Consider the following 72,089-nt stretch of genomic DNA (forward strand, 5'->3'; position numbering starts at 1 on the left):
AAATAAAAGACATTACATTATTTAAGGTCTGATTACTTCAGTACCGCTATAGCGGTCATGAAAGTGCAATAGAGGCGTGATGCTGACGCTATAGCAGTCTAAAGCCAGCCCAAATTATTGCAAGGAATATATTTTTCTATTTCATTATGCTCATATTATACATGTGTCGATGGTCTTGTCTCAGATTTTGCAGTATTCATCATCCACAGGTTTGGAACTAATTTTGACTGATTCCTGCACCAACAGGATATGTAAGCGCCACAATGGCTCGATCATGTTCCCTGTAAGATTTTGGTTTCTCTCTTACAATGAAAACTGGATAGAATTTTTGAGAAGATCTCAAAAATTCACAAGAAAATACTATCTCGAGTAAGTCAAGATTAGAAATCATGTTAGTATATATAACTGGTCTAAAAAATTCCACAAGAATGTCAAAATTCTTTTTTCAACAGCACGAGATTTGTCAAGATATCTAACTGGGACAACATTTTTTAGGAAGGTCTCAAAAATTCCGTTAAGAATTATCAGAAGTTTGAAGTCAACTTCAAATGATCTCCAACATTGCTAGAATGGAGTGAACACAAATTCAAGATGCGAACCACAGATGCCTCGTATAAACTTCTATCAAAGACATGAGTCCCAACGAACACAAATTGTTCAAGAGAAAAAATGAAAGGATATGTGAAAACATCGAGAGGATGACACTTTCATAATCATCGAGTCATCCGCCTCGTTACAGTGGACAATCATTCAACTCATCCAAGAGGATGACATTTGCATTTTCATTTGCCAAGAGGGCCACTTCATTTTCATTGTATGACCAAGAGAGTCATGCATCATTCAAATCATCCAATAGGATGACATTGCATATTCATTGCCAAGAGGGCTATTTCATTTTCACTACATTAACAAAAGGGTCATGCATCATTCAAATCATCCAAGAGGATTTTATTATATTGCATTGTCGAGAGGGTCATTTCATTTTATTGCATTATCAAGAGGGTCATGCATCATTCAAATCATCTAAGAGGACGACATTGCATAATCCTTGCTAAGAGGGTCATTTTATTACATTGCCGAGAGGGCCATTATCATATCATTGCCAAGAGGGTCATTTCATTTTTATTGCATTAACAAGAGGGTCATGCATCATTCAAATCATCCAAGAGGATGACATTACATATTCATTGTCAAGAGGGCCATTTTATTTTCATTGCATTACCAAGAGGGTCATGCATCATTCAAATCATCCAAGAAGATGACATTGCATATTCTTGCCAAGAGGGCCATTTCATTTTCATTGCATTATCAAGAGGATCATGCATCATTCAAATCATTCAAGATGATGACATTGCATATTCATTTGCCAAGTGTGCCATTTCATTTTCATTGCATTACCAAGAGTGTCATGCATCATTTAATTCATTCAAGAGGATGACATTGCATATTCATTTACCAAGAGGGCCATTTCATTTTCATTGCATTATCAAGAAGGTCATGCATCATTTGAATCATCCAAGAGGATGACATTATCATATCATTGCCGAGAGGGTCATCATCATATCATTGCCGAGAGGGTCATCATCATATCATTGCCAAGAGGGCCATTATCATATCATTATCATTATATCATTACCGAGAGGTCCATTATCATATCATTGCCGAGAGGGTCATTCATATTATATTATCGAAAGTGATAATATTTTTGCCAAGAGAGCTATTATCATATTATTTCCGAGAGGCCCATTATCATATCATTGCTGGGAGGGCCATTCATATTATAGTATCAGAAATGGTAATATTTTTCCCGAGAGGTCCATATTTATATCATTGCTGAGAAGGCCATTTTATTACATTGCATTATCGAGAAGGCCATTTTATTACACTGCATTGCCAAAAGGGTCGTGCACCATTAAAATCATCCAAGAGAATGACATTTGCATATTTATTTGCCGAGAGGGCCATTTCATTACATTGCATTGCCAAGAGGGTCATGCATCATTCAAATCGTCCAAGAGGATGACATTTGCATATTTATTTATCGAGAAGGCCATTGTATATCGATTTCCTTGAAGAGAAACATCAACATTTTCCAACTTTATAAACGCCTGAAGGGCATACATAAGGCACATCAAATATAAGAGAAGATTTGAAGTGTAACTTGACAATGGATCATTATCCTACCGACAGAGCAACATATATCTTACTGATGAATCACCTTTATTCGTCCTATCGATGGACATGCAATATCATCCTATCGATTGATCTTTATTCGTCTTATTATTGGACATGTATTTATATCCTACCGATGGATCATTCTCACATGTCCTATCAATAGACCTGCATTTATTTTGCCAAATATCCTGTCGATGGATTTTGTTTTGTCCTTTCAACGAACTCACACCACGCTTCAACAATCAGATGAAGGTTGTCGGCATGCATGACTTTGAAGGAATGATGAATTTGAGGCACCAAGACAGTTACATATCCACAAGAATATGCGAAGAAGATGATAAAAAGTATCGTAAGAGATGCTACGTTTTCTTTTATTTTATTTTTACTAAAAAAATTTATCTTAGTTTTTTCGAGAACATCCAAGAGGGTGCGTTCTCAATTCAACCACAAGTAAGGGGCATGTCAACAAGGACGCAACATAATGTGGACTTTCAATCAAACCACACCCTTATATGAAGGTCGTGAGTACGACCAAAATTGGATTGGTCAATTTTCTTTATCCAAGATCTCTTTCATAGATCCTATTTAAAGAAAGGGATAACTGTAGACATCCAATTTTGACTTGAATTTGTAAAATTAATACTTTTAATTTTTATTTTGTTAAATAGTTCAAAAATGCATTTTTACAATTTTAAATCAATTTTATCGATAATTATCCTTAAATGAGGATTTTATCAGTTTATTTTTTAAATTTTTTAGTTATAGCTATTTTTTGTCATAGTTCGTTAATTTGCATTTTTACATCATTTGTTATATTTGTTCATATTCATTTTAGTATTTTTAGCACAGTCTAGGAATATATTAAAATACAAATAAATATTAATTTTTTCTCACAATTATACCTACCCACTAATCACACAATTGTTTTTCACAATTTTACCTACCCAACTAATAACACACAATTTTCTACACCTATATAACCATTTTCACACACTCTCTCTCTCCTTTCTTATTCTTTCTAAAAAAACACATTACCAACAACTACAACAAAAGTCCAACACATATACACTATAATTTTCTATACCTATATAATCATTTTCAAACTCTCTCTCCTCTTTTATTATTTCTAAAAAACCACATCTATCAACAACTACAACAAAAGTCCAACACCTATACACTAAAATTTTCTACACCTATACAACCATTTTTATACTCTTTCTCTCTCATCTCTAATTCTTCCTAAAAAAAACACCCATAATATTTATCCTTCTTCTGCACTTTCTCCCTCACCATCATTATAAATAACACAAATTTTAACTCTTCTTCACTATTTTTTATCCCTCTCCTTCACATTTCTCCATTAAAACCAACAAATAAAAACAAAAATCCTTTTTTTTTCCGCCAAACACACTTCATTTTTGGTGAACTTTGAGCTTTCACTCTCAAATCTAACCAGACATAAATGTTATTTCACTCTTTTTATGATTTTGTTGTTCTTGTTGCTATGTTTTATTGCATTTCCACATATATTTTGTTCCATTTCAGATCTGCACGGAGGGGTTCAAACTTCAGGCATTGTTTTCTGTGTTTTCAATGTTCTCCGGTCATTATTCATTATTCTCCGTTAAAGTTTTATTTACTATTCTTGTTTGGGTCATTTTTGGTTAATTTGGACGTCTTTAATGTTATTTTTTTACCTCAATTTTATTTTTTCCTTTTTAAACTGTTTGCAGGTCGTCCCATAACCAGTGAAAAATTTTCTCCATCGATTTTTGAGGTCTCTCCATTTTAAAAGACAAAAAATTATTTTTAAGTTTATATATGTTATATTGTTTGAATGGACTAATTTATGTTTTCATTTAGTTATAACTTTTACTTATGGACTGATATTAGATTTTCTTCTTTTTCTAATGAATTGTCTAGTTATAGAGCATTAGTTTTGTTTTGTTTTATGTAAAATGATATATGTAGTGGGTAAAATTATTAATTAATTCATAATTTCACATATATGATATTTTTATTGATACGTTTTTATTGTATCATTGTTTGTTCTTATTTTTTTTATACTTACTGCTATTACTTTCCATATTGTTAGATTATTTATTAAAGGGTTTTAAATTATTATTATTTTTGTTGTACTACGATTAAGGATATATGTATATTTTATTGCTATGATTAATTTTGGGTTGACCCACTTTGGTTATTGCTTTGTATTTAGGGAATTGTTTATCCTTTGAAATTTTTATTTAAATCAATCGTGAATATATATATTATTATTTTGTAAGTTAAAATTGACAAATGAAAAAATCTTTCTATCGGTTTTCGAGGTCTCTCCATTTTAAAAGACGAAAATATTAGTTTAAGTTTACATTACATATTATATATTACAAGTTGAAAATGGCCGATGAACAAATTACCGTCGATTTTCAAGGCCTGCCATGTTCGTAAGACGAGTTTTATTTTTGTATTACTATTATTATTATTATTATTATTATTATTATTATTATTATTATTATTTCTATTATTATTATTATTCATTATTCATTATTAACACGTTTACTAAGTGTCTTTACAGGTGTTGGAGCACAAATCGACTGAAATACAGGTCATGTATATCTGATATACAAAAAAACAGGTGGTTGTATACGCTGATATACGGATAATATACAGCTGTGATATACAACATAATTGGGCCAAAATCTCAAAACGCAGGTGGCCCAAAAACTTAGTCCAAGCATACAGAGACTAAGTGTCGGATAATATTTTTATATGTTATTTGTTGTTTATTTATATTGATTCAGATGTAATAATTTATTTAGTTATGTTATTTATGTTTGCTTAGATATTAATTTTAATTTGTTTTAACTTAACTTAATTTTAATTTATTTTAATCCCCTAAAGATAAATCAATTCATGTTAATTTATTCTCTAAATATTTTTCTATCTTTAATTAGTCATTTGATAAACTTTTTACTTTTTTTTATACACATGTATATTATATTCAAATGTTTAAGTTTGATCATTTTTCTAAAAAAAGATAATTTTAAAGTTTTCATGTCCTTTTAAATTAATATTTTAAAAAGTTAGTCAAATAATTTTTCAAATTGTGAGATAACCGTGCGTTAGTGCCACTTTAAATGCTTGACACTTTCTTAAAGTGAAAATAAGAAACTCGTACTTTTTTCTCTGAATTTTTAAGTGTTAAATCTGTTAGGGACTTTTAAATTAAGTTTTCTTAAATTTTAAAAAAATTAAGTGGCGACTCTTCTTTTCTGAAATTGATTTTTTTTCTATAAAGTTGAAATTAATTTTTAAACCGTCTTTTTTTGACATAACAGAAATGGCGATTTCGGTGAAGAATTTAATAGGTTCTAACCATTAGATTTGAATGCTTATTTAACTAACTATTTGGGTTTGTAATAATTAGTAATTCTTACTTTTCTTAATTGCACAATTATGTGTTTAATTTACATATTAAACTGTTATTTGCACTTCATGGCATCTTCCTATTGAATGTATAGTATATTCAAGAACGGTTTGGGGAATCGCAGTCGGACTTTTTATACTTGACCCTTTTTTGGAACGTTTGACAATTTATTGATATGCCATTCATTCAATGGTTGTCATAAGTTTTAGCCTGAGTTGTCCGCTTGGGTTACCAGTCTTGCAAAAGCCACTCTAAGTCAACCTAGCGATTAACATTACCAAAATCTTGATTTAGCGCTTTGGCCTAAGACGATCCAGTACCCAAGGTGTATTAGACCCATTAGAAAGACCATCTTGAGTCCAAAACGGCATTCGGCCTAAATGAACGATCATATCTATATGTTTAAATTTGAAGATTGTATACGCCGTTTTACAAACCATTGTCCTTCTGGGTTGAGAGTTTATTTTAATAGCTTAGTCTAGTCAAAGAAGGATCTTTACAAAATGCTACTTCATCCAAAAAACGTTGACGTTCGGAGATGTTAAGAAGTCAAGAATAAAAGATTTTTCACAAAGCCTTAGTTTAGGATTGTACCCTGCGTGAAACTGATTATTTGTATCTCATTTTTCTATTATGTATCACCATTCAGTTTATTCATAGAGTTTGTATAAATATGGTTTTTTGGGGCAGTGGAATATTTCTAATAATATTATACATCCTTCAAATCGTTAGATCTATCCTTGGAGCAAAAATGTCACATATCTGTTTAGGATGCGCAATAATTGTTTATGTGCTATATGCTATAACTATTTTTGTGAATATGTTGTTTTATTTGGATACATGCTAGTTCACTCTTTTTAAATTTTATCTAGAGCCTCATTGACATAAGTCTCGAGTCACTATCGAATGTGCGTCCAAATACTCCATGAGTCTTTAGTTTTCTAACAAAATTTGAACTTTACTCTCAAATCATAACCTTGCTCTCTCCTCTCAACAAAAAGGGTTGATGTTTCATAAAAAAAAAGATTCAATCTAATTGAACAATATAGGACCTAAATTCTCCTTTGTGAGATACGTAGGCAGCCCTTCAAGGCTCAGTCATGTCTTTGAAATTTTTAGTTTTTGATCATTCTTTTAAAAAAATTGTGAACTTCTTTTGCATCTAAGAAGAATGAGGGTACAAAAGTTGAAGCGCAATAAATCCGTGATTCAACACAAGTCAACTTTTATCACATATCGATCCTAAAATTAAAATGGGTCAATAACCTTTTCTCCTATTCCCACCCCTACCATGATAATAATAAAATTAAGAGAATATGAACATCTAAGTTGATTTCTGGTTTGATTCTATGATATCATAATTAAAAATAAGAAATTTAAATAAAGGGAATGAATAAGACAATTTTATAATTGATAGAAAAAATTATTGTAACGACCTGCTTTCATCCTTAGGGGTAGGCCAACGGGAAAGGATTTTGAGACAGAAAACTTTGAGTAGTGTTTTCGAAAAATTTGAGCCTAGGCCGGACTTGGATGAATTCTGAGTCAGGTGAGGTCTAGGGTGATCACAAGAACGATAGGAGGTCAAATTTATAATTTGATTAGACAGGCTGAAAGCCAAGGTGATACAAAGTATTTAGAGCTTCGCAGAACCGCATTCGATAGAGTAAAACTCCCAGAATCGAAGTTTGCGTTAGGGATATATATTTTAATACGTCTTTAAAAGGGGGTGTGTTATGAAAGTGGGGCTTGGAGCAAAAAATCCGAGCTCTATGTTCCTTATATCCCGCTAGAGCGACATTATTCCCATCAGAGCGGGGCTACCAGCGTGGGATCTGTCTCGCCAGAGCGAGACAATCGCGACTTAAGTACTGAAAAGGACCAGAAATGGTCTTTTTCTGCAAGTTCAATTTCTAAAATCCCAAGAGCCGACCTAGGGAGATTTCAATTGATTTTCCACTGATTTCTACACTTAAGGTAAAATATTTACTTCCCATATTCATACTTTAATTTTTATGAACTAGAAGTATGGGTGATAATCATAGGGGGAGGGTTAAAACTGAAATTCTAAGGTGGAAAATAACTCTAGGGTAAGGTTAGGATCATGGGTTTGGCCTAGGAATGAAATTGTGTTATAATTCTTGATAGTTAAGCCATTATATTGATCCTTGATATGTATTTAATGATTTTAGACCAAGAACGAGAAGGACGGACCCGAAAAGGGAAGACTATGCATTGTAAGATTCTAAAAACTTGAATTTGAGGTAGGTGATGGTCTAGTTTCCCGTATGTATTTCGTAGACTTGTTAATTTGCTTCATGATATACATTGTGTATATGACTCGGGAAACATGCTAGATTATATGTGAAATGATAAGTTGCTGTCCTGTTATTGTGATGAACTCGCTTTTGGTGGTATAAGTGTTGTAACATTGAATATTCTTGTGATTGTGATAAATTGGATTGGGTTTTACCTTTCGAAATGTAATTTGGATCGGGTGTCATGTTACAACATGTATTTAGATCGTGTGTCATATTTTGTCACGTAGTTGGATCGGGTATAACGTTCCGACACAAAATTAATTATTTGTAGGTCCCATGAGAGGACCCTTGCCTGAAATTATAGCATGTGAAATATATTGAGCGATAATATTGAGATGAGGTTGACTTATTCTGTATATGTATATGCCTATTGTGTTGAAATTTACTTATTTATGATCCGCTTACCGGATAACTGCGTGATCCTACCAGTACACCGTTGTTTTGTGTACTGATACAACTCTTGCTCTGCCTTTTGTTGAGTACAGGGCATATTCAGCAGATTGCAGAGACACCTAGGTTGGAAGATTAGCAAGTTGTTCGAATTTAAAGGATGAGCTATTCTGTCGTGCTGCCGTTGACTTTTCTATCTATCTCAGTTTTTCTTTCGGGACTCAGATGTTCAGGCAATGTCCTGTTTAATTATTTGTTTCTATTTGGAGTTGTACTCCTGTTCTAGATTTGTTAGTTAGAGTTTTGGTATGATGACTTTCGACTCCTAGGAGGTGTTTACTTCCGCACTTCATTGTTATTAACATGGTTGGCTGAGTTTATAGGAACTCAGCATTATCTTTGATTTATTCCTGTTTTCGCAAGTCATTAACTGTTATCTCCTAAAGTTTGATAAGTTGGTCTGTAGAAATGGTTCTCACATTGGAATAAGTATTTGTGGTGCCAGTCACGACGGGTTTGAGTCGTGATAATTATATTGCTAAAAAAATAATTTTTATAGATGGAAAATCAGAAGGGGCAAGTATGAGTTTTTGTTAGATCCCCATTTATGAGTTGGGTTATAATAAAGTTGGTTGATTTAAAATAGGTCAATAGAAAGATATCATAAAATTAATATTTTTGTAATATTCTTTTTAAGTATATCGGGTCAAAATACGAATCATATGTGATTTTTTTTGAGAAAGCTTTAAAATTTGGACCAATCAAATTAGACAACGTAATAAATAAATATTTAATGATTTTACTTTAGGGAAGGTATTAAAAATAAGGACTAATATGAGCGAAAAAGTTAATATCGAGTATATTTTTGAACCAAAAGATTGATGTTACAGATAACAGTTGGAAAAAATGTTAGTTAACTTTTGAGCGAGCTCCCCTTGCATGCAATGATGTGGTGATAAATCTATCATTCTAATTCAGTGCTCTCCGAACCGTGCGGGAAGGTTTGGTGGCCAAAAGACCAATTGTGAAACTATTTACCTAAATTGGACCCATCTAAACTATTTACCCTTAATGGACTCATGACCAAACTATTTATCCTCTTACCCTACTTTCTACTTTTTATATCGCACATGACCCCAGCATAACGTCAGCATCACTGTTATAAATTAATCATCTTTCATAATCCATTAGTATATCGATACCATATTTGTATCACATAAGACTGAACTTAATTTTCTGTGATACTTCATCGGTATACTGATACCCTATGAGTATCATATAGAATTGAGCTCTTTTTTTAAGAAAAAAAATCAAAATAACATAGAGAAAGTTATTAAAGTCACAATCTTATTTATTAAACTCTAAATTAATAGAAAATATATTCTTTGTGATACTCCGTCGATATATTGATACCATATTGGAATCATATAGAAATGAACTTAATCTTCTGTTATACTCTGTCGGTATATTGATACCCTATTGTTATCATATAGGGTGGACGCTAATGTCAGCGTACGAAATTTAAAATAAACTTATCCCATTTAAAAATAAAAAGGGATATGAAAGTAATAATGTATTTAAGGCTAAATATTTTTCCTATTTGGAGTATAAGTGTTCTTTTTCCAAAGTAAAATGAAAAATTGGCATAGCATGACAACTTATGGACTTAATTGGCAATAAATAGCCCATTTTAAATTTTTTTAGCAATTTTTTAAAATATTTATTTGGCATTAAATAGCCACATTTCTTTTTTCTTGAAAACAGATTCTTTTTTTCTGATTTTTTCTCTCTATTTCCTAGCACGTTTACTTTTATTGTTTCTTTTTTCTCTCTCCTTATAATTTGTCAATCATATTTGTCATTATCACCCAAACTATTTGCACAAAAATAGGGCAAATATTATTTTATATATATATAGAAAATATTCACATATTTTTCAGCTTCCCTTTTTTTCCTCCTTCTTTCAAGTGTTAGATTTCTATCTTTTTCTCAAAAATATCTCCATTAGAGATCAATCATAGCAGTAACTCTTCATAATAAGTAATTCAAATCATATTAAATCTTTTTTTATAATGATTGTCTACATTATTTTCAAAAATGTTGAGGATTTCTACATTCTTTATCCTATAGTTGGATGCAAGTTTTTTTTTTCATAAATATATTCTCAAAAGAGAAAATATGTAAAAAGTAATGAAGATTGCAACAACAATATAAAATTCTTGGAGGAAATGGTGAATTGAAATGGCGATGAGTTTGAAAATCGTCAATTATGGATATGGATAATTATTTTAATTTGAAAATTTTTCACCTTCAACATCGATTTCAACACATGTAAACTTACTTCAATACTCGAGTCGAAGAAAAATTTGAATCTTATTTAATGTGAAACATGAATATATTCGTATACATTTAGACAAAACTCTATAACAATCTAAGTATACATCTTTGAATTGAATGTATATACATTAGATATTATGTATAGACAGTTGAAAGTTTGTATACAAATCTAATTATATGCATCAAAATATTTTAATATATTTATACACATCAATAGCGCAAAAATATACTTATGTCTACTAATAATATATACAAACAAAATATAAATAATGTATACATTATAATGCGAATGTATACTTGATTAAACGTATACTTGATCAAATGTATTCATTTGAATACAAACTTATTTCAACGTTCATCACATACTAAATATAAATATAAGCATATATTGGACGCCTTCGATTTTTATTTTCTTAAAAAAATATCGCGTTGTAATTGATCTCTAATGGAGATATTTAAGAGAAGAAGATAGAAATCTTAAAACTTGAATGAGGAAGAAAGAAAAGAAAGAGGGGGGGAGAGACGGTACTAAATATTTTTTATATTTTAGAGAAAATAATAATTTGAAGAGAGAGATTGGTGTGAATATGAATTTACTTCCCTATTTTTATGCAGAATACATGTATGGTTATTAAATGCCAATTCTTTTTAGGCTTTTATTTGCTAAATGTTTATTAGGCTAAAACATGCAAATTTAATCTAAAAGTTGTATATATGTGTCAATTCCTCAAATAAAATACAAAGTCCAATCCATAGTTCAAGAAGTCTTTTTAGTCCAACCCAAATTAGCCCGCTAATTGGGCTGTGAAGCTTCTCAAGCACCCCAAATTAGTTTGAGTCATCGCCGTATAAAAGAACAAATGGAAATTTAAAAGGAAAAATTACTTAATTGAGTGCTTTTTAAATATTAATTATTGATTTTAGCGATATTTTTTATTTATTATAATTTATAGCAATACATAACAATATTATGATAAATCTACACTTGTATTAAAAGTGAATTATGCCTACAATATAGATGTATTATAAGTGTTTTAAAATATATATTATATTTGTGTAGTAAGAAATTGACATAATGTATTATAAATCTATTAAAGTATGTGATAAATGTATTATCTATCTATAAAACTTGTATTATATATGTTTTATAAATAGTTCTCTACAATATGTATTAAAACTGTATTATAAATGTATTATAAGTGTTCAGTGGATTTTTTTTTTATTGCTATAGATGGTAAATATTTTCTTAATATTGTATATTTATGTAAGTTTCCCAATTTAAAATATATAATCATCAAGGTCTTTCTTTAGGGTAATCTCATTTAATTATAATCAGATGTATATTCTCCAACAATCGTAGTGCTTCAGATTTTTATTTAGAATATTCAATAATTTAAAGTCATCCAAAAAAAAGAAGATAAATTAAAGTCAAAGGTTACTATAATTAAGGTTGATGCAATTTATCTTAAATTAATAGACATCAGGTTCCATCAAGGGGCGGAGCTAAAATGTGAGTTATGGATTGGACTAAACTTAGTATGTATCTTAAAAGTTTAGATATATATATAAATTTATTAATTCAGAATTTATCAACTTAAATATATTAGAATTCAGAATCAAAAACTCAAATACTTGCTCTGCCTCCGAAACATATTGTTTCTTTGTGCATTTGTACGGGGAAAAGTATTTTCCTAAAACATTATATTTTCCGGCTCATTTGCTAGTTAGGTTTTAAAAAAATGTAAAATATGGTAATTAATGTATGAGGAGAAGAAATATGATAAAAGCTTTGTAGATTTAGAGTACTTGGAATATAAAAAGAATATTGTTTCTACTCATATATGATCATGACCACTTTTAAGGAAAAATATTTTTCTCAAAAAAACATTTTTTTGCAATTCAATTTTATGCGAAAGAAACTATTGTTTAAAACAAGTCGTATATATTTATGGAACTATAAATTACTTTATTTTCGCTAAAATTAAAATGCATCATGAAAAGAAGCAATAGTTACTTCATCCGTTTTAATTTGTTTGATCTACCTTCATTTTTGACAACTCATTTTGTTAGTGCAAAAAGAGAAAAAGTATTATACATCTTGCACGTATATTATTAAATATGTTATTAATATAGGCGGAGTCCATCGGTGACTTCCTAAAGTTGGCACCAACTTTCATTTAAACACCTCAACTAGACTTTGTTATTTTAGACACCTCAATTAAGGCCCTGATATGTCATTTTGACACTTTGTGCTGACTTGGCACATTACGTGTGCTGCACCCATTTTAAGCGTGTGAAGAGCGTTTTTTCTTTAAAAATATATATTATTTTTTGTTGTTGTTCTTCTTCTTCATTTTTAGCTACCATTATAATATATTTCTGCCATCAACACCATAGCTGCTACTTACCCCTCATTTTCATCAACACCATATCTGGCATTTCTCCGATTTCAACACCATAAATTTTCAATGAAGTTAGAACACATATATATTTAGCGTGCTTCTAGTAGCTACATTTTGAGAAGAAATTTCTTTAAACTCATCCAAGTGCCGCCGCCATCATCAATACCTCCACCACTTCAATAACCATTTTCTTCATCTATTTTAGATCTAAAAACTATCACAATTATTTTCGCTTTTTTTTAATTTTAAAATTCAATATCGTCATTATTACTACTTTGCTCACCTAAAATAATGGTGAATACCACCACTCTTCTTCCTGCCTCCCTTTCTCATCCCATAAACACATAAAGTTATGCCACAAAATATTTTGTTCTATAAAATAAATAAAATTTTATTTAAAACATGATCAAATCGAAAAAAAAAAGAGATGCTGAGGTTTGAAGAATGGCGGACATTGCTGGCCAAGGTTTGGGTGGGTGGAGTTGGAGAAGACGACGGAGGGGTGGGTGGTATTGGAGAGACCACTGATAGGGTGTGGGGGTTAATAGAAGTTGTTAATTTTTTTTTAAAAAAAAATATTATTTGGATAAAAAAATGTCACGTGTTATCAAGTTATTGGTCATTTTTTTATACTCAAAAATCATTATTTGATAATTATTTTTGATCTATATATGTCACGTGTCTTTATTTAATTCATTACTTTTGATACGTCATTGGCGAGTGCATTACACACACTTAATATATTTTGGTGATTGTCAAAAAAGTGTCAAAATGGCACATCGGGGCCTTACTTGAGGTGTCTAAAATGAACAAACCTAGTTGAGGTGTCTAAGTGAAAGTTGATGCCAACTTTAGTGGGCTGGTTCCGCCATTAATATATTATTCCCCTTATGAACTGATCTCAAATCAGGACTCTCAACGTGTCTTTGTCGTGATGAGCATAACATCTTGCACTACATAAATTTGTTTAATTTATTTTCAAAAATTAGAATAATAATAATAATAGTAATAAATAAAAGCATAAGATACATGTGCTTAAAACGGAACCAACATATTAATTTCAAAAAAAGTAAATTTTTAAAAAACTAATTAAATGTAGGAACTTGGTCGCTATATATATAGTCCAAGGGTATAAATAAACATAGTTAATGAACCCTTCCATTCATCCATAATAAATCCCTACTATTAAGTGAAAGTTCATCCAAATGAATATTAATACAGCTAATGCAACCATCTCTTTATCTGATTTTGATTTTCTTGAATCAATAAAGCAACATCTTCTAAATGATTTCGATTTTTCTGAATTTTTTACGCCTATGAATTTAACCAACGTTGAATTACCTAATAGTCCTAACTCAAGTTTTGGTAGCTCCCCTTCAATTGAATCCCATGAAAAGTCCGAATCGGAGGAGGAAATAAAGGGGCCTATGGTGGTGGCGCGTGAAGAAAATGCGTTGGGAGATTGGAGGCGGTACATAGGTGTGAGACGGAGGAAATGGGGGACGTTCGCGGCGGAGATAAGAGATCCAAATAGGAAAGGCATGAGGCTATTATGAGACCCCGGAGCATGCAGCATTGGCTTATGACCAAGCTGCATTCAAGATTCGGGGCTCGAAAACTCCATTAAATTTTCCTCACTTAATCGGCTCCGACATGCCCGAACCGGCTAGATTAACAGGGAGGCATCGTGCGCGCTCGCCCGAGCCATTGGCTTTTTCATCGGCGTCATCGGGAAACGAGACAAGGAAAAGGAAAATAGATGTGATAAATTCCATAGCTAAATCGAAGTATTTTTGTCATAGCTATTTGCAAGAACAAAATTAAGTGTTCTTTAGTATAATTTGTGTTCAGTATTTATCTATTACTAGTTTATTTTGGCACATTTTGATGTGATTCCAAAAGAGTTTCCAAGGGGAAAAAATTTAATACTTTTTCAGCTCTTGGAAAACATATTTTGCTATCGTTTTGAATAATATGTTTTACGCATAAGGGTCAGATATATTCTTTTACTATTAAAAATAGTTTAAATTTATCATTCATTATACTTTTGATTCGAATATACTCCTCCAGTTATACTTTTGGGTCAAATATATCCCTTTCATTATATTTCGGCACAAATTTACTCTTATTTTTAACGGATGATCAGAAAATCATATGTAAAGGTAAAAAATGTCCATTACAGTTGTATAACTATAATCAACATAAAACTTCACGATTATAATTTACCACGCAAAACACCAATTATATTAAAAGCTTTTAGAGTGAGGAGAGAGAAAAATTATGGAGGCAATTTACCACAGACAATTGAATTCAGTACATAACAAGTTTATTAAACTTCACAGGTTTAAATATACACAGGGAGTTAACAAAAGAGACGTGAAAGAAACATAGTGTGAAAATTTTCAATTTTTGCTTATGTTGCTAACAAGTGACACTGGGTTGGCATGGCTAATATTAAACTACTAATAAGTCAAAATCGTGCCAAAATATAATAAGAGGGTATATTTGGTCCAAAAATATATTGGAAGAGGCATGTTTGGACCAAAAATATAACGAAGGGTATAGTTAAATTATTTCTAATAGTACAGGGTCATCTTTGACCCTTCTCCGTATGGTTTAACACCTTAATTTTTCTAAAATAAATATTTTTTAAAACATAAAACAGAAAACTATAGAAGTGCAGTTAGTACTTCAGAGTATAGATTTGTCATTTGTGCATCTTGCCAAAAGTATCAGTTTCATTTATCGTAGCCCATACTTCTCATTATATAGTATACACTATGAACTTTTTTTTATTTTTAAATAGTAGAATATATACTATCCTTCTGAAAGTTCATGATAAGAAAGTTGATTTTCATTAAACTGTTGCACAATTTCCTTTAAGAGAGAGAGAGCGGTGAGAGAGATGAGAGAGGCGTGCGAGAGAGGGAGAGAGGAAGAGAAATACAGGAAGAGAGGCGAGAGTTTTTTTTCTGTTTAATATCTCAAATAGTGATTGTGAATTGTAAATACTTAACTATTGCTATAAATCTCTAATTATGTCTAAATGATAGTTTTTTTTGAAATTTTCTCAAACAAATTTAAATTATATACAAAGAGTGTTAAATTAGATATGAAGGTAAAACATGAGCTAATTTTGAAAGCATTATTGGCGCCCCACTGATATAAAGTGTAATTATCTCATATTTTATCAGTCGACCAGTTTATTTTACCGCAGATATTTTTTTTATATTTTTGGTCAAAATGGACATAGCAATAAATAGATAAGCATCATTATAAAATACTAAGGGACCTGATTCATCAACCACTATTTTGTTAATCATTAAAATCAGTTTTAACTAAGTCCACCATAATCTCAATTTTAAACTCCAGGTACACATGGGGATAATTTTAATAATAGTGTATATGTTCACATTCAATATTTTCAAGGCATGTGTTGAAGAGTAAATTGAAAGTCATAGATTTCAATCCAATTCTATTTTAATAAATAAATAAATTATAATACTTTATATTAATGAATAAAATTACAAACACCAAATAAAAAAAAACACGTGCGCATATAATGTGTAATTAATTAACTACCTGTAGAACCATAAAATTGACATGTCAATTTCGGATATCTTTGAAAATAACAGTATTTATTGTTATTAAATTGCTACATGTGACACAATAATTTAATATTGTATTATAGAGATGATATCTGATGGTCAAATTGTAAGAATTCAAATTTAAGGTAAGTCATTGTCAATGGATGTCCTCACTAAGAAAACTAGTTTACTAGCCAATTATATTTCATGTTATTCCCTCGTGCATGGACTTAACTATTGTCCAATTAATTTTAAGACCGTTGAAAAACTTAGAAAAAGCTTATTAGTTTATTAAAAATACAAAAAAAACTTAAGAAATTCTCGCTCTGATCTTATTAAGAAGCAAATAAGATTAGAGTATATTTCTTTAAGCTGCACATATTTTTATTCTGATAATTGTATAGCTTAAAGGGGATGTAGATTATGCCCAAGACATAGTACTTTCTGATAAGGTCATGAGTTAAAAGAAAAGTAATAACAATTTTTTATGTTTGGCAAGTTTCTAAAGGAGTTCACATGACAAAATAAGCAAAGAGAAGAGGGTCATGATAAAGCGATGGAGTCAAAGAGAAGGACTAACATAATTTTTATATATGGTGGCACACTTTTGAAGTAGTAGTTTACATGACAACTTAGATATATTTCAAATAGAAAAGAGAGAGAAAATTAAGATCAATGTTAAATAAGACTAAATTGTTATGAAAGACAGGCAGTGGATATTCCACATTTTTTATGGGACTACTTAATTGATTGATATAAATCCTTTCCTTCTTTATAGAAGTTCAGCTATAAATAGCCTATCTATTTTGTGTAATTAAACACACTGAAGAAGCATATTACCCATTTGCCTCTTTCTTCCACTGCCACTTCTCTTCTTCATTTCTTTCTTTAGTTTTAATAGTTTGTTTTATAACGCGTTATCAGCATGAAACTCCATCACTTTGAGCTATTTTAAACAGGTAACAAAAGGGTAAGAATTTTATTTTCTTAAAATGTCTAATATCTCTAAACTTGAATTTATTGTTCTTCATATATCTGAAAAAGGTTACTTATCATGGACACTAAATGCCGAAATACATCTAATCAAGACCTGCCAAAGTCATGATATTTCTCCACCACCATCTTGACGAGGGGTTAAAATTACAGCACCTCACATTAAAAGACCTCTTAAACTCTGGAAGAATCTAAAAGAAAGATATGACTACCTGAAGTTGGTCATCCTTTCACAGGCACGTCATGATTGACTTAATTTGAGGTTAATGAATTTTAAAAATATAACTGAATATAATTCTGCCTAGTTTAGAATTATAGCACAGTTAAATTTATGCGGAGAAGAAATCACTGAGTAAGACAAATTCCAAATAGCATACTCCACATTTTCACCCGTGAATTTGCTCCTACAACAGTAATATCGCGAAAAGGGTTTTAAATAATATTTTGACTTACTTTCTCACTTTTTTATTGCTGAACGACATAACAAACTGTTAATGAAAAATCATGATAGTCGACCCGTTGGTTCTTTACCATTCTCTGAAGTGAATCAGACAAACTATAATCAACGAGAAAGAGGTCATGGCCCCACTCGTGGTCGTGGTTGAAGAAGAAATTATAATCATGATGCTCGTCTGACACCGACAAATGATCAGCAATATAAAAAAAGAGTGAAAAGCAAGAAGCTATACCAAAAAAAATTCAGAAAGTATAAGTCATAGTTATGGAGGTATGTGGCACTGGTCACGAACCTGCCGGTCATCAAAACATCTGGCTCAGTTATATCATACATCCTTAAAGAGAGCAGAAAATTACCCCTGAGACAAACTTTATCTCTGAATAGAATATTCAGCCTATGCATTTGGATGTAGCTGATTTCTTTAATTTCTTAGAAGGAAATATGAATATTGATAAGCCTGATAATATTTAAATAATTTTTTTTCATTTGTCTGTACTAAATAATATGCTTATATAAAATTTGTATAATGAGAGAAAATTCTAGAATTCTTTTTAAGATATATTCGAATTCGAGTATGAGGATTTTTGTTCCGTTCCCCCCAGCTTGTCTCGGCTATCCTCCCCCTTTTTTAGAGTGAGTAATAGAATAGATATAGGGATATGCGGATGAACAATAGGGAATGCCGCATGAATAAAATAATGCGGAATGAGCAGATGAATAAAATAATACGGAATGGGTGAATAAAATAAAGTAATACAAAATAGGCGGATAAAATAAAGTAATACGAAATGGATGGATAAATAAAATAATACGAAATGGGCCAACTAATAACATATTGGGGAACGAATATTATTATATTTTTTTCTGAATAGATATGGCGGATGAATATATATAGTTTTTGAAGGGGACAAAGGGTGATGGGTATTGTTGATGGGGATGGATATATTAATATAGTATTAGTGTTGGGATATGGGGGGCACGTGTAGGGGTTATGAAAAAGGGAGATGGGAATATTGTATGGGTTAAAGTTAGTAGTATGGAGTAGGAAATATAATAATGTATAGGATGGTTAGGTGTATTTAAAAAATAATTATAAAAATGGCTAAAAGGATTAAATAGGACAAATTAACACTAATTAATTAACAAACTTCTTAATTCTAACAAAAATAAAATAATTAACATAATCATAAACTAATTAATTCGAAAATAAAAACTACTAATTTATGAAATAATTGATAAGATAAAAAAAATCCTTTTTTTTGTTTAGATCAATTTTGAATATTCCTAAAAGGTAATAACTACATAAAAAAAACTATATGTATTATCTTAAAACAATAAAGATGACAAAATTATTTTAAAAGAACTTAAAAAAAATATTTTGAGTTTTATAAAAGCTAATTATTTCAATTTATTTGAAATTGAAAAGTCTAAAAATAAGATGAATAAACATCAATTAATTAACGAACTTCTTAATTTTGACAAAGTAAAATAATTAACTTAAGTTTAAACTAATAAAATTGAAATAGAGTCTGTTAATTAAGTCAAATTAATTAAGAAAATATTTTAGTTAAAAAATAAAAAAGTCTTTCTGAGACGATTTTTGGATAAAGATAAAAGAAATAATTACATAAGTAAAAATATATATTATCGTTCAAGAATTTTTAAAAATATATATATATTTCGATTTTTTTAAATTATGTTGTGGAGGTCAAAAATTGGGTGTCAACAAGAGAAATTGTGTGGAAAGGTTCATCACTATCTCATTTTGGTCCACGTACCCACACATGTGAGCAGGAGGTCCAGAAGATCATCCACTTACAAAAAATAGCAAATCAAATGCTAGATGCATTTAATAATTTGAAACGGATAATTAAGTCACATATCCCTACAGTGAATGTGTCTATCCGAATTGATGTCCCAAAAGGACCATCTACTAGTATCATAGCTTCTGAATCTCAAACACGCCTGAAGTGTGGTTGACCATTGGGTTCAAAGGATAAAAATCCTATCAAGAGAAGCATTAAAAATAATAAAGATGATACTACAAAAGAACCTCCAAAAGAAGGTCAACATTTGAGTAATCGTGATATTTCTGAAGAAATCAGTGAACCCGAGACTCAAGTGAATAAAGAACTTTTAATAACTTCTATCGGTGATAAGATAAATTTAGATCGATCGAAAATCACGATGGATAATGTTTTTGTATATTATGTTGCACTTAACCTCATACAAGATATTGGAAGTATTGAGCCTAAATTCGTCGAAAAATATCGACGTAAATGTGATTGGTCAGAATGGTAAAAGACAATTCAATAAGAATTAGATTCATTTGCTAAACGTGAGGATTTTGGAACTGTAGTCCAAACCCCTGAAGGTGTAAAACCAGTTGGCTATAAAATAGATTTTTGTGCGAAAATAAAATGAGAGAAATGAAATTGTAAGATACAAGACACGCCTTGTTGCACAAGGATTCTCTCAAAAATCCGGGGTTAACTATGAAGAAACATATTCACCTGTTATGGATGGAATAAATTTACGATATCCCCTTAGTTTAGCTGTATATAAAAATCTTGAAATTCATCTAAATGATTTAGTTACAACTTACCTTTATGGTTCACTTGATAATGAAATTTACATGAAAATCGCAGAAGAAATAAAATTTTCTGAAACATGTACTAAGTCTCATGTACTTATTCAAATTGCAAAAATCATTATATGGTCAGAAACAATCAGGGTGTATGTGGTATAATCATCTTAGTGAGTACTTGATAAATGAAGCTTATATAAATGATATCATTAGCCCGTGTATTTTTATTAAGAAAACGGAATAAAAGTTTGTTATCCTCGCCATTTATGTTGATGATATAAATCTAATTGGAATCCCTGAAGAGGTCCAAAAGGAGATTGAATATCTAAAGAAAGAATTTTCGATGAAAGATCTTGGAAAGACAAAACTTTGTATCGGTCTGCAAATTGAACATTTAGTAGACGAAATCGTTGTCCACCAATCTGTCTACATTGAGAAAATCTTAAAACAATTTTACATGGACAAAGCACATCCATTAAGTACTCCAATGGTTGTTCGATCACTTGAAGTGGATAAAGATCAATTTCGACCTCTAGAAGAAAATAAAGAACTTCTTGGTCCTGAAGTACCATATTTTAGTGCTATTGGTGGACTTATGTATCTTGTCAACGCAACCAGGCCTGATATAACATTCTTTGTTAATTTGATGGCAAGGTATAGTTCATCCCAACGCGAAGACAATGGAACAGTATCAAACATATTTTGCGATACCTAAAGGGTACCATTGATATAAGTTTGTTTTATACTAACAAATGTTGTACAGACCTTATTAGTTATGCAAATGCAGGTTATTTATCATATCCACATAAAGTTCGATTTTAAATAGGCTATCTATTTACAAAAAGAGGAACTATTATATCATGGCGATCTATAAAGCAGTCTATTGTTGCTACTTTTTCAAATCATGCTGAAATAATAGCAATTTATGAAACAAGTAGAGAATGTGTATGGTTGAGATCAATGATACAGTTCATCAAAGAAAGATGCGGCTTGGAAAATGATGTCAAAATACCCATAGTTATATTCGAAAACAATATTGCGTGCGTAACTTAATTGAAAGGTGGCTTCATAAAAGGAGACAAAACCAAACATATTTCACCAAAATTATTCTTCACACATGATCTCGAGAAGAATGGTGATATTGATGTACAACAAGTTCATTCGAGTGATAATCTTGCAGATTTATTTACAAAGGCATTACCAACATCAACTTTTGAAAAGCTAAGATATAATATTGGAATGTATCGTCTCCAAAAATATCAAATGAAATTTTCATTAGGGGGAATAAAATACGCATTGTACTCTTTTTTCCTTAACTAAGGTTTTGTCCCGCTGGATTTTTCTAGTAAGGTTTTTGAATGAGGCAACTCTCAAAGTGTATTATCATATATGTGTACTCTTTTTTCTTCACTAAGCTTTTTCTCACTAGATTTTTCTAAGGTTTTAACGAGGCACAATATCTATTGGTGTTCAGGATAACTATGTATATTGTTTCTTGTAAAGTTTTTAATAAGACACATAACACGTGGATACCCAAGGGGAAGTGTTACGAGAGAAAGGTAGTAGATGTTCCGCTTTCTTTATGAGACCCACTTAATTGGTTGATGTAAATCCTTTCCTTCTCCATAGAAGTTCGGCTATAAATAGTCTATCTGTTTTGTATAATTAAACACACTGAAGAAGCATATTACTCCTTTGCCTCTTTCTTCCACTGTCACTTCACCTCTTCATTTCTTTCTTTAGTTTTAATAGTTTGTTTTATAACATAAATAAATTTGTATAATATACACATTTTTGAATTTCGACAAGAACATAACTAAAGGAACAAATTGTAAGATTTATTTCCTCTTGGACGAAAATGCTATGGACTTGGGCTATACACACACCCAAAAGTTTTTTAAGCCAGGAAAGTAATAAATTCGGAACTAACTGATATGTTTTTAAATTGGACAAGTAAAAATAAATACTACTCTTAATATAATTAACAAGTAAACATGGATCGAGGGAGTACAAATCTATCAACAAAACTTACTTAGTTTATCCTTAAACTAATTAGTACTCCCTCCTTCCCATAAAGTTGTCCACATTATCAAAATTAGTTATCTCAAATTATTTATCAATTTTTAAAATTAAGATAAAATTAATTAATTTTCTTTCAGTTTTCCCTTACAAATAATTTTTTTTAAAAGTGAGCAAGTATGTACAACAACAACAATTCAGTGAAATTTCACAACATGGAGTCTGGGGAGGATAAAGTGTACGCAGACCTTACTCCTACCAAGGTAGAACGGCTGTTTCCGAGAGACCTTCGGCTCAAAAATGAGCAAGTATGTAAAGTTTCAAAACAGAGCTTTTTAAGGAATAAATTAATAAAATATATATATATTTTAATTTCTTAAAAAAACATGCAAAGAAGAAAATGAACGATTGATATAGAACGGAGATAGTATTATTTATGTTGTTCATCATATATAAACTATTTTCATGAACTTCCCTGAAGATTCCTACTTAAATTAGTGCAAATGTTTTGAACACATTTCTGAAATGCTTTCAGACAAAAGCTTTTATTTTATAAGATATAAATAATATATGCTTCTAGATATAAATTATTGTTGATCGACATAGAGAAGTTATGAGAATAAATTATTTATAGCTTCATACGGCGACAAAGCCATGTTCACTTCCATTAGTTGTCACCTTAAAATATAAAATATTAAATATCTGTGTTTTGATGCATAATATTTTACAATATTTCCCTTCCTTACCCAAGAAGAAAAAGAGGGAAAAGACTTAATTAGAGCTTTAATTTTACTCCCGCTGTTTAATTTTAATTGTCTGTTGCACACTTTTTAAGAATAATATAAATTATATTTATATTAATATATATATCATTTTTAATGTACGTGAGAAATAATTATTTGAAATTGAAATGTTAAAAAATAAAACTAGAAAAAAGAAATTTTCTTTCTCTTGAAAAGCTAAAATTAGTATAAAAAAATTTATTATTTTTTATATAGTAAATAAGTAAAAATAAATGAATAAAATAAAATTTTACATTATTAAATTAGTCTTAGAATGAATTCGACCGAAGATTCATAATAATACTAAAAATTTGATCTCCTTAAACTCGTCTATCTAAAACGGTCTTTTTTATGTTGAGGTTAGAATAAGGAGATGTTAATAACACTATATAACATTCGGAATGTGTTCGGTATGAAAAAAATATTTTTCATGGAGTTCAAAAATAACAATATCTATAATTAAATAAATAAAGGGGATGTTCTCTTTAATTAACAACAATTTTTTAGATGAAATGATTATCGAAAGTCATTTCAGGATTTAAATTTATTTCTTAGTTTTTTAAATTTTTTGCATTGAATACATTATATTTTTAAAGACATTAGTTCATATTTAATTTATTATTGATTTACTACTTTAATTCATATTTACACATAATGGTAATTCCACTACTGATCATTGTCAATCACCAGCAACCTAGGAAATGCACTTCCCTTCCCCTCCGATAAATATTCAACTCATTTATTAATTTTATTTATTTTGATTCACTTAAATTTAAGTAGATTTAAGCTAAATATATAGCCATAATATCCAACTCATTTGTGTGTCTGTATCTACACTACAACAAATTTGATTATTAAGAACAAACACACTCTTGACATACCCTCTTGTAGAGGATAGTCAATAAAGCTACCCAATATTGAATTTGACAGCAATTAGAGTCTTTGAACTTTGAACTTTTCAAAAGACAACGTGACAACATAATTTACAGTTCCAAGAAACTTCCTATTGTGACAACAATTATACTTATCTTAAAGGTAGACAATTTTTAAATTAAGCAGGCTTTCCAACAAGTGTTTTTCTTCTCTTTTTTTCCCTTTGCTCTCTTAAAAATGCATAACCCCATTTCCCAAAAATACTTTTAGTTATTCAATTCTGCTATAGTGAGTGCAATAAAAGTAATGAAAAACAAAGATATATTTGATCAGACTCATTTCAAGTCAACTCCAAAGTGGGGAATAGATAAACTTGAAACAACACATTACTAAGGCTCAACAGTAAACAAAACATGTTCAAGGAATTACATAATTTGTCAACTTCGTCTGTTCAGCTGTTTCAAAATTTAATAATTAATTCAACCATCGATCAAATGAACTACATGTTCTCTGACACTTACTTCAGCTAAATCTCCAAAGAAAAAAAGCAATACATAACATCGACAACAAAAGTATTTCTGAACACACATTTTCGTTGAATGAATTATTAGTGACAAAATAATGTGTCACTCATAACTTTAAAATTCATCACTAATATACTTAATAAATGGCGTTAAATTATTTTTTTGGTGGAAAATTTTAATGGACAAAATTTGGGTACGGAATTATATGTTTCGTCACTAAAAGTATGTTGCTTATGCATTTAAACATGAAATATAATTTTTATCACAAAAAATGAATAATTAATGACGAATTTTGTGTCGTACCTAATAATTTCGTGGCGAATTATCACATTTGTTGTAGTGCTATTTACTATGTTATACTCCCTCCTTCACATATTAGATGTGCATTTTACTAAAAATATTTGTCTCATATTACTTGATCACTTACTAAATCAAGATAGAATTTATAAATATTTTCCTATTTTACCCCTACAAATAATATAGTCTTTTGAATGTAAACAATTCTCTATATATATTGCATTGATATAAAAAAAAAAGAAAAAATGATAATGATTTCTTAATCATCGTGTAAAGTTGAAAGTACCCATTTAATATGAGACAGAAAGGGTATATATTTAGTCATAATAAAAAAAAATTGTTTGATAAGTAAATAAATTATACGAAAAGAATTTAAGAAAACTTAAAAGTTGAAACGAATTGGACAATGATTCATTGGTTAGGACATCTTAACCTAGCTCATCCCAACACAAGTAACCTTTAGGCGAGTTAATGACCCGCTAATTTTCTAAATCAGTCCAATTTGGCTCATGCAAATTCAGCATCCGCCCAATTGACGCATTTACCATCGCCTATTATCAAGAAAAAAAATCTACATAGTTGACCCATAAAAAAAAAATTAACTCGTAAGTTAGTGGACGTGTTTGGTATAAAATTAAATATTTTATTCTCTATAACATTTTAAATATTTAGATAAATTGATCACATGCTTAACCAAAAAATGTATAACAAGAAATACATCTATAAGGAGAGCGTAGTGTTGGAAATTAAAATATGAAAGAAAGAAGAGTTGGAGGAGGTGGAAACCAGTTCTGTCCAAAAATACTGTTAACCATAGCCTAAAATTAGCAAGCTATCATGGTTAAGAAACTGTTAGAATTAGTTAGAAGTTAGTTATAATTTGTTAGATATGGTTAGAAGTAGTTAGTATATGAGTGTACAAAATACACAAATACATCACACTATACAAGTGTGAGTATATAAAGGTGTAACCATACACTGTACAATACAATTTTTCATTTCTCTGATATTTTCTTCTCTCTCTAACTTTACTCTACCTTCTCTCTTCTCCTCTTCTCTTCTGCTTCGTCTGCATCTTCTTCTCCTTCCTTCTTCTTTTCATCACTTTATCTTCATGTCAAAGCTTCACTAATGGAGCCATCATGGTATCAGACCTACAAGGATCGTAGGGTAGAAGAAGAAGCTCACAACCGGCGACCTAGATTCCAGTAGAAGAAGTTAATCGGCGATCTAGGGCTCAAGCTATCATTAGAGATGTATACAGCTGAAGCTACGTCGGGATCTATAGAAACTGGTGATGCAAACCTGAACGGAGCACATGCAACTGTTGGTCCATCCAGCTATGAAGCTCCGATTATAGGCCACAATCACCCTCTGTATCTCCATTAGAATGACACTCCAGGTAGCTCACAGGCTCCGAGAATTATGTTGTGTGGAGTAGGTCTATGCGAATTGGACTTTTAGGTAAAGGTAAATTGGGCTTTGTTGATGGAAGGTTCCCTAAGTCTCAGTTTGCACCTGAGCTGTTTGATATCTGGAAAAAGTGTAATGTTATAGTTTTGTCCTGGATAATGAATGTTGTTACACCTAGTTTGTTGAGTAGTATTGTTTATGCTGGTGATACACACAAGGTATGGAGTGATCTGAAAGAGAGATATGACAAAATTAATGGTGCACATGTATTCCAACTACACAAGGAAATTTACAGTTTTACATAAGGAACTATGACTGTTACTGAATACTACACACATCTAAGAGGGCTGTGGAATAAATTTGACTCTATCATGCCATGTCCAGGATGCTTCTATGCTGAATCAAAAAGGTTCCAAGAGCACTTTGAATACCAGAGGTTGCTCGAGTTCCTTATGGGACTCAATGAGTTGTATTCAGTTGGTCGAGGTCAGATATTAATGCAGAACCCAATTCCTAACCTAAACAAAGCATACTCCTTGATAGTAGATCATGAAAGCCAAAGAAATCTGGCAAGTACAGGTTATGAGAATGTTACCTCTAGAATTGTTGAAAGCACTGCTTTATTCACTAAGAAAGGTGGAGGTGGTCCTAATTAGGGTGGCAACTTTGGCCATCAACTAGGGGGTGATGGTAACTCAAAAAGAGGACACTACGACAACCAATATAAGCCACCAAAATTCCAGAAGCCACTACTTGTATGTGAGGTATGTGGTTACAGGGGACACTCTAAGAAACAATGTTTTAAAATGAAAGGCTATCCAGTTGGATGGAAGTCAAAGAAGAAGAGTGAAAACTCCAACTCCAATTCATATGCTAATCAGGTTGAGGTCACTCAGTTTACAAGCTCACAGCCTACTGTTGACACACCTACACCTTCAACATTCTTCACACAAGATCAGTACCATCAAATCCTACAGATGCTGGCCAAAGAAAGTGAAAATGGAGGAGATCTCTCAGCTAAAGCAGTTGCTGCAGGTAGTGCTCTATCTGCTTTGGTATCTAAATATGTAGATAAAAGCTAGATAGTTGACATTGGAGCCACAAATCATATGACTCCTAAAGCTGACCTGCTAACTAATTGCCACACAGTACCACCATCTGAGAGGAGACAAGTACTTTTACCCACTAAAAATGTTGTATCAATTTCACATGTTGGCAGGACTCACATTCTTGATAATCATCTTATTGACAATGTCCTGTTTGTCCCTGACTTCAAATGCAATCTCTTATCTATATCATAACTCACCAAAGAACTCAACTGTATGGCAGCCTTCTTTCCTGACTTTCGTATTTTTTAGGATCTCTTCAGTGGTCAGGTCAATGGGATTGGTAAAGAGGATCAAGGACTCTACATTCTAAAGAAAGGTGGTTTAAAGACAACAGTCAATGGTACAGCAACTCAGTCTCCAAATGTAGTCCCTGCTCTCCCTACAAGGAGTAATGTCACCTCATCTTGTAACTCTGCTGCTGCTTCTGCTTCTCTATGGCATCTAAGACTAGGCCATGTACTTGTAGATATAATAAAGAGATCTTTCAGTATTGAGATTCTAGAAACTGATCCTCTACTTGTACAGTTTGCCCATTTGCTAAGCAGACCAAACTCTTTTTTCCTATAAGTTCTCATGTTTCAAATGCTATACTTGAGCTGGTTCATTGTGATATTTAGGGTCCCTACAGGGTACCTACTCATGATGGAAAAAAGTATTTTGTGACTGCGGTAGATGATTACTCCAGGTTTACTTGGGTTTTTCTTATCACTTCTAAGTCTGATGTCATTGTGGTGTTAAGAAACATTTTTACACATGTTCACAACCTCTACTCCAAAACTGTTAAGACTCTGAGAACTGACAATGGAAGTGAATTCTTCAGTGTTGTATTTCAGACCATGCTGTCTAACCTTGGAATCCTACATCAGAGTACTTGTGTATACATTCCTCAACAAAATGATATTGCTGAGAGGAAGCATAAAACTATCTTAGAGATGGCCAAGGCACTCAGGTTTCAATCATCTGTTCCCTTGAAATTCTGGGGTGAATGTGTCACCACTGCAGTTTATCTCCTCAATAGAATTCCCTCTAAATTGCTACAGTATAAGACTTCATTTGAACTTCTCCATCTACATCCTCCCTCTCTCGCACATCTTAAAGTCTTTGGCAGTCTTTGCTATGCTACATGCCCTCATATACTTGACAAATTCTCTCATATAGCTATACCTGTTGTTCTGATAGGCAACTCCTCTTCACAAAAGGGTTACCTACTATATGATCTGTACTCAAAATCCTTCTTTGTTAACAGGTATGCAGTGTTCAAAGAGAATCTTTTTCCCTTCAAGGATGTGCAAGTCTCTCCTAATCCTATCTTTCCAGTCCTCACACTGCTAGAATCCTCCACTTCCCCTCTTTCCCCTACAGTATCTCCTGAGCACCCCAGTCTCCACTACCTTCTTCTTCCACTTCCTCCCCTGATATGTCCCTCATTCCCTCTGCTCTTGTCCCCTCCAGGAAATCCTCCAGAGCTAGTAAGCCTCCCTCCGGGCTGTAAGATTATATTACTACTCCTTCTAGTTCCTCCTGTTCTTTTCCCATTGCCAATCACATCTCCTATGCTCATCTCTCCCCATCCTATAGCTCTTGTCTAGCTACATACTCAGCTATCACTGAACCCACCTCTTACAGAGCTGCTTCTCTTGACCCTCAATGGGTTCAGGCCATGCAGTTGGATATTGATGCTTTGGAAGCTAATAACACCTGGTCCTTAGTTGACTTGCCACCTAGCAAAAAGCTATTTGCTGTAAATGGGTATACAAGATCAAATATAAGTCCACAGGTGAGATTGAAAGACTAAAAGCTAGACTAGTGGCCAAAGGGTTCAATCAGCAGGCAGGCCTTGACTATAGTGAAACCTTCAGTCCAGTTGCCAAAATGGTTACTGTCAAGGCAGTTATTGCTCTTGCTACCTCTAGGGGTGGGTCCTCCATTAGATGGATGTCCACAATGCCTTTTTCAATGGGGATTTATTAGAGGAAGTGTACATGTCTATACTTGATGGGTTTGCTAGACCGGGGGAGTCTACTACTAAGGTCTGCAAACTCCATAAATCACTGTATGGGCTCAAACAAGCCCCCAGGCAGTGGAACCTGAAGTTGACTGAGTCCTTATTAAAGTTGAGATTTCACCTAAGTCACCATGACTACTTCTTGTTCACCAGGCAAGTTGACAAAGATATTCTTGTTGTGCTAGTTTATGTGGATGACCTGTTAGTCACTGGTAGCAACACATGCTTAGTAGAGGACACAAAAAGGGATCTACAATATCAATTCAAAATGAAAGACCTAGGTGAGCTGAAGTTCTTTATAGGCATTGAGTGTGCTAGATTTAGTCAAGGAATACATATCTCTCAGAGGAAGTATGCTCTTGAACTGATTGCTGAATGTGGCCTAGGAGGAGCTAAGCCTGCAGGAACACCATTAGAGCAGAAGAAGCTTACATCAGTGAAATATTATGAACACATTCACCTGAGAGTAGTGTTGATGATCAGATACTACAGCAGCCTAAAATATATCAAAGACTTGTGGGAAGACTCCTGTACCTCACCATGACCAGACCTGATATAGTCTTCCCAGTCCAGGTACTGAGTCAGTACATGCACAATCCTAAAGAATTACACATAGAATCAGCACTTAGAGTTGTCAAATATCTCAAGGAAGCTCCAGGTCTGGGACTGTTAATGCCATTTGATAATACAAATGCACTCACTGCCTACTGTGACTCAGACTGGGTAGCTTGTCTTAAAACAAGAAGGTCAGTCACTGGATATCTGGTGAAGTTTGGTGGAGCAATGATCTCTTGGAAATCAAAAAAATAAGAGACAGTGTCCAGAAGCTCAGCAGAAGCTGAGTTTAGAAGCATGGCCAACTATGCAACTGAGATCACTTGGCTGATAAGCTTGTTCAAGGAGCTGGGAGTTCACATTGAGACACTTGTTAACATGATATGTGACAGCAAAGCTGCAATCCAAATTGCTGCAAATTCCATCTTCCATGAAAGGACCAAATATATTAACATAGACTGTCATTTTGTAAGAGAAAGAATCTGCCAAGGCATGCTGAAGACCAGCTTCATACACACAAAGGACCAGTTGGTAGATATCCTCACAAAAGGCTTAGGTAAGTCTCAACATCAACATCTGCTGAACAATCTTGGAATGCTGAATCTCTTCAAACCATGAGCTTGAGGAGGAGTGTTAACCATAGGTTAGAATTAGCATGCTATCATGGTTAAGAAGCTGTTAGAATTAGTTAGAAGTTAGTTATAATTTGTTAGATATGGTTAGAAGGTTGTTAATGAATGGTTAGAAGTAGTTAGTATATGAGTGTACAAAATACACAAATACATCACACTATACAAGTGTGAGTATATAAAGGTGTAACCATACACTATACAATACAATTTTTCATTTCTCTGATATTTCCTTCTCTCTCTAACTTTACTCTCCCTTCTCTCTTCTCCTCTTCTCTTCTGCTTCGTCTGCTTCTTCTTCTCCTTCCTTCTTCTTTTCATCACTTTATCTTCATGTCAAAGCTCCACTAATGGAGCCATCAAATACTCTATAAAATTTATAAGTTTTTCTTTTCTTTTGGGGAAGGAGGGGGGAGGGGGCATAAAACTTTAGAAACATATGAAAGAAAAAAATATTTTTAAAATTGACAATATATTTTGTGAAACCACAGCCATTTTTTAAAAAATTGCATGAAAAGATAGTTTGTGACGACTCACAAAATTGCATCATATAAAATTGGATACATTAGTATGTCATCAACTACAAAAAGAGTGAAATGTCGAAAACACGTCTAAATTATCTCCTTGTTTGAGCTTCATACCTAAACTATTGGAAGTGTGAGTTTCATACCTAAATTATCACTCATTAGTTTGAGAAACACACCTTAAAAAAATTGGATACATTAGTATGTTGAAGGTGTATTTCTGAAACTAATGAGTGATAGTTTAGGTATGAAACTCGCACTCTTAAATTTAAGTATGAAACTAAAAAAAAATTTATTTAAATATGTTTTTAACAATTTACTCAACATAAAAAGATCATTTTACCATATCTATAGCAAAATGTAGCACGACTTAACTATTTTATTTGTTTCCCAGTATTACAAAATTGAAATTTACTCTAAATCAAAATATATTAACTAAACAACAAAACCTATATAACACTCAAATATATAGTTTTCTTGGTGTTCCATTATCATATATATGATGATTCCGGCGAATGCGATCGACGCCTAGGGTTCACCCTAGCCGGCTCAGGCACGCCCGAGCCGATTAAATGAGGAAAATTAAGCCGAGCTTTCGAGCCACGAATCTTGAAAGCGGCTTGATCATAAGCCAATGCTGCATCCTCCGGTGTCTCATAAGTCCCTAACCATAACCTCGCATTTTTCTTATTCGGATCCCTTATCTCCGCCGCGAATTTCCCCCACGGCCGCCTTCTTACTCCTCGGTACCGCTTCCAATCTTGTGGCGCGTGTGTCACACTCTCCGCCGCCACGGTCTCCTCGGGTTTTTCGGGGGATTCTAAAGTAGTAGTAGTAGGGTTTATTAATGGTGTTAATTCCCCATAATCGAAATTATTTTGGGTAGAATTAGGGGAATTACTAAAACTAGAGGTAGGGCTATTATTGGAATCAATAACTGAAAATATATGTGGAATATCAGAATCATTAAGAAGATGATGTTGTATAGATTGAAGGAGGGAAAAATCAGATGGATTCATTTTTTGATAGTTTAGGGTTTATATGAAAATAAAATGTTTGTTTTAGAACGTGTAATATTTATATGCTTAGCTGGTGGGATTATTATAAGACACACTTTTTTTAAAATAAAGTTTGTCGGAAGTGCAACGAAGGTTCTATTTAAAACACCTGCATGGCATGGTTATTTCTATTTGAATATGAATATATATATATATATATATATATTCGTACTACAATATTGAATCTATTCATTTTCCATTTGACAATTATGGTTTTTTTAATTTATCTTTGTCAATATGTAGATCATGTCTCGTCGTAATTAATTTATTTGGGAGGGGGTGGGGTGGAAAAACCCACGTTCCACGTTAATTTCTTTTTGTTATTTTTTAATGTTTAAGATCTCAAAGGAAGCTTCTCTTCCATTTCAGAGGTTGTGAGAATATTTTGAGGAAATCCAAGCTTGCAAAAGCATTTGAGTAGCACTTTATTTTCACAAAAGTTGATATCTTATTCGAAGGATTTTGAATTGAAAAGAGAATAACTAGATATTGATTACAAAGGGGTTTGAATTTATTAGGTTGTAATGTTGATCCCACGTTATTTATGGGACGCACACTTTTCCTACTTTTATCGTTTTTTGGATAATATTTTTTACGTTATTTCACTTTGGATGCGGGGATTTTAGAATCAATTAAGAAAAAAAAAATCAGACGAAAGGTATAAGATTGAAGGAAGCTAAGTAAGGGCGAGCTACAACAAACACAAAGAAAAGATCCACTTCAAGATCATTTGAATAATACGAAGATACAGACGAAGCAGCTAAAGCCGAATCAGAATATTCTGCTGAAGCAGAAACGATATGATCGTAAGAAGGAAAAGGCTATACGCCGATCCGTATTACGTAGAATAGGTCTCAAAAATTGGACGGACAGGCTTTTGGGCACACAGAAAAATGAAAGTGGGTAGAGGGTGCTTCTCAGCTAGAGTTAGGGGTGGGGTGTGTTGCTCGCAACATGATAAATAAAGTATTGATCGTCTTTTCATCAAGAGTAAGCTTGCTATGGAGGTTTGGAACCAGGTTGATCGTCTTTTCAATAAAAAATCCTTCCAAACTGATTCCATTCAGTTCCAACGATTTAACAGATCTAGCAGAAAATTTCAAATTGGCTATGTCACATCTATGCTTACTATTTGAGCTAATTTTTGGAATTAAATTAGACTCAATATTTATTAAGTTTCTTTTTATTAGCTAACAATTTTGAAGAGTTAATTTAGTTATTTTATTTTGTTATCAAAAGTTAATTTAGTTATATGGTCATTTTCTCATTAGATTAGTAAACAATTAAACGGGTCCTGAGACAACATGCGAACCCTCCATTTAAAGTTCGGGGTAAATGCTCTTAATTATAAGGATTTGAGCAATAACTTATATTGGAGATTATGAGATTAATTTGACTATTTTAAATGATATTTTTTATATAATACCATTTTTTTTCATATAAAGTATAATTACTTGCATTAATTTTCAACCAAATTTTTATTTTTCTATTGACTTAAAGTTACAATAAGTAATATAACGTATCAAGGTATAATTGAATTTAATTTATTTAGAGCTAGTAAAATAAATTTATTATTATTAATATAAAAAATAAATTTTAAATAGTTATTTAAGAAAAATTACATGATATCATGTATAGATAGAAAAACTTTTAGATAATGTATGCGGAACCAAAAGATCAAAGTATCTATACTACTTATTTTCTTATACGTTTTTTACATGTCTCACACATTCAATTTCACCCCATCCCCGCCGCCCACTTCACCCCAAAAGAAAACATTAAAAGAAATTAAAAGAACAAGAACAAAACGACCCTATTTTGAATAGTTTAAGGGGAAAATTCATTCAATTTTCTTTGTTTTGGAACAATGGTTAATAAAAAAGATATTTTGAATTAAAAATAAAATAAAAAATAAAATTATCTCATTTTTAAATAATTTAGAGATATATTTGGCTTTTCCAAGAAAGAATGAATGAGACTTCTTTAGTGCCTCATCAAAATAGTATCAATTAACGTGTCCACCGCTAGAGATCTTATGTTTCACAAGTTTATTTGTTTAGTTTAGAAAATTAAAAAATAATTTATTATTTTGTAATTAATTTTTTATAAAATAATATTTAATTTTTAATCTTTAAATAATTTATTAGAGATGATATAATAAAATTATATCTTTATTTATTATTTTTAAATAATATGTCAAATCAAATATAAAAAAAATAAAAATAAACGGAGGGGGAGGAGTAGTAGAAGAAAGTAAAGTCAAACATATGAGAAGCACGGAGATTCGCATAGTCAAAGTCATATGTAAACACCAAAAAACGCTGGGGAATTTTTTAAAAAAAAACACACAATAAACGGAAGTAAATAAACTCTTGGTACTTCATTTCCTTTATTTGTACTTTTTTGGGGTTGGTGGAATGGACACATTTTATTGTAAAAAAAATTATTATTTTAAAATATTTATTTGTAATTTAGTAAAATATTATGTAGATGGGATTGGAGTGGGAGTTCGGGGCAGCGGGGAATATAAACTTAAAATATCATTTATAAAATTTATTTTCCATATATTCATTAGAGCGGTCATTATAAAAAAATAAAAATAAAAAGAGTTCTTCTATACATAACACACTCTAACTAACTATTCCATCCATCCCTAGAATTAATTATATGGAAAAGAGTACCTCAAAAGACTTGCAAATGCAATTGTTTGGTATCAGTATAGACTTAGCTAAAGATGAGACACAATAGAAAAAAATTAAAGTACAATATAGATGATAGCTACTAGTTGAAGATAGGTTTTAGACTCGTATGAACTTTTATTATTATTATTATTATTATTATTATTATTATTATTTATATTACTTGTATATATTTTTAACATTTTCTAAAATTCTATTTTATTTATTATGATGATGATATGATATAAGATGAAATGAGGATATATTCACGTATAAGTTGATCTCAACTTATCTGAGGTAAAAACATAATAATTATATATTTTTATTGTTATTCAGATATACTTATCCTTGTATTTCCCTTATTTCATGTTATTTGATTTGTATTAATCTGACACATCCTTAATTAAGAAAAATTTAATTAAAAATATAATTTTATTGTAGGGCCAAATAAAATAACGGCAGAATTTATCAGTGACCCCTTAAAGTTAACACCAATTTTTGCTTAGACTTCTTAACTAGGTTTTGATCATTTTAGACACCTCAAGTAAGGTTTCGATGTGTCATTTTGACACTTTTTTGTACAATCACCCAAATATCTAAAGTGTGTGTAATGCACTCGCCGATGACGTGTCAAAGTGGCGAATTAAATAAAAATACGTGACATATATATATATATATATATATATATATATATCAAAAATAATTCTCAAATAATGACTTTTGAGTAGAAAAAATGACCAATAATTTGATGACATATGATATTTTTTATCCAAATAATAATTAAAAAAAATTAAAAACTTCAATTAACCCCCCACCCTCCCAGTCGTCTCTCCCGCCCCATTCACCCCTCTCGTCGCCTTCTCCAACGTCACCCACCCCAACCCCACCAAATCTTCATCTTCACCCACTCCAACCCTACCCATATCATCTTCAAAAACACTTTAACAAGAATTTAATTATTTTGAAAATATTATTATATCATTTTTTTCTTCTTTACTTCTAAAAATTAGTTATTAATAAGCAGTGGAAGAAAAAAAATCAATTCTCGTATGTGCAAAGGAATCAGAATAAGTGAAGAATGATTTGTGAATCTATAAGTTACCGAATCTACTTAAAAAATTGATTATATGAAGATGTCTTTAAAATGATTTGGAGAATTTTAAAAATCTTTGTCGATGTTTTTTAAATTATTTCGAGGAGGAAGAAGGCAACAAAACAAGAAAAGGTGTTTAAGCTTGAGGAAAATCTCGTGGCATTTAAATTCACTTTATATTTGGTATCATCAAATCTATTTCATCATGGATGAAAAATGATAGCTAGAAAATGGAAAAGAAGAACAAGAAAAAAAAATATTTTTTAATTAAAAACAACGCTCTTCACGCGCTCAAAATGGGTGCAGCACACACAATGTGCCAAGTCAGCACAAAGTATCAAAATGACACATCGGGACCTTGCTTAAGGTATCCAAAATGAACAAAGTTTAATTAAAATGTCTAAGTAAAAGTTAGTGTCAATTTTAGAGGGCCACCAATGGTTCTGCCTAAAATAAAATTGGTGTAATATTTTGAAAGGAAACTTACATAAATATACAATATTAAGAAAATATTTACCATCTATAGCAATAAAAAATAAATTTCACTGAATATTTATAATATATTTATAATACAGTTTTAATACATATTGCAGAGAACTATTTATAAAACATATATAATACAAGTTTTATAGATGGATAATACATTTATCACATACTTTAATAGACTTATAATACATTATGTTAGTTTCTTACTACACAAACATAATATATATTTTAAAACACTTATAATACATTTATATTGTATGCATAATTCACTTTTAATACAAGTGTAGATTTATCATAGTATTGCTATATATTGCTATAAATGGTAATAAATAAAAAATATCGCTAAAATCAGTAATTAATTTTTAAAAAGCACTCAGTCAAGTAATTTTTCCTATTTTGAATATCTATATTTGTGGACTAATTTAGAAGAGACCCTTTTTCAACAAATGAAAATAAGAGCCCGTTTGGATGGGCTTAAAAAAAGTAACTTTTATGTATGAAGTGCTTTTAGAACTTTGAAGTGCTGAAAGTTATTTTTATAAATAAGCAGTTGAGTGTTTGGATAAAAGTGCTTATGTTGAAAATAAGTGTTTGAATTTTAGGGTTAAAAGAATAAAAAGGGTAGTTTGGGAATTTAGTTAAAATATAAGGGATATAAAAGTAATTTCCATGGTCAAACAAAATGGCTTTAAGCACTTAGAAAAAAAAAGTTAGAAATCCTAACTTTTCATTTTTGACTGACTTTAAGAACTTTATGGTTTAAAGTTAGCATTAGGCAAACACGTTCAAAAGCTAAAAAGGGGCTTTAAGTTGGTCAACTTAAAGCCAATCCAAACGGACTCTAAGTCCTTTCTTCAAGAGTCAGCGTTAGTGACTTTATATATTTCGGGACCAACAAACCTATCATGTTTAATTTTTTTTCATATATAAAGGTTGATACATTGACCGTCTTTAAATTTATTACTCTTCAACTTCAAAATAAATGTTATTTTAGTAAAAATAAAAATTAGCTTAAAATAAACCTAGAAATATATAATTAATATCATATGCTCAAGTGTTTCAATCAAAACATGCCATAATTTGAATATGAAAATGAAATGTATTAACAAATTTAAGGACATGTTTATGTTTTCTCCTTATTATAAGAGCAAGGCACATGATGGATTCAAAATTTTATTTAAGGGTTTAAAAAATGAAAAAGATAACACACGAATAAGTTAAAAAAAAGTTCAACGTATAATATATATATATATATATATATATATAATTATCTATCAATGAATCTCTTAATTTTATCTGACTCTGCCCAATAATATAAATATATATAAAATTATTTATCCATGAATCTCTTGATTCTATTTGACTCCGCCCAATAAGTACTTCACTTATATATATTTTATTTCAACGGTTGCGTGCAGTTTGAAAATCCAAGTTTTAAAAAGTTAGTTGGGTAGAATTTTCCATGTTGGTTTACTCTTATAAAAGTTAAAACATTGGTTACTATATAAATTTGTATTATAATACATTAACTGTTGAAAAAGTAGTAGGTCCATGGGACCACTTTCACTATAATGAATAGTGTTTTCACACAGTAAATAAATGCAGATTCACTCGTTTTTACACTGTAGTTCGCCTTTTTTAAAAAAAAATTACCTATAAAAAGGTGTTCAATCTGTGAAAGAAAAATAACATAGATACTAAAATTCTCTAAATTCTCTCTCTCTCTCTCTTACTCTTTCTTTTACTGTTTCTCATTTATATTAAATTACTAAATTAATTTATTTTATAACTAGCTTTTTTTTTATAAAATAAAGATTGTCTGATGAAGTGGCAGGAAAGTTCCATTTGAAGCACCTGCATGGCATGGTGTGTTCACGGCGGAATATCATGTCTTGTAGGAATTTTTACTTACTCCGTTTGCAAATTTAGTTTTTTTTTTTTTTGTTTGTTTGTTTTTGTAATTTGTTAAGTAGTTCTTTATAAATCAAAGGAAAGTTCTCTTCTATCTCAAAGGTTATTCGAATTTGGCAAATATAAGTTGTGAATTGTATTACCATTAAATACGAAGTAACAATATAAATTTAACATACGTAATTAAGCAATAGAATTGTTAATAATTATGACAAATTTGTAAAATCAAACCTGCATAACTCAGTTAATTGAAAATTTAATGTGTTTAATTAGATATCACATGATTAATATTTGAATCTATCTTGTCTTAACCAGAAATAAATAAATAAATCTATCTGGTGTCACTTTTGTACTTGTACATAATTTGGTTAGACTTTGACAATTCTAAGAGTATCGTAATTGTAAGAGCTTGTTTGGATGAACTTATTTTAAATAGTTTATAAGTTTGAAACTGTTTATAAGTTGAAAATTACTTATAAGTTTAAAAAAATAAATAGGTGCAGCCCAATTTTATTTTATTTTGACTTATAAGCTATTTTCAACTTATGAGTTGCCTAAAATAAGTCCATTCAAACAAATTCAATTATTTAATGGGGCTTATTTTAAGTACAAAATGACTTAAAGTTGACCAGTCAAACACTCAAAAAAACTGAAAACAACTTATAAACAACTTATAAGTCAATCCAAATAGGCTCTAATACTTGTATGCATAATTATGTAGTGACACTTAATTATCTAATTTTTGTTATGATATATCGGTTATTACCAACAAGAAAAACACACATTATCGATCTATTTACCAATCAAATACTAGAAAGTGATTTGAAAGAGTAAGAAAAAAATGTGAGTGCACTATGTGGACGATTTTTTGGCGTAGGGTTGAAATGGCTTGCTTGAGGTATATTTAAAAAGTAGCAATTGATTATTCAGATTAATTCTGATATTTTTGTGCTCAAAGATATGTGAATTCGGTTTGAGTGTTCATCAATCGAATGGATCTTTATGCTTTACAATGATAAGACGAGATGTAGCACAATCTGATCAGTGCATATGTTTTTGATATAGAGGGTCATAGATTTGAATCATGTCATTCCAAAGTACATAATTATGACTTTTCTTAGACATTCCAAATTGATTTTTGAGCAATTAATGATTCTCCGATCCGATCCAATTGTAAATCATTTTTATACCTAAGAAAATTTCTAAGTAAAACGGTTCATCTCATAATTTCTTGATCTCAACAATTATATTTGAATGTAAAATATATGTATGTACTTTGTTTTGTATTTAGAAATGGCATAATATATAAATATGCCTTTTAACTTGGCTTCATTTCACATTTATGCCCTTCAACTTTGGGTGTGCACAAGTAGACACTTAAACTTGTATAAAATTAAATAAGTAGATACGCATGTCCTATGTGGCACAATACACGTAGGACACAAAATTGTCATGTAGGATGTCATGTAAGACGAATGTATCTATTTGTTTAAGTTTTGGATAGTTAAAGTGTCTATTTGTGCACTGGTAAAGTTAAAGGTCATGGTTACCCGTTGAAGCCAAGTTAATGATCATATTTATATATTATGCCTTTAGAAATCATACATAAACTCCATCAAAGGAGAACTATTAGAAGTGTCAATAAATTTAAGATGCAGATTCAGAGTTGTTTAATTCTAGAATTTAACTACATAAACTGCCATATGATATAATTAACAATATCATATGGGCACCAGACCAAGCAATCTAAACTAATTAACAATACACCTCTATGAGTAATACAAAAAATGCCTCTAATTTAATTTTTAGCTAATTTATAATTTTCTCTTCTTTGAAGGGGTATTTTCTAAGAGAGTGGCACGCCTCCGCTGAGCCACTCTAACCGGCTTAGATATGTCTGAGCCAATTAAATGAGGGAAATTGAGCCGAGCTTTAGAGCCACGGATCTTATAAGCGGCTTGGTCATAAGCCAATGCTGCATCCTCGGGTGTCTGGTAAGTTCCTAGCCAAAGCCTAGCGCCTTTCCTATCGGGGTCTCTTATCTCCGCCGCGAACTTACCCCACGGCCTCCGCCTGACACCCCTGTACCGGTTCCAATCCCCAGGCGCGTGCACACCACATGCCACTATAGGCTCCTCGTTTGCTACCTCCTCATGCTCCGATTTATCGACATATTGCCACGGGATATCGATATTAGTTACCGTACCTCCCCAACTAATTTCTCCTGCTGATGTTGAGCTACCATAACTCGAATTCGGGCTATTAAGAATTTCTACATTACTAATATTGATCGGATCAAACATTGAAAGGATTTGAGAAAAATCAGAATCATTAACAAGATGGAATTTGATGTTTTCAAGGATGGAAAGATCAGAATCTGAGATGGTTGATGTTGTTTGTTGGTACATTTTTCTTTTTTTGAATTTTAAGGAATTTTTCTTTTCCTAAAGATGAAGAAGTTTTGAGCTAATTATCAGTACTATGAAGTGTGAATGAATGATGAAGTTACAATTTCTTTTCATTTTATAGGGAACCATATTGACATATTGTCCACTATTTAGTTAAAATAATATTTATTTGATGCAACACATGGTCTTATTCTTTTTTTAATTTTTTTTTATCAAGATTCAAGAGTGTAACTTGTAGGAATTTCTTGGACGCTACGAGCCTATCAATCAGAGTAGTTATTTTTAACATGTGTTTAATATTTTATTCTGCCCAATAGCCTTTTTTTATTCTTCTTTTAAATTGATTGATTTCTCTTAGAATGGATAATGAGGTATTGTCTGTTTTGTCCAAAAAAGTACTATTATATTACCAATACTTTTTCCCAAGGAATACTCTATAATTAATGAAGTGAGTTAAGCACTTTGAGATTTCACGTTTGAATTTTATTAGAGATAAAAGTATTGTAATTTCTTTTCATTTTCTCCAACTTTGGTAGACATGTAACATATTTATTATTAGTAGGAGGTGACAGATATTCTGTGAAATTAATTAAGATATGCACAAATTAATTGAATACCATAATTATTTTTAAAAAAAATAAAAAATTCTACACATTTGATAGGAAATATTACTTTTAAGATTTTTTTTTCATTGTAAAATTTTCAGTTGTGTGCGTTCGGTACGAACAGAAAATGTTTTTAATGAAAAGTATTATTCAGAAAAATAATTGAATTTCTTATTTAATTTTTTTTGTGGTGAGATTATATAAAAAGATATTATCGTAAAAATATTTATATATAATCTTGATCAATATTATAGAAAGTTGGGTGAGGGATAGGGCTGTGGGGTGGTCAAAATGGGGCTACAGTAAGTATGTCGGAGGATAAGGAGAACATAATCAATATGAAATATCACGTATTTTCTATTTAATCAGAAAAGTCATTTTCTCCATTTCAAAAAAATTAATTTCATACAAATGCTATACTATATATATAAAATCTCCAAACACACCCCTATATAATAATGCTTTTCTGCTTCGCTGTTGCTTACAAGATTAATGATTTTTTTTCCCCTTTCTCGAAGCCACTTGACATTTTTTATTTAGTTGGATAAAAGTGTTCGACGTGGCCAACTTATTTAAGTGATATTTATAAATTGTAATTTATAATCCCAACGAATATACAAGTACGTATGTCTTATTTATTCTTAGAAAAAAGACAATTTAAAAAATTGAAAGCCAAAATTATAACATGTGATGATTTGAACGCAAAATAAATTTATAACACATTAATTTAAATTAGAAAAAAAATGGATTTGGCCCCTGATTTAAGTGTTAAATCAATTTTAGTCCTTATTTTTTAAAACAAATACATACATACATAGAAATTCCAGTTATTGAGAACTTACACAATTGCTAGCTAGAAATTAACAAGTTTTTTTTTTCTCTCTGTTTAAATGAAATAAAGAAAGGTACATACTGTTTTACTAATGATGAATTTCACACAATGAAATGAACTACAACAATCCTATAGAAGTAGATGTTTAAAGTAGATGTTTGTATAAGATAAAATAATCCTATTCAATTTGACACAATGAAATGACATTTCCTTTTAAGAAATATCTAGGCATTCTATACTATAGATATTTAAAGTAGATGTTTGTATAAGATGATAAAATAATCTGACGTTTTCTCTTCTTTTTTGCATCTAGAACCAAATCCTAGAAAAAAATATCTAGGCATTCTTAACTTCTAGATATTATTATAGATGCTTGTATGAGGATATTGTAGAAAAATAATTGCCTTATTTTTCATGCTACTAATCTGGCAACATTTTAGTTATTAGTGAACTAAGAATGTAAATCAACTACAAAATATCCCCACATTCTCAGGAAATTTTGATCCATCTCACCCAAAAAAATTCCCCACCTACTATGATGAACTCTGGCATAGATAAATACTTGAGTTTAACTATGTAAAACAAATTTTCCATCAATACGACTACATGAATACGAAAATTCACCCTGTACCTTATAGCAATCACTTAAAACAAACTTTGGGGAAAATCATGACAGTATATGACTTATATGAATGTAAATGGATCAGCTCCACAAGTTCCAGCCGCATCATCATCATACTTGAGATCTTCCCAACTCAAAAAGGCACACAAAATGGAAATAATGGAGTTAAAGTGCAAGATATGGCTATTTGAGTCTACAAGTTCCATTCACGGCACAGCAAACTTTAAAAGGGTGAAACTGTCTGCTAAAGCAGAAAGCATCTATGGTCGGAATGCCATCATCAAAAAAACTGGCCAGCAGCCCCTCTAATTCTTCCTAACATCGCCCTACTCCATCACCTTAACCAATAGGGTGTCGTCTCCTGCAAATTTTACAAGTCGAAAATCAGCAGATGAGAGACTATCAATACAATATTTAAATAGACACGACCATGTTAAGAATTTCAAGGATTTTAACCTCTTTTAACAGGTAGCTGCCACATTATCCAAGTTAGAAAAATCTCTTACGTGGTCTGATAGTGTAAAAATACTTTTATGCAAGTGTATAGAAGTTAAAACTTAGAGTGAAGGCTTCAAGGGTTTCTAGCATTCAACTGGCATGGAAGGATAGGGGCAGTTGCATGTCTTCGCCAATTTTTTTGGGTTTGAAGCATTCTAAAAAGGCATTGGAATTGACTGAAGCTACCCTGCAGTCCCCTTTCCCAAGAACACAACACTCCATTGGCCGCACTTGTGGATCAGTCAATCAATAGAACCTTCCCTTATCAGATTTTTAATACAATATAATTCATAGGTCATACAGACCATGACTAGCTGCTAAATGACTGGAAAATTTAATCCCGGGATATGTTAGACTACAACTACCTCTTCGGTCGGCCTCGGTCTTCCTCATAATCCATCACTCCACCAGATTCAGAGTAGATCTCCTCATGCCCTCTGAAGTCAACATCGGCCTGCTTACAGTTTGTAGCTTCTGCCACAGAGTAAGTAAGACAGATCGACAAAAATATCCCAGTATTCAAATATAAAATGAGTCTTCAACATAAAGAAAGGCTTAAACACGAACTGAGGGTCATTAGGACTCAAATGGGCGAACTACGAAGACATTCTACCCCAAAAAGGAATCTCACAACCCAGGTAGACGAAGTCCATCTGCTGAAAGACATGCTCACCATTCAATATGGTCTGGTGCATTGTGAAGATGCCCATAGTTTCTACTTTTTAGAAGCAACACAGAACTCATCTCTTGGAAATCTATACTTAACTCACCTTCAAAGAGAGTGACTTCTTCACCTCATCAACCCTTTCTTCAACTTCCTTCCGCTGCTTCTTGTCCGATTCACTCATTGTATCTGCCCATTTGATTTTCTCTTGAATTGAGACAAGAAGATTGTCTGATGTGGTCAACCTGTTTTTCATCAAAAAATGAAATAAACTTATGAGTAGGTTGACAATTACATTAAATCTCATAGTTAGCATGCAGAATATTCATAGTTCACAAGGACCTCATTGTAAGACGAAACACACCAAGTTTACACCAGAGTAACACCACACTGTTCACAAAAACATCAAACTCTTTTAATCTTATCCCTCACCTAACTTCGGGGGTATACCACACCTCTGCAGATTCAATTTATATTTAATTTATGGCATAGAAAGCTGTGTGGGATTGTACTCCGTAAAAATGATTATCATATAATTTCCACCACCAAAGTTACAAATTTACATTTCCAAAGTTTTGTTCATAGTTGCAATAAGAGAATAAGTATAACTACTAATTGCAAAACAGACAAGTATAAGCAACAGTTGTATAAAGTGGCAAGAGTAAGGCTGGAAGACTTTATTATTAGCTCAAATAAAATGAATGATCATCTCGACATGATTTCTCTTTCATTTTTTGATAAGGTAGATAAGTTTACTAAAAATAGATGACTTTTATGCCATACGGGAGAGAACTTAAATGAACATTCATAAAAACATGCAACTGGAAGGCAAGCAAGCAACCTTTTTACTGACCTCTGGGTGTTCTGACTAGTTCTTCCATCCTGTGGATCCCACAGCATGGTGAGATTTTCTACCAACTTGGGGAAGTGTAGGAGCTCAAACAAATTCATGCAGTCCAATAACATTGGCATACATTCTCATAATTGGGATCCTAGAATGAATCATTGAGGGGTCTCGGGATTGGCTCGTAGGATACCAACCATGAAACCAGAATAGACAAGGAATAACAAGCTATTCAATGCCTACTAATAATGGGTTAACTCTAGTCTATATTCCTAAATTAGTGAATATAGATGCATCATCTAGGCAAGTTTGTGCAGAACATTCTCAGCACAACTTCGCGCCAAACATGGCTCTCAACCTCTACGAGATAGCGAAAGGTTTGTGTGCACTCTACCCTCCCTAAACCCCACCTAGTAGGATTTCACTGGGTATGTTGTTGTTGTAACTTCGCGCCAAACATGACTTGAACACATGCCCGACACAATTTCATACTTAAACCAATTTCTTGACTAAGAAATTATTCAACGGACACAAAGACTCCACAAGGACACATGCGAACATGAACAATCTCTTTGGTAGGTAAATATGATAAACTTTATCAAAAATTCAACATGAACACAACTCAGTTACAGAAGAACCCAAAGGGTAGATACAAAATAATCCAACCAAATAGTAACTAGTTACATATCTCGAAGTGGGCTCAGATTAAAGAATCCCAAGAACCATGAATGCACCACCCCCCAAGAACTTCATTCTATCCTGTTTTCTTTTGACCTTTTCAACAAACACAAGCATTTGTTACTGTTGGCTCTTTCCTTGACAAGTGTCCACCTTTCCACTTTTCACCTTTTACAAGCAAGAAGCAGAATTCCCAGAACCCCCCAAGATTTCAGAACAGGACAGCAGGCCTCAATGTCTTACTCCTCCCTTTTGGTACATCCATTATTGAGCTTGTGTCACATGCCAGCATGTGCCATGTTGCCTGTCTTTCCTTCATCATTTCAAGCTACATCACTAAGACAACAAACCAACTAAAGAAAAGACCCTCCCAACCAAAAAACTTACTCTTTCTTCAAATCTCAGTCTTCAAACCTAACTCCATGGTTTCTGCCCATTTTCCTTAATCGAACCTACTTCAATCCAAAATATAACCTCCACTGGATGCTCATGTCTTCCCAGGCCCCTCGTTAACTATCCATGTGAACGGAAAACCACCCACTAACTTACAATATAAGCGCTTCACCGGAAACACCATAATCTACATCTCCTTTCCCTTACTCCTAACAGATTTTCTTGTTTCTTGCCAGTAGTATTGAAATTCAAATAACAGTAACTAAATCTGAATATGTCATCTTTTCATCAATGTTGTAGGCCAACAACAATGGCAGATCTCTATAACCAAACAGAAACAGGCTGCACTTGCTTCTTTTTTTTGAAACTGGTAGCTTTGTATATATTGGTAGAAACAGATCAGTACATGGGCTGTACTAGGGCCATATTTACAAGTAAATCCAGATCCTATATGATCATATGTCTATAATGAATCTAACACATCAATAATAGATACAGGATCCTTAGACCAAATTTGATCTACAGCCCAAGGCCCATGGAACAAACCTCTGACATCACCAATCTCTTCCCATACTGATCTTCTCTCAATGTAACAATTTAGTGCGTGTAAGTAATATTACAAGAGAAACTTTGGAGTTGTGCTTCAAACTTGCAAGTTAGAGTATATGAACCAGTCTCGAGAACTTCTCCCTTCCATATTCTGCCATCCCACATCATCAATATACCCCCTCTAATTCCGCTAGCCTTCAAGTACTCATATTTGATCCATCAATTTCCCTGAATCTGTTTTCACTAACTCTGTAATGTCCCCCTTCAACTTTGTTTCTTGGAAACAATAAATGTCTGCATTCCAATCAAACACCAAACTTTTAACAAGTCTCATTTTATCTACAATTCAATCCCCTCACCTTCCATGAAATTAATTTGGATTGTATCAAAAACTATTATGGTTGTTTCTCCCTTTTTCCCTGTTTCCACCACTTTTGAATTTAACGTCAAAGGCCACCAGGCTTTTGAGTTCTTTGGCACCTTTGATTCTAATCTTCTTGAATATTGCATCCGTCTCCATTTTTCTTACTTTTCTGCTACTATCTACCTAAAGTAGTAGTTCCAGAGGTTCCTCCACATGTCCCTGAAAGTCAACCTTCTATTTGTCTTTTATCATTAGTTGTGTTTGAGTGCAAAGAGGCTCGGCATCCTCCACCTCCCAATTTTCTATTGCTTCTCCAGAATTTTGGACTATTAAATCTGTAGTCCCTTCTCTAATTTTGTTACCCTCTCTCGATGGAATGTCCAGATATACTAGCCCTTTGGATAGCTGCGAAGCGTTCCCCCCAATTTCCACTATAATCTCCATTGCTTCCTCCTCTGTTCTCTTCTCTATTATCTGTGTATCATCTGGAGCAGTTCGTTGTTGAGGAGTGCTAAGAAAGACTTCTACGAAGTCTTTCAATGAGGAGATGGACCCAATTTCATTTAAACTGTTGTAAATGAAGTGGGTTGTTGGGTTCCGTCCCAATTAGTTTTTTATCTGTTAGGTCCAAGGTGCATTGTTCCTTGGCCCTTTTCTCATTAGAACCGTCCATGTGTTGTGCACATGACTTTGACTCTCCTTTCCCCTAACTGGCAACTCTGAGCAACCCACATGTTCTCTGTCAATCAAATCCCTAAAACGGTGGGATATTGGTACTTTGTTAAAGAGATTGCTCTGCTTTGTCCGCGGAATAATAGGGTTCTCTGGGTAATGCCAACTATCATCTTCTCCGGCGTTACCTCCGATTGACTCATACAGATTTTCAAATCTGGGATTTGACTCGGAACATATCGGGATGTAAAATTTGAAACCATAAGCAGATTATGTAACTCATATCACTTCTATAACCTAGACTAGCTGTTTTATTTAAAGAGGACAGAAAAAAGAAATCTTTAAAAACTGGCATGCAAAGTACAGCTCAGTAAGTCATTATGAAGGTAAGGAGATCAAGACACGAAGGGGAACAAAAGAGAACTCAACAACTTTTCAAGACCAGCTATTCATGAACAGAATGTGTTTGTTGTATCAATAGGACAACAGAATCTCAATAGAAAGATCATATTGTAAAGTCAACACACAATCCCAAGCCCAACTAAGAAATAACTAAATAATATACTCAATTAGAGAAAATAGGGCATGATACAATGATATGGCAATCAGAACCATCTAAACAAGAACATAGATATACCAGTCAGTTAATGTCTCTAGCATATTCCCTAATTGACCAGGTCTGAGATCTCTCCCTGCAGCAAATTGTACCTACAATTGTGTGGAGACAGTTAATTACCCCATGTCAGCACATTGCAACCAAGAGTTGGCGAAACAACAAAAACATCATACCAACCTCAAAGCATCTTTTCAACTGATCCAGCTTTCCTCTAACTATGCCCTATCCACGGATACAGAAAAATGGGGAATTAGTAATTTTTTTAATAACAGACTGAGACATCAAATCAATTATTCCTTGCAAAGCCCCCCCCCCCCCCCCCCAAAAAAAAAAATAGAGAGAGAGAGAGAGAATAAGGGGAAGGGAAGGCAAAAGTAAGCCACAAATAACCTATGAGGCAACAGAACCCGTATTAAAAGAATAAGTTAAACTTCTATCCAGAAGGCTAAATAAACTATCCTAAGAACATCAATATAAGCAAATTCCTATGACAAACTTTAGTCCAACACACTTCCAATAGTGGAAAGTACAATGATATCTCTATTCATAACACAATGATCCAGGGAGAGAAAGCTAATACTCACCACATACATGCACTCGTTTATGAGAAAATCTTCAAGTTCACGCACATTTGTGACATCCAACTCCTGCATAAGTTGATCATATGGAAGCTCCTGGAAAGAAGAAAGGAGTCATTATTGGCAGTGACTCTAATAACAAAGGACATCAGTGAAAAAGAAGTCAATATGAACATCATTATCAAAGGTTGTTGATATACGAACAGGGTTGTCATGAAGAAACACAAAAAGAATGTTAAAGACTGAAAAAACATGCATAGATTTTATTCTTTTCCGCTATGAGAAATGAACTTGAGAGATATGCTAATCATGCAAATCACCGAGAAACATCTCACGGATAGTGCGATATACATAGTTGTTGACACTGAATGAGGTACGCATATAACAAAGTATCCAGTATATCAACAACATACCCAGAGTAACCCCACAAGTGAGGTATCCAGTATTTACTTGAATAGCATTATTCGAGATGGAATACTTTATCATAGTGGGATGACTACAATTACATGTTCCACAACAACAAAAGGAAGGAAACAACACTGGACACATTCAAACTAAGGGAGGCCTAAGCAAACAACTTTAATAGTACTGATTTGATCCAATGACAATGACTTACATGTACCAATAAATAGATTGTATCCATTACCCTGACCAGATGCCAAAAACAAATTTCAAGAATTCCAACAAATAAGCACCACAAAGCTCTGCCAAGCTTACCCATTCATTACAAGCTCTTACATTTTTAGCATTAACTAGCTGAAGGAAGAATGTTAATAAGGATGCATGAATTGCTCACTTCTGCCATAAGATAAATTACAGTGCCAAAAGGCTTATTACACTTATATGTAATGTACCTTGCTTGTATCAGCTAGCGTAAGCACAGTAAGTTGCTTCAACTTGAGAGCTTGGGCAGACACCAACTGAGGAAGCCGGCCAGAATTACCTAGAAAACCACATACATGCTAAAGCTGACAAATTTGAAATGTTACATATACAACTCAGGAGTACATCATCTTCCCTTACAAGACAAATCTGTTCAGTCATAGGTTCATGGTCAATTAGCGTAAGATATTTTCCCTATTCTGGATTTTAAGCAATTATTGCCAATGAAATTTCATCCCTTTGGTACTAGGAAAAACAAAAAGGAAATCAAACCTATGACTGTCTCTCTTTTTGCCAGAGGAAGAGTAAATGTGTAAGAAAAATAGACATAATCCCTCTTTCTAGAGAAAGTTTTACCGCTATCACTCAATGTTGTCAAAAGCAAAAAGCGCAAAAAGGCTCTAAGATCTGTCGGGGCTTTAAGCGCAAATAAAGCGTAGTGTCACGGGGCTATTTTCAACGCCGCGTGGGACAACCAAAAACTGCTTTGACAAGGCAAGTTTAAGGCTAAGTCCTGAGAACAATCTTACAAACTGAAGGCAAGATTGACAATGACAAACAAAAGTCCACAAACAGTCAACAAACAAAGAACAAGAGAAAGAGATAAGTTTGGGAGGCAAATGCCAATTTTCTGGTTGTGATATATATTTTCTGAATGAATATACAAAGAAGTCCAAGGGACTTATATACTACAAAAAGAGGGGACAGGAGGCCCACGAAATTAATAAAGAAATGGCACTACAAAGAAAAGTATGTATAAAGAAAAGGCACTAGGCTGCTGGCTGCTGTCCATCATCCTTTGTCTGGTGCCAATCTACCTGTCAAGCACTGACCAGTGAGTGATTTGCCTGCTGGCAAAGGGCCTGCTGGCAGTGTAGGGTCACAGGCTGGCCCCGATGGGCCAGAATGGTGCCAGTCCAGTGTAGACATGTGCGGGACGGCACACGCTCCCCCACCTGAGTTGGCGACGACCCCGGCGCCGCACAAATGCAAGTAGTGTTGGACCTTGTCGCGAAATTGCCATAAGTCCTCATACCTTTCCCAGGTTGCCTCCTCCAGATCAGTTCCTTTCCAATGGACAAGGAATTGTGCATTAGAGTTATTCCATCCCTTGCCGCGGACGAGTTGGTGGTCAATAATAGCTTCGACCTGCTTATCCACGGTTGGTGGAGTAAAGAAAATCTGCGCACGTCCGGTCTGCCCCCGTTCCTGATCTTCCATGTCGCCAAAATATGGCTTCAGTTGGCTGGCGTGGAAGACCGGGTGAATCTTCAGATGATGGGGCAGGTTTACCCTGTATGAGATCTTGCCAGCCTTGGCAGTAATCTTGAAGGGTCCTTCGTAGCGTCGAATCAAACTCTGGCTGACGCTTCTCAAGGATTTGAACTGTCGAGGATTGAGTTTTATCATAACTCTATCTCCGATACGGTAATTGACAAGGCGCCGCTTACGATCGGCGAACTTCTTCATCTTTCTGCTTGCCTTGTCAAGATAAGATCTGGCCAAGTCGACTTGTTCTTCCCAAGCTTTGGCCATATGATACGCCCCTGGATTTCTCAAGCCAACTCCAGCGGGCAAGGACTGTGGGGTATTAGGCTGCTGTCCAGTAGCCAATTCGAAGGGACTCCTGCCGGTCGCCTCGCTCCTCTGTAGGTTGTATGAAAACTGGGCAGTGTCGAGCAACTTCGCCCAATCCCTCTGGTTGGCGCTAACGTAATGCCTCAGATAGCATTCCAGTAGCCCGTTAATCCGCTCAGTTTGCCCATCAGTTTGAGGATGGAAACTGGTGGAAAAGTGCAACTCCGACCCAAGCAGTGTAAACAGTTCCCTCCAGAACGCCCCAGTGAATCGGGGATCTCGATCGCTAATGATGTGCCTAGGCACGCCCCAATTCTTCACCACGTCCCTCAAGAAGAGACGAGCAGCCTCCTTTGCTTTGCAGTTGGTCGATGTGGCTGTGAAGGTCGCGTATTTAGAGAAGCGATCCACAACGACCATGATAGTACCAAATCCCTCAGAATTTGGCAAGCAGGTAATGAAGTCCATGGTGACGCTGTCCCATGGCCTTCCTGCAACAGGCAACGGCTCCAGTAAGCCGCCCGGAGCCTTGTTTTCGACCTTGTCTTGCTGACAGACAAGGCAAGTGCGCACGAAGACCTCTATGTCGTCCTGCATGCGAGGCCAATAATAAGAGGACTCTACCAACGCCAACGTCCGTTTCTGCCCCGGGTGGCCCGCCCAGGCAGAATCATGTCCCTCTTTGATCAAGGTACGCCTAAGGTTAGCCCACCTTGGGACGTACAGTCGCCTGCCAGTAGTAAAAAGCAGGCCATCTTCCTCCCAAAACCGCTTTGTCTTACCTTGCTGAGCCAAGGTAAGCAGTTGTTTTGCCACTGGATCCTGCAGCATGCCTTCCCTAATTTGCTCAGTGATGGTGCTAACAGTTGAGCTCATAAGAGGGGCCAGAATCGCCTTGCGGCTGAGTGCATCAGCGACAACGTTGGCCTTTCCTGGTTTATGCTCAAAGGTGTAGTCAAACTCCGCCAGGAAATCTTGCCAGCGAGCCTGTTTGGCAGTTAGGCTCTTTTGGGTCTGGAAGTAGCTCGTCGCGACGTTGTCCGTCTTGACGACAAAATGGGAACCCAATATGTAGTGACGCCAAGTCCTTAGACAGTGGACTACGGCCGTCATTTCCTTCTCATGAGCCGAGTAACGCCGCTCAGTATCAGTCAACTTCCTGCTCTCAAAAGCTATTGGGTGGCCCTCTTGCATTAGGACGCCACCAATGGCAAAATCAGAAGCATCCGTGTGGATTTCGAATGCCTTAGTAAAATCAGGCAAAGCCAAGACTGATTTCGAATGCCTTAGTAAAATCAGGCAGAGCCAAGACTGGCTCTTTGGAGATGGCTGCCTTGAGCTCTTCAAATGCCTTGCTGCACTGGTCATCCCACCCCCACTCTCGACCCTTTTTCAGCAGGTCAGTGAGCGGGGCTGCAATTGCTGAATAGGCAAAAATAAATCGCCTATAGTAGTTGGCAAGGCCAAGAAAGGACCGGAGCTCGGGTACTTTCGTTGGGGCCTCCCAATCCTGGATTGCCTTTACTTTGTCACTATCCATTTTTATCTCTCCATGGCAAATAGTATGCCCAAGAAATTGAATGGTGGGCTGTGCGAAGCTGCATTTCTCTTTCTTGATGCACAGCTTATTGTCTCGCAATATTTGGAATACCTTGCGCAAGTGTTCTACATGCTCTTCCAAGCTATTGCTGTAAATGACAATGTCATCCAGGTAGATGACCACAAACTGATCCAAAAATGGGTGGAACAGTTTATTCATCAAGGTGCAGAATGTGGCAGGTGCATTTGTCAAGCCAAATGGCATGACTCTCCACTCGAACGCCCCATAACGAGTTACGCACGTCGTTTTGGGCTCGTCCCCTTCAGCAATGCGAACCTGATAGTAGCCTTTCCTCAGGTCCATTTTAGTGAACACTTTCGCTTGGCCCAAGCGATCGAACAGATCCGCAATCAAAGGGATCGGATACTTGTTCTTTATGGTCACTTTGTTCAAGGCGCGGTAGTCAATACATAACCGCAGCGTCCCTTCCTTCTTCTTCTGGAACAGGACAGGAGCACCAAAGGGTGCCTTTGATGGTCGTATGTGACCGGCATCCAGCAGCTCCTTAAGCTGCTTCCTTAACTCAGCCAATTCCGGGGGCGCCATGCGATAGGGGGACATGGCAGGCGGCTTCGCCCCTGGAATTAATTCGATCTGATGGTCAACCTCCCTTCGCGGAGGCAACTGCTGGGGAAGTTCCTCAGGCATCACGTCCTTATTATCCTCAAGGACCCGTTCAATGCAAGGAGGCAGGGGTACTGCCTCAAGGGAGTCTTCAGTGACTCCAGCCAGTGTGGCTAGAAAGGTTGGCTCACCTTTCTTGAATCCTTTTATCAGCTGCATGGCAGACAGGTGCATCCCATTTTGTGGTACCCGAATAAGGGGCACCACGCATGATCCTCCGAGGTCCTTGATGTGGAGCTGGTTGAGACGTGGTGAGATAAATGCATTTACCTCGTACCAGAAATCCAATCCCAGCACAATATCGAACACATCCATGTGCGCCACTGTGAAGTCAGTGAGACCCGTCCATTCCCCTAAAGTGATCTGCACACTTGGGGCAATCCCGTTCACAGCGGTTGGGATAGCATTGACGGTCTTCAGAAGGGTGTCGCTGGGTGTGTATGTGAGCCCTAATTCTTTGGCTCGTGCCTCGGTGATGAAATTATGTGTTGCGCCTGTGTCCACCATGATGAGGACTTTCCTGCCGTTCAACTGTGCCTCTATGAACAGCGATTCACGTGGCTTAATCGTCGGGGGCTGCACAGCAAGAGCAGCCAAGGTCATATGACCGAACAGACCAAGAGCTTTGTTCTTTCCCTGCTCCGGTTCCTTGGGGTGAATTCCACGTTCGCCGGGTTGTCCGCCGGCAGGTGTTGTAGCCTGTTCCTGCTGTCTATGGGCAGCAACCATGGCACCCAACTTTCCTAACGTGGGGCAGTCGCGGGCAGCGTGATTGTTTCGCCCACACAGATAGCAATTCTCGCGCTGAGGAGCGTCTCTCTTGCGGTCCTCATAATTTCTGCGGAAGTAGTTGCGATTATTGCTTCTGTTTTCGTGGCCACGCTGCGGACCGGACTGGCCTTTGTCCCTGTTTTGGTCTGCTTTGGGAGGAACAGTTTTGCTCCTGTTGTCCCTCCCTCTGGATGATTCTGCGCGGAAGTCGGACAAGGATTCCGCCACGACGATAGCTTCGTCTACGTCACTAACTTGACGTCTTTGAAGTTCCTGCTTGGCCCAGTTTTGAAGGCCATCCAGGAAATAGAACAGCAAATCCTCGCTGCTCAAGCTGGGAATCTGGAGAGTGAGTTTGGTAAACTCTTTAACATAGTCACGGATTGAGGAAGTTTGTTTCAGTTCCCTCAACCTCCTCCTGGCTTCGTGCACTACGTTTTGGGGGTAGAATTGCCGTTTGAGCTCTTCTTTGAACTGTTTCCAGTTATCAATGGAACAGATCCCCTTCTCCATGTCGGACTTCTTTCTCCGCCACCACAGCATGGCGGTGTCGCCTAAGTACATGGCTGCAGTCCTTATTTTGGCAGCCTCACTTATGATGTTCACGTGTTCAAAGTATGCGTCCATCTGCCACAGGAAATTCTCGACATCCTGGGCGTTCCTATCTCCGCGAAACTCCTTTGGCTTGGGAGCTTCGATTCGTGTCTCACGAACGTTGATAGGAGCAGTGGTGCTTGCAAGTGTGGATTCCTCCACCCTTGCCTTTAGCGCAGCAATCTCTTCATGGAGGGATGCTACTGCTGCAGTGAGCTTGAGTTCAAGGGAAATCAACCCTTCTCTCATCTCGACGCCTTGGTCCGTAAGATCCGTCTTTACGTCCCCAAGTCCCTCAAGAGCGACTGTCTCAAGGGAATCGAGATTATTCTCAACTATGGCGAGACGTTGGTTCAACGCCCCTAGGCCGGTCTCAATACCAACAATTCTTTCATCAAGTTGGCTGGAATTTGAGCCGTCTCCTTCGTCCAGCACGTGGCTTCTTCCACTGGTTGGGGGCTGAGATTGCTCTCTGTCCCGATTTTTATCACGTTTCTTGGCAGTCTCCTTACGAACTTCCACGTCTTGGACAGTTTCTTCACCGTGTTGTGACTTCGTCATTGTATGAACCAGAGCTCTGATACCACTTGTCACGGGGCTATTTTCAACGCCGCGTGGGACAACCAAAAACTGCTTTGACAAGGCAAGTTTAAGGCTAAGTCCTGAGAACAATCTTACAAACTGAAGGCAAGATTGACAATGACAAACAAAAGTCCACAAACAGTCAACAAACAAAGAACAAGAGAAAGAGATAAGTTTGGGAGGCAAATGCCAATTTTCTGGTTGTGATATATATTTTCTGAATGAATATACAAAGAAGTCCAAGGGACTTATATACTACAAAAAGAGGGGACAGGAGGCCCACGAAATTAATAAAGAAATGGCACTACAAAGAAAAGTATGTATAAAGAAAAGGCACTAGGCTGCTGGCTGCTGTCCATCATCCTTTGTCTGGTGCCAATCTACCTGTCAAGCACTGACCAGTGAGTGATTTGCCTGCTGGCAAAGGGCCTGCTGGCAGTGTAGGGTCACAGGCTAGCCCCGATGGGCCAGAATGGTGCCAGTCCAGTGTAGACATGTGCGGGACGGCACAGTAGGCTTTAATGAAAAAAGGCGCAAACGGAGAAAAAAGTACAAAATATGTGTTTAAACCAAGACTAATAATTGATAAGCATGAATGACAAATAGATGGACAAAGAAATTGAAAAATAATTACGTTTAAGTGAAATATCAATTGTTTAGTGTTGTCTCTTCAGAAGAGGTTCATTGGCAAGGAAAAGTATGTCTTAAAACCTTGATGATGACACTAAAGCGCACATTAAGCGAAGCGAAGCGCTCAACATGTTTTGAGCCTCGCTTTAGGGCTTAAGCGCACTTTAAACGTGCCTTTGATAACACTACTATCACTAATTCTTTTTCCATAAAGGTAAGTGACAGTGAGCACTAGCAAACTTAAGGATGTTTCAGTGTGACTCACCCATGAAATTAAAAAAATTCACAGCAACAAAAAAGGTAGCTAAGGTCTCATTTGTTTCCATCAAGATTAAGACATCTAAATTTGAATATTAAGATGTGCGTTACGATCAAGATTAAAACGTTTGAAATCTGAATACATAACTGAATATTAAGATGTTGTCTCTGAAATTGAACTCTGAATAATTAAGATTGTTTGTTTTCAATATATAAATATGCAGAATTTATCTTTTTAAACATAATCAATAGAAAATTAAAAATTAAACATTATATTAATATAGTAGTATAAAAAGCTCATTTCAGCAAAATAACTTTCTTTATAGAAAATAATGTTTTAAAGATATAAATGAATATTTGACATATCAACAGCACTTTTACACAATATATCAATCTTACCAAATTTGTTGAAGAACCAAATTCTTACTAGCAAAAAGATTATCATAACTTAGAATATGATATTACTTTATAAAATGGCTATTGTGTATGAAAGTGATCAATGAAAAGAAACAGAAATTATATCATATTTGTAGTGTCTCCTATATAACTCAGCCAAAAAGAAACAAAGAAATAAATTAATAAGCAAAATAGATGAGAACCAGGTGAATGAAAATCTTTTTGAAGAATGCCATTCTATCTTCTACTCTTACTTGATATTATGGCTGCTATGTGGAACAAAAATTTATCACAATTTTGTTACGACAGTCAAATCCGCATCAACCAAACAATTTGATTGACTTTGTAAAAAATTTAGCATCATACCAGTTCAAGAAGAAAAAGATTTGGTTGTTGATTGGAGGGAAAGAAGCATGAAAAAAAATCAATGAAGAAGACGAGGAAACATAAAATTTGGCAGAAATAAAGCCGTATATATTTTAAGAGTCTGAATTGTGCTAAGACTTTGTTACAAATCTGATTCATTCAGACCCATTAAGAGCTTTTGAAAGAGAATAAACAAATGCACTTCATGGGCTAAATCTGAATGATTAAGATCCAAACCTAAAAAACAAACGCAGTTAATGTCAAAGATCTGAACGATTAAGATTGAGACCTCATTAGGTGCAAATAAATGAGGCCTAAATCATGACCTTATTAACTTTCCAGACAGCAATGAACTCAGTTATGGAGATACAAAACTGGAGAAGTTAATAACTTAACATTGATATCCTCATTTGCACTAACACTCTATTAACAATTAGAAGAATCTTCAAGTTATTATACATATGAGCAAAAGCATATTATGTCTCAAAGAAATACCTCAAAATGATAAGGTACAAGTTTGCAATATTATAAAATTTAAGGCATTTAATCTGAAAGCAGGGTAAATGAAGAATTACAGAAAAGTTGACATAACGGCAATAAAAAGAACATCGTTGAAATCGCAAACCTGAAAATCAGATCCAATTAACTTCCCACCCCACCCAGAAAAAAAATGCTTCTGAACAATCAGATGTAAAAAATGTACGCTTACTTTTGTAGTCACTCCATGTCCCGTGAGCAAACAAACGAAGCAAATCAAGGTATGCTGAATTCTCAGTTCCTTCAAGCTGCATACAGGTTCCAACAAAAAAATAACTAAACATAAATATGAAAGGGATCCTAAAGTGTATACACAGCAACATGGCAATTTGGTTAACTACACAACTTGCAAATAGGATATCAAGGTGCAATTTCATATCAGGAAAGTTCAGGTGCTCATTGAAACAAATGCTTTCTATGCCCATAGTTTCCAAAAAGTTACGGTTCAAGATTCAAACCTCACAATTAGATTTATGTTCCAACAGAATCAGCTATAATCTAAGTCTGTGGTGCATGAATCTAACCTGAATCTTATGATTCAACATTGAATCACAGGTGCAATTTATAGTCAAGAAATACCACAATATAGTGGTCACTCTAGATATTGTCTAACCTGACTTCCCAAAAGCACTTCTTTTCCCCTTTGTGCTCTAAAATTTGATGGAATTGGGAGGATGAACCCAAGTTATTTCCTCATCAATAATCAATCTACTGCATCTACTAAGTTTCTTTAACTTCTTTTAAAATCGTTCAAATCTTTTGTAGTATCTTGATTGCATTTCCTGATTTTCATTCCTTTTGCGCGTCGAAAATGATCTGGTACTTTATCTGAAGATGAAGTACTAACTTTGCATCTATTTATCCATATGATCTAAAACATGTACATAGACTATTTAATTTTCAACATACAGCCTTCAAATGACCAAGAATTTGTAGCTCATTAGCAAAATATTGTTGTCTACTAATCCTTCTGTCCCAGTTTTACTCAAAGCTTTCCTATTTTAGGTCATCCCCCACTTTTATCTAATACAACAAGAACAACTATTACGCCTAAAGCAAGCACGTCAATGTGATGGAAAACCCACTAATCAAATTATCAGGAAAATGCCATCAACAACAAACCCAATGTATTTCCACAAGTGGTGTCTGGGGAGGGAAGAGCCTACGCTGACCTTACCCCTACCTTTAAGAAGTTACAGAGGCTGTTTCCAAACAAACAGTGAAAAAAGAGACAATAGCAACAAACAGAAACAACAAGAAGATAATCAGATATCGAAGGGAAATGCCATCATGTTCCAGATATTCCCAATCAATAGCCTAACATAACTACAACTCTGTGGAGAGCAAATACCTAGAAAAATAAAACCTAATATAACCCAATTATCAGAAAAATAAAATAAAATCAATATCAGAAAGTAATATAAAGGAACGGAAACCTCGAGAACGTTGGGAACAGCAAGAATCTCAGAGAAAGCAAAGAGTGAGGGATGCGAAGTGGCTTCAACAACAACATTGATAAGTGCAGAACCTTTGAGTGCTGATGCTTGTTTCACAAAGTAATCGATGTGCTCCGATTGCTTTTGTTCGATATCCATCTCTCTATAGGAATTTGAATTTCAAGTATTAATCACAAGTAATCAGGGATTCAATAACATTTATAGACAAGAAAAAAATTAGGGTTTCTTATTTCTGAATTACAGATTATCGGAAAACAAATAGAGAAGAGGCTTTTTTTAACTGTTTACTTTCCCTCGGAGAAGAAGGGTATTTGACTGATTTTATATGATGCTATGGGCCCCTCGCAGGTCGTTTTATATTGGGATAATTATTGTCATACCAAAAAAAAAAAAAATTATCATCGGATATTTCTTACTTTTCATATGTCTTTATTTTTAATTATTTCGTGCATTTGATACCATGAGAGTATATAATATAGTATGATGGTGAGTATATAATATAGTATGATGGTATCAAGCAGTTTCATTGAAACACTGTCTTTTCCTTTTTGATACCATTAGAATATATTATACTCTGATGGTATCAAAAAAAACTGTTTGATAAATTATTTGATACCATCAAATTATAATATATTATGGTGGTATCAAAGAGTATGACGTCATGAGCGGGATTAAAAAAAATTCATATATGGCAAACCTTTTAAGCATAATAACTTCACATGGATATAGTTTCTCTAATTATTTAGAATGACAAATTTATGTTTGCTTTGTGTGACTTTTTTGAATTCTTATTTTTTAAAAACTGTCTCTCCATCTGTCATAAACTTCTTTTTGTAGATGTTTTCACCAAAGTATCTTTATGTCATTTTATTTGGTAAACTTTACCTAAATCCCATAATGAAAAGGCTCAATTACAATGTATCTCTCATTTTTCTTAAATTACCCGATTTTCTTTTTTTAAAAAAAATTTCTGATACATTATTTACTATGCTGATACATCAAGTTTTGGGTGTAGAATAATTAATGTTGTTGAGTTATTTCTGGGTAATAACGTAATTTAAGTTATGATTAGTTGTTTCAATCAATTACGTGTTAATTAAGGCAAAGAATCCTTTAAAAAAAGAAACAATTCTGATGATGAAGGAAAACTCAAAAACAGAGCATAAGTGCGAATAAAAAATTCAATCAAAATTTCAATTTTCATCAAGTGAATCAAGATGAATATCGCGATACTACTGAGACATTCTGGAGTTTGGCAATCCGAGGTGAGTTATGAACTATACAAAAGTGATGGAATCGTAGTGGGCAACAATGTATCGTACTCGACTCTAAAAGCAACAATTGCTGCTGAATTGACCATAGATGAATTAGTGAAAAATATTGAAATCCAATACATAGTTCAAGGTAACGCGTCACCAATGATTATTCGTAATGATATGGATGTTAATATTTACATAGAGTTGAAACAGAATGAGTCGGGATTCGTAAAGTATCCCCTATGGATAACAATATCTGATAGAAAGAGATGTGAGTTACAAATATTTGACGATACATCTGGAGCAATTGTTTGTGCCGAACCAAACACGAGGAGTCACAAATTTTTGGTTGAGTGGAATCTGGTAATGTTGCAGCTTGTTATATACCGGAATTGAATGTGACGAACTACATAACTGATACAAATGGTGCGGAAGTGAAGGATCAATTATATAAGGACAAAGCAACACTAGTTGATCTAATGGTCAAATACAAAATTGATAATGAATTTAATTTCAAAGTTAAAAGATCTGACAGTAAAAGGTATGTACATTTGCTGAATTTGGAAATTTGATTTTGTAGAGTTAATTTTGTTGGTTAATATTCATGATACATACTAAGTATTATGTATCAAGTACAATATTTAAAAAACTTGTTTTCAGAATGTATCAGATATATAAGAATCTCTGTGTATCTAATACAGGTTAATATTTTTTTATTTTATCTATCACGATACATCATAACATTATGTATATAAGTCAGTTCAATACTTTTTCCAAATATACTGTTGATTTTGTAGAGTTAATTTTGTTGGTTAATATTCATGATACATACTAAGTATTATATATCAAGTACAACAGTTAAAAAACTTGCTTTCAAAATTTATCAGATACATAAGAATCTCTATGTATCTGATACAAGTTAATATTTTTTTATTTTACCTGTCATGATACATCATAACATTATGTATATAAGTCGGTTCAATACTTTTCTCATATATACTATTGATTTTGTAAAGTTAATTTAGTTGTTTATATTCATTATACATACTGATACATACTAAGTATTATGTATCAAGCACAACACTTAAAAAAATTGCTTTCAGAATGTATCAAATACATAAGATTTTCTGTGTATCTGATATAAGTTAATTTTTTTTTATTTTACTTGTCATGATATATCATAACATTATGTATATAAGTCAGTTCAATACTTTTTTCAGATATACTGTTGATTTTGTAGAGTTAATTTTGTTGGTTAATATTTATGATACATACTAGAGATTATGTATCAAGTACAACAGTTAAAAAACTTGCTTTCAGAATGTATCAGATACATAAGATTCTTTGTGTATCTGATACAGGTTAATTTTTTTTATTTTACCTGTCATGATACATCATAATATTATGTATATAAGTCACTTCAATACTTTTCTCAGATATACTATTGATTTTGTAGAGTTAATTTTGTTGGTTAATATTCATTATACATACTAAGTATTATGTATCAAATACAACAGTTAAAAAACTTGCTTTTAGAATATATCAGATACATAAGAATCTCTGTGTATCTGATACAGGTTAATATTTTTTTATTTTACCTATCATGATACATCATAATATTATGTATATAACTCAATTTAATACTTTTCCCAGATATACTGTTGATTTTGTAAAGTTAATTTTGTTGTTTATATTCACTATACATACTGTATATTTGATACATGTTAATTTTTTTTTTAAAATTATGCAGTTATGTGTTAATATGCTATTCAGATGACTGTTGTTGAAGAATGAAAGTATCTTGTTGGAAAAAATCCGATATATTCAAAGTGAGATATTTCAATAGTGAACATTCATGTGCATTAAGAGATAGGATTTTCAATAAAGTTTATGCTACAAAGGCCTTTTTAAATGCATTTACGATACCTAAATTGGTTAATCATAAAAGAATTCACACCCCCAATGATATACGAGAGGATATTAAACCAGCGTATGGAATTGATATTACCTATCAACAAGCATGGCGTGCAAAAGAACATGCTTTGAAGATATTAAGAGGGAAACATGCTGATGGATATAGACAACTGTCTGTATACATACATATGCTAAAACCGTATATCCAAATTCGTACATAAGTATGCACAAGTCACCAACTGATGAGTTCATGTATCTATTCATAGCGTTAAGGCCGTTGATAAGGGGATTTTAGTTTTGTCGGCCTGTATTTGTTGTTGACGGTGCTTATCTTGATGGACTTTATAAAGGGATATTTGTATCAGTTAGCACACTTGATGGGGCAGGTCTTACTTTTTGTTACTGTTATATATTGAATACCATTGTATCATCTCATTTGACACATTTGCTATGAATCTGATGAATTCTAATAAATATGTTATCGCTATTAATATTTTTTTAGGTTGCATATTGCCATTGGCGTATGATGTTATTGATACAGAAAATGATTCATCATAGACGTGGTTTTTCCAGAACTTCAAAAATACATTCGGTGAGAGGGACAATATATGTGTTGTATCAAATAGGAACAGAAGCATAATCAAGAGTGTAAACATGGTATTTCCCAATGTCCCTCACTTTGCATGCATATGGCATATATGAAAAAATGTGTGTACTAACTACAGTAGGAGCAGAGTTGTATTAAGTGACCTCTTCTACTCGATGGCCAAGGCATACCGAAAAGACGAATTCAAAAAATTAATGGCAAAAGTTGAAAAAATTGATCACCGGGTGGCACGGTATTTAAAAAATATGGGGTATGAAAAGTGGTCGAGGGTTTATGCAACTGTCAATAGGAGGAGAATGATGACTTCTAACATCGCAGAATGTATCAATGGATGTCTTGTTGAAGCATGAGAGCTGCCTATATTTGACTTTTTTAAGCAAACGAGAATGTTATCTGGTGTTTGAAACTGCAAAAATAGGGAAATAGCAGCTTATACAAAACATACTTTAGATAGGAAATTCGAAGATATCCTAGTATCAAATACGATAAAGTATTCGAGAATGAAGGTACACACCAGTTATTTTTAAGTAGATATCTACTTGATACATAGTTGCTTGATACATACCTATATGATACATCAGTTTTGTATTTCCTGTGATCATTATTTCCTGATACATCAGTTCTGTATTTGATACATTAGTTCTGATACATATCTGTGATAATTATTTTTTGCAGGTTGTTGCTTTATCAAAATATCTTTATTCGGTTTATGAATCAGATACATTGTGTGTCTTGAAAGAAAAACATACAACTGTGGCAGGTTTTCAACTAGACGAGATATCATGTCCACACACAATTGCAGTGTTGAAGAACAAAAACATTACAGACATGCACCCATACTGTTCTGATTACTACAAGTCAGAGGCGTTGGCAAATACTTATAAATTGCCAATGATTCGAGTGCCAGATAAAAAAGATTGGTCTGTACCAAAAAGAATTTTTGGAAGAATTCGTCTTGCCACCAAAATACAAAAGGATGTCAGGAAGACGAAAGAAAGGAAGAAAAAAGTACTCTACTAAGAAGATAAGAACAAGCATAATTTTTTGTGGTTGTTGTGGCCATGAAGGCCACAACAGAAAGACTTGTAATTTTATTCTCAAAGAGAAATGATGTTTTGTTATCCTAGATACATTCTATTTGGATCATGTATTTACATCTACATAGTTTTTTACATTGTAGGGTTGTATTTGATACATATATCAATTAACCAGAATAGTAATTGATACATGGATGATAGGTAATTATTTTTATTGTAATTTACTTGGTATTGATATAGTAATTTTGAATCTGATACATGAGAATAGCGGAAACATAACCATTCGACGTATTAAGGGTTGATACTTTGAATGTTGTTGTATTAGTTTTCAACTGAATTGTGGTTGATATATAACATGTTGTATTGAAATTAAATGTAGATGTATCAGAATTATTAAATTTTGATACATTATAATCTGATACATAAATGTAGATGTATCAGGAGCTATAAAGCTTGATAAATGAGATTCTGATATAAAAATTTAGATGTATCAGGAGCTGTAAATCTTGATAAATGAGATTCTGATACATAAATGTATATGTATCAGAATCATTAAACCCTGATATATTAGAATCTGATAGATAAACAAGATGTATCAGGAGTTGTAAAGCTTTATATATGATATTCTGATACATAAATATAGATGTATCAGAATCATTAAATCTTGATACATTATAATCTGATACATAAAATAGATGTATCAGGAGTTGTAAGCTTGATATATGAGATTCTGATACATAAATATAGATGTATCGGAATCATTAAATCTTGATACATTATAATCTGATACATAAAATAGATGTATCAGGAGCTGTAAAGCTTGATATATGAGATTCTGATACATAAATGTAGATGTATCAGAATCATTAAATCTTGATACATTATAATCTGATACATAAATAATATGTCTCAGAAGCATTCAAGTTTGATACATCAGAATATGATACATAAATATGAGAAAAACTTAAAAGTCTGCTAAGTTATTGAATAGAGAAAAAAAATATTTATTATTGGTGTAAAAATATAATTGTACACTCTACTACTACAAAATAAAAAAAAAATACTCGACGTCCATGGGTTCTCCATGACTAGGAGAGATGAAATCTCTCTTATATTTTTTTGAATCGTCGTTTTCGCTAACATAACCATCCCTGACCTTTCGACAACCATAATTCCACAGTAGTGTACCATATCTTGAACGGAAGAATTTCGTGTATGGTCCAGTAGTTGGAATAGAAATTTCATCACTAAAATATTCAGTAAAAATAGTTAGGAAAATACCACAATCTCTGCAAAGAAATGAATACACAACTTTAAAAAAAAGACATATTAATGATTTAAATATGAATATTTGTTAATACTTACAAGCTATCACTTTTTTACTGCGCAATGCCTTCAACGTATTCAACTGTAAAAGGGTGATGTGATTCAAACATGTTTCTGGTTGATTTGTCCTTGTATTAATCAAGTGATGACCAATCAGTACGTTCATTCTTTTTTAAAAAATCACTATCCTGGAGGTATGCAGGTAGCATTACTGCTACCTTTTGAATCTCTAAGGAAGGGCTACTAGTTCTTCTTCTAGATGATGAATCACAAATTCGTATCAACCTCTGTTTCAACACAACTACCGCAAGAATCCAATGAAAATCCCTATCACAATTTATAAGGATGTATGCCTCATCTATCAAATGCAGGGCAATCCGGCAGGTATTGAGATACCTTTTATTATGTTCTTAACAGATCTCTTGTGATGAGCTATAACAGATGCCCTTGCCATATCTTCTTGGATAGAAATTTCAAGTGGAATGTAATAGTATCGTCTGTGTGCAGATTCGATGAAAATTTTAAAAATACAATTAGTTGTTGTGTGTTGATACAAATGGCCCAACTACATTTTGAATTTCTTTCGAAAGTAGTAAAATATTACATCGATATGCTGCATATTTTAAGAAAGTATTAGTTATACAAATTGATACATAGTTTTTAAACAGGATAGATGTACTGGATGTATCTGATACATAATATCTATATATCAGAAATTGTGACGGACATCTAACAGATGCTCTATGAAGAAATAGTTACCTCATCATTCCAACATCTGTTCGGCTGTGACATAAGGTAGAACCAATTCTTATCTTGAGGAAATGCCACTATAAAGTCCATTTTATCAAACCCGAATGAAGAGAACTTGAATCTGTAATGTTCCTCCTTTGATTTTCTGAATGGAAACTTATATTAAAATGACAGAACATATATAATAAACAGTTTGTGTTAATATAAGTTGTAAATATAATACTTACTTGTTGGCATGTGATTTTAATATTCCTTTATCTATCCATTGGGAGAATTCCCATGTAAGCTCGGTTGGGGAATGATAGCATATGCCATAATCTTCAAAAGGGTGTGCTTGATGCCTAACTAATGTCATTTTTTTCTTACCCTTTTCACTCGACCCAAATTTTGTTAGATACGGTGATTGTAAGATCTTAGAAGGTAGTCTACTTCTTGAAAAAGGTGTCTTCGCATCATCTAGCAATAGATTGGGGTTTGATGGAAAAGTGGTGGGTAGCTGGCTATCACGTAGTAGACATTCATCATAAACTACCTGTTCATGACTAACAGCATTCAATGGCATGGCAGATAATGGAAGTCCGTATATTAGAGCATCTATAACATCTAGAGTTTCGGGCGATATCGATGTTGAAGTATTGGATTCCTAATTTTGAATAATTATAAAAACATAATGACTTTAGTATACTAAAATTTATTTAATTTAATGAATCATATACAATTGATTCATATTATCAATGCACTTGGTTTGATTTTTTCTTTATCAATCTGCTTAATATACTCTTCAACTTTATCAGTATTACCAACGGACTCTCTTACATCTTTCGCGGTATTATTCTAAATAAAATGTATAACATCAGTACTAAACTTATTAATGTTGAATCTATCACAATCATTTATCTGATACATTACCTTTAATGTATCAGAATCAACAAATATAGAAAAAGGATTTGCTCTATCTGGTTCCACTTGGTGTGCTGATACACCCTTTAATTGTGATAGAATATTTCTGGTTCCTACAAATGTAATAATAACTATTATTTAAGAAAATGACTATTGAAATGATACATCACCTTTAATAACTTTGATTCTAGTACATTACCTTTAATATATTAGTTGACATATGTTGTTGAAAAGATTTTGCATCATCTGATATAATGTTGTGTTTTGATACATCATCCACCTGTTGTATCATATTGGATGGTTCAACTTCTTATAAATATAATAACATTTACTTATGATATATGAGCATGAAATGTATCAATAACTATATATCATCACAGGTTTAGCAAATACAAGATATATGTAGCAAATACAATATTGTGTTCTGATATATTACCTTTAATATATCAGTAGAAACATGCTGTTCAAATTGTTCTGGTTCATCTGATAGAATATTTTGTTCTGATACATCATTCACTTGCTGTATCATGTTGGATGGTTCATCTTCCTGCAAACATAATAACATTTACTTATGATAAATGACAATTATAAATAAAATTAAATATTTGATATATGAAAATAAAATGTATACAGTAGTTTAAAAGTATATCAAAATATAAATATCAATAATTATGTGATGTATCTACCTTAATATTTTCCTGGACATGAGATTGATCATTTTGAACGGGGGTCAGATTTATTTGGATCATTTTGCTCCTCCAATACAATACGTGCTTCATGTTGTTTCACCACATGGAATGATTGAACAAAATCATTTTTTTAATTTGAGATGATGTGCCAGTCATGCGGTGCACTATATTGTCGATGGCTTTCAAAAGATGAATATGATTTGAATCAATTTTATTCTCTAATCGCTTGAACTTTCGATCAACCTTAATACAATAATATAAAAAATCAGAATGTATCAACTTATTAAATGTATATTGTGTGAGATACATCTTATAGTAATAACTTACGTATTTCTTTAGAGACTTCTTTAATGTTTTGAATTGCATATGAACAATTTTCTCTGAATGACCAAAAGATTCAGCGCCTACCACTGACTTTGCCGCTGGTTTTGTATCAGTAGAAACAGGCTTTTCTAATGGATTTGGTGATATGACATTCTTATGCATGTTATCTATTTCTACTTAAATTGGTTTTTTAGCACGTGTAGTCTTTATTCTTTTAGGAGGAGGTGAAGAAGACATATCAGCAATATGACTGAATTTTCTTAATAATTCTATGGGTGATTTTGTTGAAAAGTACTCAAATTCGGGGACTTCTTGAGGTTCTGTAAAATTGAGCTTGGCAGCTAATGTAGCAGTTTCAGATTGATGTTCAGTGCCAGGAATGACAATAGATTCTATTTCATAATGAGATGGCACAATGTTGGAGCATGTATACTGCAAAAAAGATTAGTTGCTAATAAAAAATAAATCAATAAATACTATTGTATCAAGGTCAAGAATATAGAATGTATCTTAGATGTTATATATAATGAGTCAGTGCATAAACGAATAATCTTCAGTGCATATACCTCACTGAATATGGTAGACATAAAGGTCTCAAATTTTGGCTTGACGGCAACAACACGACAATTAAGAATTTTGAAAATTTTATTACCCACTCTTATAGCAATTTCAGAAGGCACCTGAGATACACATTCGTAGATCCATGTATTCAGAGCGTATGGCATGTCGCCCAATCGATACATTTGTTTAGCATTTGAAAACTCCTGCCTCATTTCTTTTATCAATTTAGAAAATGTTATTTTTCCCCATGGTATTGCTCATACCTACCATCCTCTACCATCTTAAAATCATCAACAGAAATAGGTGAATCACCTAGTTGAGAAAAAAACAAAAATGTAGATGAAGTAGAGAATGACCATCTAAACAACGTCTTCATTTGTTTCCCATCCTCCAACCAGAAAACGCTGAACAAAACGTGCTTTGTTGACCCCATTTTTTGCGCCAGGAAAATATCTAGACAACAATCTATTTGTTGGTGCATCTGGTTACCTAAAATCATTGATATTACCGGTACATAGCAAATCAGTAATAATAGCAAATTCTTTTATTGTGAATCGGAGTATATTACCCTGCACGTGATGAATGTGCAATTTCTCTTTGTTTTTTTACTCTACCTCAAGAAGTAAGAGGCATTTGATGATTTGCCCTTGAAAATTGCACTGTGGCATATCTAGGTAGTGACCAAATATGATTTGCCTAAATAACTGTATAGCTTCTTCACCTATTGATGATTTGAAATCATCAATAAAATTAGCCGTATATGCAGTGCCGAATCTCAAGGAGTGGAAAGGGATCTTCTTGATGATGTACTTTATTCCCTACATTGACATGGAAAATGATTAAATACAACTAAAACTTGATACATAAACATGATGTATCAGAATCATTAAATCTTAATACATTAGAATTTGATACATACACAAGATGTATCAGGAGTAGTAAATCTTCAAAAAAATGATATTTTTTAAAAAAATACTATGTATCGGAATCATTAAATCTTGATAGATAAGAATTTGATACATACACAAGATTTATCATAAGCAGTAAAGCTTGATATATGAGAATTCGATACAAAAACACTATGTATCAGAATCATTTAAACTTGATACATTAGAATCTGATACATAAACAAGATGTATCAGGAGCAGTAAATTTTCAAAAAAAATGACATTTAAAAAAAAACACTATGTATCATAATCATTAAATCTTGATAAATAAGAATCTGATACATACACAAGATGTATCATAAGCAGTAAAATTTGATACATGAGAATTCGATACAAAAATACTATGTATCAGAATCATTTAAACTTGATACATTAGAATATGATACATAAACAAGATGTATCAGGAGCAGTAAATCTTCAAAAAAATGATATTTAAAAAAAACACTATGTATCAATCATTAAATCTTGATATATGAGAATCTGATACATACACAAGATGTATCATAAGCAGTAAAGCTTGATACATGAGAATCCGATACAAAAATACGATGTATCAGAATCATTTAAACTTGATACATTAGAATCTAATACATAAACAAGATGCATCAGGAGCAGTAAATCTACAAAAAAAATGACATTTAAAAAAAATACTATATATCAGAAGCATTAAAGGTTGATACATACGAATCTGATACATAATATTATATGTATTAGAAGCAGTAAATCTTCAGAAAAAATGACATTTAAAAAAACATCTTATATGAACTCATACATTTGGAAGATTAGGGCGTGTTGTAACCCCTTCAATCTTCTTGTCGGCTTCTTTGGATGCTTGTTGAACTTGAGATTTCGACTTCAATTTCTCACATAGCTTATCCATCACTGATGGATCGTTATGATGTTTGGATCTAACCTCATCCGATGAAACAAGAATTTCTTGATTTTTATTCAACTGAGTCAGACTAACACTAGAAGATAAAGCGGATTTCATGTGTATCAGTGAACAATATGAGTAAAAAAAAATACAGAAGAAAATAGAGGAAATCGAAGGACGTGAGAATGAAGTGAGATACCAGTTAAGGAAAAACTTGAATATACCTTACTTAGAAGCTTGAAATTGAGTAATAGATGGACTGAAATTGGAAAAAAAAATTGTCGACGACGAGGCTGAAGAATAGGCGTGAATTTAGAATAACTGATATAAGGTAAAAGTGATGTGTCAGTGAAAGAATAAGAGAGTTAAAAAAAGGAATTTTTGATATTTTTTCAACTGGTAGGGAGTATTAGTAAATATGGTAATATAACATGTGTAAATGAGTAATTTTCCCTTTATTTGTGATAATTGGGTTTTTGCTTAAACGGGTTTCATTTTTATAAATCTGTCATTTGGCCTCTTCATTTTTTTTAAAAAAAATCTTTGTATAGAGCTATTTTTCAAAAATGGGAGTATAGATAAATGAAAAAAATAATAGTAATATGATAAGTGAGGTAGTGGCGTAGCCACATATAAGTCAGAGTGGTCAATTAGACACCCTTTATCAAAAAATTATATTATATATATAAAAATATTTACTAAATATATAAGTCAAAAATTATTTTTTATAAATATATATCAAATCTTAAACATCATTAATGAAATTTTTGATTTCACCACTGAAGTAAGGTACATATCAAAAGGGCTAAAGTTGGTAATCAGAAGGTTTGGGGTCCATTATTAAAAAAAAGGGATCCAGAATCTATAAACCACTATTGTGGATGGAATGTTATTCGGAATTTTAGAGGGGGTGGGGGTGGAAATAGATGTTTAAACTAGAGGTTAGTCTATCCAAATTCATGAAAAAATTAAAGGATTTTAGAGTGGTATTCAACTATCTAATTTAATGTAATCATTTCAACTCACACTTCATTTTTTACGGAGGTTGCTTTCATTGGTTGCATCGAGCGTAAAACATATGCTTGATGAAATCGATCCGAAAGAGATGAATCGGCAATTGTTATATGAATTTGATCCGAAATAGATGAATCAAAATTGACTTTAGCAGAAAAATTGATTTCTTCATTTGTAGTCATCATTTGAAGAATTGACGCAAAATGAATTAAAGTTTGATATGTTTGATGTGTAATTGTCGTCCAAAGAATTGTTGGAGTTGTTATAGCATTTTGTAGAACATGGAAGAGGGTTCTTGCGGTTCTTCAGAATCCTGCGAATGAATAGCAAGTTTATTTTAGATATTAGAGTTTAAAGGGTAAAGATGAGGGTAAATTAGTAATTTAACTTTTCATTAAACGCCCTCTCTCTCTCTCTCTCTATATATATATATATATATATATATATAGTATCTCAGCACGTGTGTTGCAAGTGTATGTCAAGTTGATACAAATAACAAAAAGAGAAGACGTTTTTTAACTGTAAATTTTTAGAGTCCCTTAGAGAAGAAGAATCTTTGTCTGATATTGTATGATGCTATGAGCCCCTCCCCGATCGTTTTATACCTTTGATTTACTTAAGTGACTTTTTGAACATCTTTTAATAACTAATTTTTTTACA

The 72,089-nt window shown here is 33.2% G+C and overlaps 3 protein-coding genes and 1 pseudogene across 7 annotated transcripts; 1 reads left to right on the top strand and 3 right to left on the bottom strand.

The window, feature by feature from the left end:
- The first annotated feature begins 8,538 nt into the window (after nucleotides 1-8,538).
- On the top strand, nucleotides 8,539-14,876 carry LOC129884058 (ethylene-responsive transcription factor 2-like; annotated as a pseudogene).
- Nucleotides 14,877-31,761: 16,885 nt separating this feature from the next.
- On the bottom strand, nucleotides 31,762-32,429 carry LOC129884799 (ethylene-responsive transcription factor 13-like). Its single transcript, XM_055959080.1, has one exon. It carries the CDS (start codon nucleotides 32,423-32,425, stop codon nucleotides 31,898-31,900), a length of 528 nt encoding a protein of 175 aa, XP_055815055.1. The 5' UTR covers nucleotides 32,426-32,429; the 3' UTR covers nucleotides 31,762-31,897.
- A 7,775-nt stretch (nucleotides 32,430-40,204) lies between these two features.
- On the bottom strand, nucleotides 40,205-41,106 carry LOC129884798 (ethylene-responsive transcription factor 1-like). Its single transcript, XM_055959079.1, has one exon. The coding sequence runs from the start codon at nucleotides 41,038-41,040 to the stop codon at nucleotides 40,447-40,449; it is 594 nt and encodes a 197-aa protein (XP_055815054.1). The 5' UTR covers nucleotides 41,041-41,106; the 3' UTR covers nucleotides 40,205-40,446.
- A 1,922-nt stretch (nucleotides 41,107-43,028) lies between these two features.
- Nucleotides 43,029-59,552, bottom strand: LOC129886750 (COP9 signalosome complex subunit 7). Of its 5 annotated transcripts, none has more exons than XM_055961580.1 (9): nucleotides 59,210-59,552; nucleotides 57,946-58,021; nucleotides 49,810-49,898; nucleotides 48,962-49,051; nucleotides 48,555-48,599; nucleotides 48,399-48,469; nucleotides 44,368-44,506; nucleotides 43,963-44,051; nucleotides 43,029-43,460 (listed from the first exon to the last, which is right to left on the bottom strand). In XM_055961580.1, the coding sequence occupies exons 1-9, from the start codon at nucleotides 59,366-59,368 to the stop codon at nucleotides 43,439-43,441; spliced, it is 780 nt and encodes a 259-aa protein (XP_055817555.1). In that variant the 5' UTR covers nucleotides 59,369-59,552; the 3' UTR covers nucleotides 43,029-43,438. The 5 variants fall into 5 exon arrangements, with proteins under 5 accessions (XP_055817555.1, XP_055817556.1, XP_055817557.1 ...); XM_055961581.1 differs by having other exon boundaries at nucleotides 43,960-44,051; nucleotides 59,210-59,539; XM_055961582.1 differs by having other exon boundaries at nucleotides 43,963-44,071; nucleotides 59,210-59,539.
- Between the last annotated feature and the right edge of the window lie 12,537 nt (nucleotides 59,553-72,089).

The sequence above is a fragment of the Solanum dulcamara genome, chromosome 4 (assembly GCF_947179165.1).
Source record: "Solanum dulcamara chromosome 4, daSolDulc1.2, whole genome shotgun sequence".
Classification (NCBI taxonomy): Eukaryota; Viridiplantae; Streptophyta; class Magnoliopsida; order Solanales; family Solanaceae; genus Solanum; species Solanum dulcamara.

Excerpts from the sequence above, each read along its gene's own strand:
- LOC129884799 (XM_055959080.1), bottom strand. The coding sequence starts at position 32,425 with ATGAATCCATCTGATTTTTCCCTCCTTCAATCTATACAACATCATCTT.
- LOC129884798 (XM_055959079.1), bottom strand. The coding sequence starts at position 41,040 with ATGTACCAACAAACAACATCAACCATCTCAGATTCTGATCTTTCCATC.
- LOC129886750 (XM_055961580.1), bottom strand. The coding sequence starts at position 59,368 with ATGGATATCGAACAAAAGCAATCGGAGCACATCGATTACTTTGTGAAA. Across the intron at positions 49,052-49,809 it reads CGCTAGCTGATACAAGCAAG|GAGCTTCCATATGATCAACT; the intron begins GTACATTACATA and ends TCTTCTTTCCAG. Across the intron at positions 44,507-48,398 it reads CTAGAGACATTAACTGACTG|GTTGACCACATCAGACAATC; the intron begins GTATATCTATGT and ends GATGAAAAACAG.